This window comes from Ziziphus jujuba, chromosome 11, assembly GCF_031755915.1.
Source record: "Ziziphus jujuba cultivar Dongzao chromosome 11, ASM3175591v1".
In the NCBI taxonomy this organism is placed as follows: Eukaryota; Viridiplantae; Streptophyta; class Magnoliopsida; order Rosales; family Rhamnaceae; genus Ziziphus; species Ziziphus jujuba.
The window spans coordinates 14,871,573-14,930,055 of record NC_083389.1 but is presented as its reverse complement, the minus strand read 5'-3'; the positions used below and the strand labels follow the sequence as shown (position 1 = coordinate 14,930,055).

Below are 58,483 nucleotides of genomic sequence, written 5' to 3'. Positions count from 1 at the left end.
TTTTCTTATATATATATATGTCATGCCTATTTTAATTATAACTTACAAGTTAAGTAATTAAGGTTACGATAATCTGAACTATTGGGTTTATGTGCCCCCCACCCAATGCCTTGTATTCGGGATGGTCGGTCAATTCACATAATATCTTAATCAAGAAAGCTCACATTAAAACTAACCTATGGTTCAATCATAAGAATTTCTATTAATAATCATTAATTTATTTTAACAATTAAAATTTAAAAATACATTAATAGTCTATATATATATTCATATACTGTATTTGCTTATGTAGAGCTGTAGTAATTTATTATTACATTTATATATAGTCCACTAATATATTTTTAAATTTCAGTTATTCAAGTAATTTAAACAACAATAAAGAAAAATTTGGTGGTAAAACATCAGATCGATTGATATAAGCTTACTCATATTTTAATTAACTATTTTTTTTGGTTTATAATTATTCTTAATCAACTACATTAATGCAGATTAGTGTTCGATCATCACATGTATATATATGTATATATATATTTGATAAAAACAAAAGCGGGGAGCGTGGAGCATTCACTTGCTCACACATATGAATACCACACATTTCATGCATCCGAGCTTAAATATATAGCAGCTTTAAGTTTTGGGGTTCTTTTTTGGTTTATAATTATTCTTAATCAACTACATTAATGCAGAGTAGTGTTCGATCATCACATATATATATATATATATATATATATATATATATATTTGATAAAAACAAAAGCGGGGAGCGTGAAGCATTGACTTGCTCACACATATGAATACCACACATTTCATGCATCCGAGCTTAAATATATAGCATCTATGTATATTAAACATATAATAATATTGAGTTATCATATCTCTTTCTTATCTAGATAATATAAAACGCTGGATAGCATAGACGCAAGTGTGACCACAGGTAATGGAAGAAGTCTCTCAAAAGATTAATTAGAGAGATATATACCAACCCCATGAGAGTCTTGGTGCCCCTTTACCAGAAAAAACTGTCAACCCAAACGAACATCTAATTTGGATTAATAAATAATATGTAATTAATCTATTAATTTATGCTGCTTTTTATGTCTCCCACACTGGATTGTTTTACTTGGTATGTTCATGCATTTCATAAAATAAAATAAATAAATAAACGAATATATATATATAAAGCTGCAGAGAGTCAAAGACTTTGAAAGATGAAAAAGTCAGGTTAGCTAGGTAGCTTTAATAATGGCTATATATATATAGATGCATGACCTCACTGATAGAAAAGAGGCATATTATGAGAAGATTTGACACAAAATAAAGGAAGAGCTGAGAGAAAAGAGCAAAGCGCAAGTAACAGTAGCATCCCATCATGTCTGATGTCCCGAATTGAAAGAAATGTGTTGGAAGGCACACCTGAATCCATATTCAACAGGGACTTCCCGACGTGCTGTTGTTGGAAACCATTCAGACATGGGGTCTCCCTTTTATTTTCCGACATAATTTATAATATATATATATATATATATATACAAAAATGTTATTATGGATGTCATTTTGAGCCCCTCTAATTATTATAATTATTATATTACCATCCAATTAATATGGTAGTATATAATCAAATGACAATTACGATATAATTAAGCTATTATATTGGATGTCCATCTCTATAAAGAGATGCTGCCCCACGATATCAAATTCATATATATATATATATATATATATGGACACACAAACATCTCAAACACAAACTAATATGGGAGAGTGAATCATCTTTTTCTTCTTTTCTTTTTTTTTTTTTTAACACAAATTATTAATATCATTTAGCTCTTTTAAATTTTCATCTAAGTTTAATTCAACATTTCAAAAATCTTCCTTCTCCTTTATACCTTCATATTTCTTAGATTAATTTAGCATTAATCTTTTATTTATATACATCCTTGTGCATCTAAAAACAGTAGAAATCTGAGTGAAATATATATTAGCAAATTAGATTATAGTGCAACTTAATAATTGCAAGAAAGAAAAATAAAAAAATATAAAAAAATATAAAAAGAAAGGAAGATTCCATACATGCGTGAAGAAGTGTCTAGGAAAGTAGCAGACAGAAAAACTTTTGATTCCAATTGGCTGCATAGAGACGGTTCACGTAATAAATGTGCAACCCACGTGTACATCTTTGATTGTATTACAAAAGAAAAGAAAAAAAAAATGTGAAAAACAAAACTAGGCATAGTAAAGAGCTATAATAGCCGTCGTGGTGGGTGTCATCTGAAAAACAAAGTGTATGCAAAGTGGACAAAGTGATTTAATTACAAATCAACCCCCTCCAAAAACCTGACGCAGAAAATTCCATGTAAGTTGGAAACCTGTCACGGCTCACCATATGCCACCTGGAGCTCCCACTGAGTTTTTCCACCTTCCCCACTCGTAACCAGACACCCAGAGGGAGTATGCTACTGGTGTGTGGACCTCTCCACATAGGATGACGACAAAGTAGACAGTTTGGTTTTTGAGTTGGAGTTGAAAAACTTGGGAGTTCTCTTTCACAAACCTAATGATGTTTTTCCCACATTATTGGGGGTGTGTAGATGGTGTAATAATAGAGCAAAGAGAGAAAGAGAGAGAACATGAATCTCAAGAACTATATAGAAGAGTTCTTGCGGTGTCATTTTCACCACTATCGACGGAGAACATTTATATACCATCGTTATACAGATAATATTGTATAACCACTATTGACGGTGAAAATTTATATACAATCGTTGCACAGATAATATCGTATAAATGATAATAAATGGTCTATTACAAGATGATACGATGTAACCGTTAAATGTGGATTATTTTTATCAAGATGTTTTTACGACAGTCCAAGTGGGCTTGCCTTTTTGTGGGGCTTAATACTTGTCTGTTATCTGTCTGGAGGGCGTGGGGCCAACTTTCCTCTTTAACCCACAGAGGTTTTATTCTTGGGTTTTGGGGCTGAGTTCTCTTTTTTCAGTCCAATCCCTGGAGACACGCTCTGTCAGGATAAGGAGGAGATTAAAAATAAAATAAAATTACAAGACAAAACAAAATCGAAAAAAAAAAAAAAACACACAAACAATGAAGCAATTTGGAGCTCGCTCTTGGTTTTTGACATGGTGGACCCCGCTATCAGGGGTCTGCCGAGGTCCGCATCATCAACGGATTAGATGAATGAATAGCACAAAGTGTTTTAGACGTTCTTTGTGTGTGGCATGTTTGGGTAGCGTCAAATCGGTTTCAGTTGGAGTGGGGCCTAATCCCCAATTCGTTTAATAATTGTGAATCACTATACTTGTCTATAACATACCTGCCGACCCACTAGCATTACTTTCCAAACAGTCCCTAGTTGTTTATTTATTTTTATTGTTTCCTTCTTTTATGTTTATCCAAGTCAAAAGAAAAAAAATTATAATCCATGTAAAAAAAAAAATTAAAATGATTAATAATGAAATCTTTTTATTTTTATTTTTTACTTATTTAATAATGTACTTTTTTTTAAAAAAAAAAACAAATATATTTCCTGATAGTATCATAAGCATTAGGTCGTAGCTCTGCACTATATGGTATTGGAGCATGTAACTATCCAAGGCAATAATGGAGCTTATCAAGACTCAAATCTCAATTATCGAATTCGTAGGTATGAAAGCTAAGTGGTTTCTTTCCACTAAGTTACCACTTTCTGTGAGTATCACTCATTTATTTTGATACATTTTAAAATATAATTTAGAGACATTTCACTAAAGATCAATAAGTAAATAAAAAAAAAGTACATTAATCTTTTGATTTTCCTCCCCAGTTTTTGTGCATAACCAAACAAAAATCGTACAAAAATTACAATGAGGTCACGAGGAAGAAAACTCCCTCGGCCTCCTCTACTTAGAACTTTGTTTCCCATAAACAATCAAACACAAATTTTAAGGATAAATTATTAGGGTTCTCTACAAGACAAACAGAAACCAACCAATTATTATTTGTTCAAATATAAACGATCCAATTATTTGTGTATAGAAATTTAATGCTCATATCACATGCATTTGTTCCAAGTGGTGACAGGAAAGTTTAAGTCTATTTACGTGTCAAACTTTCATCGAGTTGTTTCTTTTATATACATATAATACTTAAAACAATAATTCATTTTGAAACACTAGATATATTTGAGAAACTTAATAGCAAATGCATTCATTGATCATCAAAGTCATAAATTAATTTATTCTAAACTTAAACATATTTATATATGTATATATATATATATATATATATATATTTATATATAACTAAGAACGAGTAATATTAAAGTGTATACAGCTTACTTCCTTCGATTTTGAACATTTAGAATATATAAAAATTTAAACATGGTAAAAACGTCCTACAAGCTCCAACTTCATTGATATGTAAAAACTTTAAAATTTAATAAATAACTTTTTAAATTAAAAAGATAAATGTTTTTCCTTCCAGGGGTTTGTTCTTAGAAATAGAAAAATGGTTTTATATATAAATATTGTTAAGAAAACAACCATAACTCTGTTAATTTGAACTTCAAAAAATTCCATTAATAATTGTCTTAATTAATTACTAAGAACTTACTAATATGCTTATGTAAAACAAGATAAAATATCTTGATCCATTTATCATCCAATTATATATGTTGTTCGATAATATATATAATTCTTAGGAGAGGGATCGTCAGATTTTTTATAAATATTCCGATCAATGATAAAATAATTATTTTAAAAATTAATTGTTTTTTGACTTGATTTATTTTTTTATTAATTTTTTAAAATTATATAACAATATATTATTGATTGATATAGTGATGAAGGAAAAAAAAAAAAAAAAGACTCAGAGGATCAATTTAACGTGGATATATAGAATTAAATTAATTTTCTTAATAATTAAGCACTCGTACATGCTCACGTGAAGTAGGGCTGAAAAAACAAATATTCAGCATGTAGATTCTCCATTCCATTTTAATAAAGAAGAAAAAAGACAAAGATCCCATCAAATTCCAAAGAGGAAAACTTATGCTTTATATGCATCAGTTTTGGTTTCAGTCTTCAGACATAACTCTTGTAGTACGATTGAGCTTTAGCCAATAGATGAAACGCACAGCCAGAGTTTCATGAAGTGGACCAGCTGTGCGGTTCTGCATAGCTAGCTAGCTCCAAGCATGTACTTACTGTGTTTTTGGACAATTCAATGAAGCCCTCAAGGACTACAGTAGTACAAGGACAAAAGTATTAAAAGGGATGTAAATAAAGAAATTCTATAATATCATGCATGCGCACATTGACTGAAACTAAGGGAAAATTCATTTACCAAGATAAAAAATAAAATAAAATAAAAAGGAAAATTAAGGGAAACTTCTTTCACGTTAATTTTCTTCTTTAAATGTTTTACCGACTTATATAAACCTCTTAAATATTATATACCTCAAATTTATAAGCAGTTTTTCTTTTTTCTTTCTTTCTTTTCTTTTTGGAACTATACATATAGTTACTGGGATAATTTAGTAAAATTATTTCTCATATATAATAATTGTAAATTTGAATCATCGACCATATGCCAAAAGGAGTCAAGAAAAAGAAGATAAGGAAATTCTTGTTTAGGGGGACATGTCTAGGAATATCCTACGAATTGATGCCATTTTGATCAAAAAGGACACAAGGACATGTGGCAAGATAAGCTTTAAACACTTGTTACTTAATGCCTTTTGTGTTGGTTTCAGCTTGGTCGACCCAAGCAAGCTCTCAAGTCCCTTTGTTTTATTGATTTTTTTTTTTTTGGTGGGGGGTGGTCGGTGGGTATTCTTGGGACAAATTCAGTGTATATATAGACCGGTCAAAGTTTTAATGTTTTTCTTCCTTTCTGTTTCATATTTTTTCTGTGAAAAATCTTTGTTTCTAATTACATAATTAATATAAAGTTTGGTATATGCACCGCCAATATATAAGATTATCTTTAGAGTTTGGTAAGATAACTACAATTAGTCACAGATTGCATTTCTCTTTCAAAACTAATAAGCCATATATATATATATATATATATATATTTAAATCAGTACCATCCTACATAGCTATTGGCCGGGGAGAGGAAATGGAAGAGAAAATATTTTGACCGAATGGGTCCACAAACCAGGTCTTTATTTAGTCTCTCTTGACCTTATATTTCTATGGTTATGTTCAAATCCGTTCACATGGAAATTAAGCTTGAATTTTTCTTAACTAGACCCAAATTATAACAATGAATATCAATAATTAGTATTAATTCTATTGTTTATATATATAAATACATATTCCAGGTAGAGTATAATCTTTGTCCTTTTTATTCAAATTTAAAATTAAGTTTTGGGTATAATCATGAGCTATATTAATATTTTCAAGACTGGTACACCAGATGATATATTCCAAAATCACTATAGGATTCTATTTATATTGGACCGTTCTATCATATTAATTCATGATCAATAGTTTTAGGGTTTCCAACAATGCAGGGATTTATCAAAATTTGACGAATATAATAATGTATTGTGCCACCTAATTTAGGATCTACTACTAATTTCCAGAATATTTATCCCTTCACCAAAATTCCACCTCAAATGTCATCGAAAATTATATAACGAAGAAGCTAATTTTCATGTTTAATGCATGTCTAGAAAAGAAAATATATGGCAACTTATAGAAAAATGCATAGAAAATAGATTTATCAGTTTCTTGGTTAAGAAAATTGAAAAAAAAGGTTTCTTTCTATTAATGCAATTATTTAGAATTTTTAAATTTAATATAACATTTTATCACATATCAAATTCAAAAGCTTTAAATGATTAGGTCCACTTACCTTTAAATTGAGAAAGTCTATATATATATATATATATATATATATGCAAGTTTCAATGTATCAATAATATATTGATAATCAAGAGTAACTTAATTATTCTATTTAGCTCACGAAAAACACTCACCATTATACTAATGAAATTAAATAATTTTAATACCACGTTCTATATACTCATCTAATTAATCAAATTGGTCCTTCTTAATACTAGTTTTATAATATTCCCTCTCCCTTTGTATTTTGTGGTTGAAGATTATTATTTAAATTAGTAAAAGCTAGCCTTCATGTCTTATCCCAAGCTAGTTTTATTTTCTTAAGCTTGCTTTTTCAAATAAAATATTCCATCCTAAATATTTAAATGCTGGTATAGTTTCAAAAGATGATGGAAAAGAACAACAATTATATATAGTAATTAATCAAGTAATAAAAATTTAATTCCCAACACAATGATTAGACTGGACCCATTTTAGTTTGTAATTGCAAAGCCATTCTTATTATATATACTATGCAAAATGTTAATGGAAAAATGTAATAAATTTATATAATTAATTATGAAACCTGCCAGGTGGACATTCATAATTAATTAAAAGAAAGTTATCGTAATGATATAGCTCCGACCTTGATTTTTGCATGCCCTCGCATTAATGTTTAGAATCCCATAGAATTATCTCTCTTAAATTCTAAGTACTAACTGGAATTTTGGATTATATGCAATCAAGTGAGGCACGCAAACAATATATTAATTATATAAAATTAATACTAATACTATTTCATGACAACACTTTTTTTTAATCCAAATTCGAAATTAAAAATAAATACAATTAAAGGTAAATTTTGATTAAAAATAAAATAATAAAAATATGAGAGTGAAAGTACGCATTGATTACTTTTCTTTTCTTCTTCGAATAAAATGAGAAAACTAATTAAAACAAAGATTTTAGGAGACATCCAATCAAATCCAAAGCATAAAACCAACCGAAAGCATTTAAAAGAAAAAGAAAAAAAAAAAAAGATGATGCGTGTGACAAAATATGAAGATGAAAGTGTCATGTCAACTAAATTATCACACAAAAAATTGAAAACGACAAACCCAGATTTTCGTCGAAAACGTAACAGTTTCAACGGTCTAAAACGGCCGCCAAAAAACCTAAACCCCGTTTCTATTGACACGTGGCCACCTTCGAATCTACGACACATACCGACAACCTGAAAAAAATTGCTTAACGTCTACATCCTCCGCCCACTTTACGCCGCGTGTCCAAAACGATGCGTTTTGACCCACCCTTCGATCTCCATCTCTTTTATTCCACTCAAGCTCCAAAGTAAAACCCACCACCGCACTTGTAGAAATTTCACTTTCTCTGATTTTTCTTTCTTTCTTTTTTTTTTTTTTTTTTTTTTTTTTTTTGGGCTGGAAATTAGAACATTTCCTTTTCTTTCACCACCTTGCCTAACCTACCTTCCGCAACATCCATACGTCGTTTATTTTACTTTTCTTAGGGAGAAAAATGGAAAAAATTGACCACTTTTGAAAATTGAGGTGTCTTGGCAATTATATGGATGGAGAGGTCAATGAGATTATATTCTTCTATTAGAAGAGTGATTTTCATTGAAGAAACATGTTGGGCCCCAGAGAGAATCAAATTTGTAATGTGGGAGCATTGGATAGTTCTTAGTGTTTTCTAATCTCTCTCTTTCTTTCTTTCTTTCTTTCTTTCTTGCTAAAAAAAATTAAAAAAAAAAGGATTTTAGTCCATGTACTGATTTTGTTTAGGTAAATCTTTTTTCTAGTTGCTTATTCAATTTCATCTTTGCTAACTTTGTAATTTATCAATGAATTGAGTTTGACAAAACTCAAAAAGTGAATCGATTTTAGGTATTAAGAAGAAAAGTTGAACTGGGTCCCCAAATTTGTTAATACCCATTATTGGAATTCATGTTTCTGGATAAGATTTTCCAATTAATTTGACAAACTCTAGAAATTTGCTTAAGAATGAATGAAAGTGTTCAATATGAAATAATCATGATTAGTATCTATAACCCCACAATCTTAAAATTATTGTATATGACTATCATAATTAGTCAATTGGAAACTTTTTCTTTTTATTGGGGCATTGGATTGTGCTTCCTTTGCATATGGGTCAGCAATGGCGGTGCAGTGAGTCTAAATGCACCCGAAAAGAAAACTATATGCACCCACTTCTAACGTTCAATGAACGATAAAACTCTAAAGAAAAAAAATATATATATATATATATATATATTATTTTTCCTTTTTATTTTTTTTATTTTACTTCCTGGGGATGTTTGGATAGCAGAAAAGTAAGGGAAAAAGGAAAAACAATAGATGAAGTATTTAATTTCCATTTTTTACTTTTGAAAAAATTGTAAAGAAAATTAAATGTAACTTAAAAAAAAAAAAAAGCGAAAAATGTATACAAGTTGTAAATGTTTTCTATAGATTCAAGTATGTAATTCGTTTTTATTTTTGTTTTATATAATTCTAACTCCAAATCATAATATTAAGATGTTGTTTACTTTTTATTTTCTTCTTTTTATTACAAAAGCCCTCTAACTAGTTATGACCAAAGGATTGTCGCCTACTTGTTAGAGCCTAGCGTTTGGTCTCAAATTGTCGGTGATCTTTCTATTGATGATAATAGTGATTTAGTTATTTGTTGACAAAAAGGAGGTCAAAGATAGAGAAAAAAAAAAAAATTTAACCCAAAAAAAAAAAAGAAAAAAAAAAAGACTTTATAAAGTCATTGCTCGTTTACAACAAAATTGACATTTTGCGGAGGAACCCATCTAGAAATGTATACTATGTTGCTAACTAAAACGAGAGGATGTCATGGCCCATCCCATTTTAATTTGACCCAAGCAAAGGCTAAAAAAGAATTCATTACAACTTCAATTTTTATAAGTTCTTTGGAAATAGTGGACATACTTTAAAAGTAAGTTGGGTTGTAATACAAATCAAACCGGTATAGACATGATACAAGCACAACAATGTCTAATAAACGGCATAACACAACACGAACATGAATAGATCAACAGCTCAATGGGCCTTGTTGTGCATTCGACACTTCTAACGGTAAATATTGGTAGATGGCAAGGATTTTTATCCCCTATCCAAAATAAAAAATAATAATAATAATAATAAAAGAAAATTTCCAATCTTTTTATAGGCAAGCTACCATGTAAATTATAAGTTTATAACAAAAGTACACTTATGAGTAAGCCCTATTTCTTGTATCAAGATTAATATATATATATATATATATATATATATATATACTTGCTTCCTATCTTCCCATGCAACTAATAGAATTTGCTTTGAAGCAGCCATTAGTATAAAGTTTTATCCAGGTCTTTTTCATCTGCTTTCTAGGAAACAATTTAGAGATTTTAAAAGAAGATCAGCGATGTTTTTTCATAAAAGAAGATTAGGCAAGAAAATATGACAAATTAAGAGAGCTTAAGATGATTTGAAATGATTGAAAGTGGGTGTATACAATTTCCTTAATTGTGTGTGTTACATATGATTACCAAAAGGGATTGGGCTTTCTCCATTACCTCTCATACCTATCACTAGATTTGACCAAGAAGCCGGATACTAAGCCCATTACTGAAATGGTGATCCCCGGCCTTGCAGACTAAAGCCCCTCCATCTTTCTTTTTTCTTTTTTTTTCTTTTTTTCTTTTTTTGGAAATAGTAGAACCATATAATAATTTAGAAACAAGGGTACAACAATCAGCCCAAGTAGAACAGAGAGCCATTGTGGGCCAACTTCAAGCAGAGATTCATGGTGAACTAAACCTGCTGCATATTTGGCAATACAGTGAACAACATTATTTGTCTCCCTTGGTTGAAAAGAGCATGTTAAACCTGAATAGGTCGAAAACAGTTAGGGTCTAGGTGTTGGACTTTGGTAACAGAATTCACAGCATGCATCGCAATGAGACAATCACTAACAATTTCACCATGAAGGAAACCAGCCTCTACACAAAAACAAATTGCTTCAATAATAGCTATAAGTTCAGCAAACCTTTAACAAAACTACTATTAATTTTATTACCAAAGAAAAAAAAAAAAAAAAAACTGCTATCAGTTTGTTGCTAGCTAGAAAATAAAAAAAGGTTGTTAAAATATATCAGTGTGCCTCTTTTGCATTTGAAGAACAAAAAATATAATGTGTCTCACATGTGAGAAATCTCAGATGAATTTTGTCCAAGACAATGGAAAATACGATGCTTACTTTCTAAAATAGTCATCAATATATTTGTGATAGACAAAAATTTCTTAAAAAATCATCATTTTCTTAACTATTTAGGACAAAATTTGTTGAAAATTTTCCGCATGTAAGACTGTTTCTATATATATATATGTGATCTATAGAGTTTTTTCTTTGTTTCCAGTCATGTATGAAATTTGGATCCAATAAAGCAATAAATTGAAATGCATATCTTCATTGAAAATAAGAATGTACATTTAATTTTCATATTATTTTTTTTATATACAATCGGTAATTTACTTAAAAAAAAAAAGGATAATTAAAACTTCTTTTTTTCTTCCTTATCATAGATTCAAAGCTCTAAAAGAAAAAAAAAAAATAAATAAAAAGATCCAAAACAAAACAAAAACAAATAAAATAGTTGAAATAAAGGGAATTTTGCCCGATACCCCTATTTGAAAGCCTTTAATGAAATATACCCCTCTCCTTTCAAGGTTTTTTGTTTTACCCTTTTATTTTTTAATATTCCTAAACTATCCTTTTCAAATATCAAAAGGAAAATACACATGAAACGCCCAACGAAAAGAGAAAAGGGAAAATGAGAGAATGGCGAAGCAGCTACCAGAGAGTTCTTCAGGAGGAGAGATGAGTGGAGGAAGCATCCTAGGTTCAGCAATTAGCCCAGCCATGCCTTTCTCGATTTTGGCCTTGGAGTCCCTTCATCGACGTCGACCTAATTGGCAAGTAGATCTACAGCAAACTCTTTGGTCCTTCCTCCTCCTCCTCTTCTGGGTATGCTTTTAATGGTGTGGTCTTTCTTGGGTTTTTCAAGAAATCTTCAAAATGGAAAAATACAATTAGAATCCTATCATTGGAACCCTAGCTTGGTTTTTGTCATAGAGACTTGCCAAATGGAAGTTTATTTTGGAAGCCACAGCTGGAGGAATCATCCATGGTTAGAGTCAATTCTGCTATACTTTTAATCTTTTTCTCTTAATTTTATTGCTTTTCTTGCTTTGAGTAGGGAGAGAAAAAAAAAAAAAGTGAAAATTTGTTTTAAAAATGCAAAACTTTAGCAGTTAAGTTTTGTCAAGTTTTCTGAATTCTTGACTATATATGTTTTTATGATAAATTTTTAGGTGAAGTATTCAAGAGGGCCTAATCCTACCAACTGTGAGTAATTTTTCCATCCTTTTTTTTTTTTTTTTTTTATTGTCGTTGTTGATTTATAGAATTTTGTTGGCCGCTGAGAAAATCTTGGAAAAGGGAGGCGAGAAGTTAATTTTTTAAAATATCAAATTCGCATTTTTGAGCAAAAGATATTGATTTTTTTTAGTTAATTATATTAAATTTTGGTCTAAAACAAGGTTTTTCACTAAGGATTTTCTTCAGTGTCTAAACAAAAGTTAGATTAGTTAAACATGGTTTTAGTTTTGGAAAATTTTTTTCTTAATGTTGTTTTTTATGATCTTAATCAGCCTGCAAAGCCAGGGGATCAGACCTATGAGTTCATTTTAAGGTATGCTTGTTCAACTAGATTGCCTCATTAATTGCTTTTATGTGGTTGGTGTTGTACTTTGTGATAAATAATAGTTCTACAGATCACCATCTATTCTTTAAAGCCTAGTTGATTGGTGGACCTATAAGGTATATTATTGGGTTCACTGGAACACAGTAGTGGAAGCTGTATTGAGTTGGGACAGATGAAGGTCCTATGCTGTTATTGGAAGATAGAATTTCTTTTTTGTTCGCTTCCTTCCTTTTACTATGGCTTTATGTACCAAAGTGTCTTTTAGAGTTAAGGTCCTGGTATGCATGATAGACATGGATATTTTTTCCATGGGCATGTCATTTCTTATTTTGATTGAATCTTGAATCTCTGCCTACAGAATTTCTCATTTGTAGGATTGCTACATTGACGTCTACTCCCCAGAGGTTCTAATAATTTTTATTGACAATTTTGATTACCAACATCTATGGTGCCATTTTGTCAAGGGATTGCTTGTTGATGATGTATGTATTTCAAATTAACTATCTATTGTGTTAAAACAAATTCAACTTGTCAGCTGGATTTACATTTCCATCTCATACTTATATATTGTATTACATAAATGGAGGCATAAATACACATACATGATGCTCATGCCTCTACCAACATGAATTGTGCATAAATTATTCAATCTTTATGTTTTAAAATGTAAACAGAACTCTCTTTGATTAGAATGTAGTAGAATTATTTCAGATCACTCCTCTAGTATCTTCCATTCTATATATATATATATATATATATATATATATGTATATACTGTCATCTACAGTGCCGTTCTTGATCAAACCTCTTTTCACGATAAAATATCTTCTGAATTTAAGAACATATTATACATACTTTTATAAAGGTCATATATATATATATATATATATTTAGCATTGAACAGATCTTGAAGAGACTGGGGCTTTGTAATATCTAAATAGGGTTAATGAATATCTAAATCCATATATTATATTGCTTCTAATATATATATATATATATGTCCCATCCCATACATGAACATATATTATGTGCATAACTAGCGACTCCAAATCGTTATAGACCTACTAGAACTCCTATTCCAAATGTACATTGGCCAAAGCATGCCATGTAGACAAATCAGCTGGAAACGAGATGTAAGGCAATCAATGTATCGTACAAGTTCACTTATTTTACTTCAGTATCAATATTAACATAGCTATAGGACATTTGTAGTAAAAATTATTGATTGCAAGAACTACGTACCAGCATAAGCTATTTTATTTAATTTTCTCATTGTGGATTGCATGTTTTTGAATATTTATTTGCTAATTATATGCTGATTGTATTAGTCTGCTGGGTTTGTATAGCATTCTAAAATTAGTGAAACTTGATGCATTCTAACTGGTGCATCTTTTGCATTGTGCAGTGTCTTTATGAGTCTTTGAGGAAGAAGCTGGATATTTTCAGTTTGCTACAGCAATAACATCGAATGATATTGATGAAATATAGAAGTTTCTTGATGCTGCTATTGATGCAAGGTATTCACTTTTTAGCTTTTAGTAAATTAGTTATTCTAGTCCCCTTGATGACAACCCAAATAGCAATGACCTCTTCTTTTTACCCCCAAGTCCAGGTGGTTAGGCCTAGAGCATTGGAGGAAAAAAAAAAAAAAAGGGATATTCCAAACATGATGTACTGGATGAAACAATTTTAATTATGTAAATATGTTAATCCTGCATTTGGATGGCATAAGTGATGCTAATTGTGTAGAAGTTCTTTTCACCAATGATGAGAACCACAGACGAATTTATGTTGTTTGTATTAGCTTCTCTGAATTACATTTAGTCTAGAATATTTGTAATTAATTTTTCACTGCTAGTTGCATCTTAGTGTATAATTATTATTTTTTTCCCACAGACTTTATCATTGATTTATTGTACTATTTATAATCTTAATTAATCGTAGTTTACAGTTGTGAGGGTTTGATTATTAAGACTTTGAATAAAGATGCTACATATGAGCCTTACAAGTGGTCACTGAACTGGCTGAAATTAACATGAGCATTGTCACACAAAGCAAGGTCATCCAAATTATATGATACGTCTTTCATCAACTTCTAACATTTCCCTTATCCCTTTTCTTTCTTCATCCAAAACATGGTCTTCTTCATTCAAGATAAAGGATTAAACAATGCCCTTGTTTGTTACCATGAAATGTTAACATTAAATTTATGATACATTTTGCTATATATAATTATATAATCTGGCTTTTGGTTGTACTTTTTCCTATTATTTTAAATCCCTTTTCTCTGGTTCACTCAATTCCACTTTTTGTAAGTCTTAAAAAGCAATGTACCCGGGTGGTTATCTGCAGAAGTTACAAGCTTATCTCCAAAAGCAATAGAAAAGGATGTTTATGATTTTTTCACTTATTGTGGTGCAATTGAGCATGTTGAAATCATCAGGTAGAGTCCTTCTGCACAAATCAATAGTAGTCCATGGAACCATGAGGGCAATAGTGGTTCATCAGTAATAAATCAATAGAAATAATTTCCATTGGATGGGAAAGACAATTTAGTTCCCACTAAATTCTAAAATTATTTTGTATAAGGATCTTCATTTCCAGGATGTTTTGTTTCCAGGATCTTAGTGTTTATGAAGATTGATATATGGGAAAGACAATTTAGTTCCCACCAAATTCTAAAATTATTTTGTATAAGGATCTTCATTTCCAGGATGTTTTGTTTCCAGGATCTTAGTGTTTATGAAGATTGATATATGGGCATCACTTATCTCTTATTCAACTAAAGCACCCAAATTTCTAGAGTATTCTCTCTTTAGCTATCTAAAATTCTCTGCATTGTAAAACTTGCAACTGAAATTGCCACTATCTTCTGTACTAGGTTCCACCATGTCATGCCTGCTAAAATGACCATAAATTGAATGGAAGTCAACTACTTGCACTCGATAATGTATTTGCACAATTTCTATTGTGTCATACATAATATGTATGCGATTTGTTGAGAATATACATCATTTTTCTTATATTTCTGATTTACCATGTATTTTTGGTATGCTTGCAGAGAAGCTCTTGGTGTAGCAATAGTTGTAGCTGCAATGATTGGTTTATCTATAATCCTTTTGTTAGGAGTCCTTGATTGGGATGATTGCTTAAGTGAGATATTAGCATGGGATACCTTGGCTTGGTTTGTTGTTCTAGAGTGGGCATGGCCAGGCAACTGAAAAATCTTAGTAATGTAACCTGGATGTCTAGCTATGTTGCCAAGTTACTTCAGTCCTTCTCTCTGAGCTAGCTAGCTGCATTTGGTGTTCTTCAGGCAGCTTATTTCTTTATCCACTACCTGTTTGCAAGTCATTTTTGATCTCGAGATTAGTTCACAAACAATTTGTAATTTTTTCTATTTGCATACTACATCTATCTTGTATGATATAAAATTATATTCAAAATTTGTTAATGTTTCCAAGGTGTTTTTGTTATGCTTCTCTTAATTTGGAATCAATGAGTATGTCATCATTAAATATTTTTTTGGCCACTGTGTTGTTGGTAGTATTTACATTTATATCCTATATACATATGTTTGTCTAAATATTTATATTTATATTTTAGCCTTTTCAATATATATGGTATATTTGATGGTTTGCTGTCAACCAAAAAAAAAAATAAAATAAATAAATAATAGTATGGCAAGAACTATTATGTATGAGCCTATGTGCTTGCTGAAAAAATTACTAACAGTTTCCTTCAGTAATTACTGATACACCATCGGTAATTTACAATTGTTTATCCGACAACTTCGATGATGTATGTTTCCACCAATAACATGCTAAATCTAACTTTATTAATGATCCTCAACAAAATAATCTACAAAAAGACTAGAAAAAGTGGAAAAATTCCAAATAAAGTTGATTACTGATGGTGCATGGGTAATTACCAAAGCCGATGGTTACATCGGTAATTACTGATACCTTATCCATAATTTCAATTTGTCATGTATTTTCAAAGCAAATCATCACAATTCAATCCGACAACTTCAATAATGTGTGTTTCCACTAAGAATATGCAAAATATAGCTTTATTAATGATCCTCAACAATACAATCCACAAAAAAGTTTGGAAAAACTTAGAAAATTTCACCCAAAGTTAATTACCGACAGGTCATCGGTAATCCATATTAGGAGTTCTAATGTTTGCTGGAAAAATTATTGATAGTTCCATCGGTAATTACTGAATTTGACCATTTTTGGGATTTTTTCTCTTTAGGATCATTGAAGAACGTATATTGTGCATGTTGTTGCATTTAACATACATTAGGGGACTTGTGAGGGCAAAAAAATTGGTAAAATGTGATTATCATAGGGGTTTCAGTAATTACCGATAAAACCTACGATAATTTTTTCAGCAACTACAAATTGATTACTATAGCTTTCATCGGTAATTATCGAAGGCCCTACGGTAATAAAATTTTTGTTCCAATTTGAGAACTTTTTCAGAACTTTTGGGGTTTTTTTCCTTTTAGGATCATTAAAGAATGTATATTGTGCATGTTGTTGCATTTAACACACATTAGGGGACTTGTGGGGGCCAAAAAATTGATAAAATGTGATTACCATAGGGGTTTCAGTAATTACTGATGAAACCTACGGTAATTTTTTCAGCAACAACAAATTGATTACCGTAGGTTTTATCGGTAATTACCGAAGGCCCTACGGTAATCAAATTTTTGTGCCAATTTAAGAACTCTTTTAGAACTTTTGAGGTTTTTTCTCTTTAGGATCATTGAAGAATGTATATTTTGCATGTTGTTGCATTTAACACACATTAAGGGACTTATGGGGGCAAAAAAATTGATAAAATGCGATTACCATGGGGGTTTTAGTAACTACCGAACCTACGGTAATTTTTCCAGCAACTACAAATTGATTACTGTAGATTTCATCGGTAATTACCGAAGGCCCTACAATAATCGAATTTTTGTGCCAATTTGATAACTTTTTCAGACTTTTTGGGGTTTTTTCTCTTTAGGATCATTGAAGAATGTATATTTTGCATGTTTTTGCATTTAACACACACTAGGGGACTTGTGGAGGCCAAAAAATTGGTAAAATGTGATTATCATAGAAGTTTCAGTAATTACCAATGAAACCTACGGTAATTTTTCGAGCAACTACAAATTGATTACTGTAGATTTCATCGGTGATTACCAAAGGCCTTATGGTAATCAAATTTTTGTGCCAATTTGATAAAATTTTCAGAACTTTTGGGGTTTTTTCTCTTTATGATCATTAAAGAATGTATATTTTAAATGTTGTTGCATTTAACACACATTAGGGGACTTGTGCAGGCCAAAAAATGGGTAAAATGTGATTAACATAGGAATTTCGGTAATTACTGATGAAACCTACGGTAATTTTTTCAGTAACTACAAATTGATTACCGTAGGTTTTATCGGTAATTACTGAATGTCCTACGGTAAGTGCCAATTTGATAACTTTTTCAGAATTTTTGGGGTTTTTTTCTCTTTAGGATCATTGAAGAATGTATATTTTGCATGTTTTTGCATTTAACACACATTAGGGGACTTGTGAAGGCCAAAAAATTGGTAAAATGTGATTACCATAGAAGTTTCAGTAATTACCAATGAAACCTACGGTAATATTTTAAGCAACTACAAATTGATTACTATAGATTTTATCGGTAATGACCGAATGCCCTACGGTAATCAAATTTTTGTGCCAATTTGAGAACTTTTTCAGAACTTTTGGGGTTTTTTTTCTTTGGAATTATTGAAAAATGTATATTTTGCATGTTGTTGCATTTAACACACATTAGGGGATTCATGGGGCCAAAAAATTGGTAAAATGTGATACCCATAGGGGTTTTGGTAATTATCTAAATTTGCAAGTGAAATAATCTAAATTTGCAAAATGCTTAACCCATTGAACAAGTATGGGAGGGATGGAGATAGGTACACACAGAGGAGTCGCCAAATTCACTATCAGTCACCCTTTGGACCACTTAAGAATAAGCTAAAGATGATAAGGACAACAGACCATGACATGGAGATGAGTTAGTATTTGAACCCTTTCGTCCTCATATACATAAATACATTCTGTAACAACAAAACAGATCCTGAATGTTTAAGTCAGTACCGTGTGAAGTGCTTTACATAAAAGGCAGAAAAAGTAACAAGAAAACATTCATCGAAAAGGCACAGCTTCAAGTTGATTACTTAAAATTTCCTTATGAAGAGACATGAAAATTACAAAAACAGAAAAGAATATGTAGGATATAACTATTACATACAACCATATTATCTGGAGTAGGGTATGAACTACAACCTCCATGGCTACTTCAAGTGCGTATTTCCTATACATTTTAAGCACTAAATTTACGGAAGCGTCATGCTCTTACTGTTTATTATCTGCTCTCCTATCATTCAGCTTATTTTTCATCACTCAAAAGGTAAACTATTTGTTCAGTGTATCCATGTTTTCTTATCTTTGTATTTCCCAAAAACTTACAAAACAAAGCGTTTATGTCGTAGTAAAAATAACTATGTACTCCTTTGATGTTTGTATTCTAGGATTTTGGGTTGCAACAGATACAGAAAGTGGTGGGTTTATAGCTATTTATAGCTAGTTTGGTGGTTCTTGCTCTCAATTCATCATATAACTCTTCACAACTTGTGCCCTTAAGGTAATTACTCTCTCTCTCTGCGCAGTGATTTTTTTTCTATTTGAATATGCAATATAGGGGTTTAGTTACTTTATTCATCAAGGTGTGACTTGAAGCTAGCATTATGGCAGGCTATTCAACTCTGTCCACTCATAACGTTGGTTTTCCTGTTTTCCATAATCCTAAGATGTCAATAACCCAATTTTTTATTTTCAAGAATTTTATAAATTTCAACTAAAATAAAATAGCATAGATAATAGAAATGTAAACTGTACAAGAATGCTGACAGATTATAGAAAATTGGTGATTGTTATGCTGTCATTAATGTTTAAAATTATAATTTTAAATATGGTTATAATGTATAAGACATTTTCAGTGATTTATTTCCCTTGTTTTATTTCTTGGTCAGCTTGGCTGAAATTGAACTGCCATATTTTACAACTGAGATAACGTCACCATCAAGTCCTTTTGCTCTTTCTCTTGCAAAGCATCTGCAATCAATTGGTGCTAAAATGTATGGGGCTTCTGGTGTTCACACTACCTAGAACAAAAGCAGATAACTCTGCACTCTGTAACTTTTGTTTTAGAAGCTGATTCGAACCATGAGGTTAATACAATTGAAAAATTGGTAACTGTATTCACATTGATCATCTCTTGTGTGTTTTGTTTTCAAAAAATGAATTACTTGCTACATTATGTTATTTGCATGGTGACACTGAATGCAGATGTTACTGTTGAATTATGTTGAATGCTTCCCTGATGGTTATAAGAAAGGAACCAAAATTTTAAAGGCATGCGCAGATGCTAGAATTGAAGGTTTCCCAACATGGGTGATAAATGGGCAAGTGAGAAAGCGTTAAAATTCATTCATTTGATTTTACTGATTACTCATTTTGGAGAAGATGAAATTGCCATTGGAGTTTCTCCCCTCCCGACATTTTATTTTCTCACCCTTTGAAATTCATCCATTTCTCATCAAAGATGGGTGTTTCTTGCAGGTTTTGAGTGGTGAACAAGAGTTGTCAAATCTTGCACAAGCATCCAGTTTTGATGTTAATGAATCTAGTCTACCCACATAAGATGATTCTGTTCAAATTGTGTTGTTTCACATATGTATAGATTGAATGGTGTCCTTGTGATTTACGTAGTAATCAGATTCGAACTACAATATTTGTACATCTTCTGAGTTTTTTTTTGCTTTCTCTAAAAAGATGAGGCAACTTTACAATAATCAGATTCGAACTGCAATACTTTTACAGCTTCCGAGTTTTTTATGCAATCTTTATTTTTGTTTCTTACCTGTAAAAAGATAAACTCTTCATTCCAAGCATAAAAAGAAAAGCTAAGCAACCCATTAAAATAGCAATTGAAGATCTACCAAAACCATCAAGTGGACCAAAATTGAAATCCAGAACCAAAGGACTAATTAGGAAGCAAAATGTAACAGCCCAGCCCAGACCACCTGCATGCAGATATTGTCCGCTTTAGACCCAGCCCGCACGGTTTTGTCAAAACGCATCTGCAAGAGAAAGATATCCACACGCTTAAAACCGTACAGGCTGGGCCCAAAGTGGACAATATCTCATGCGGGTGGACTGGGCGTTTACAGATGGTATCAGAGCCAGTACCCGGATCGGTGTGCCAACGAGGATGTTGGGCCCCAAAGGGGGAGGATTATGAGATCCCACATTGGTTGGAAAGGGGAACAAAACATGGCTTATAAGCGTGTGGATACATTTCCCTTGCAGATGCATTTTGACAAAACCGTGCGGACTGGGCCCAAAGCGGACAATATCTGCATGCAGGTGGTATGGGCTGGGCTGTTACACAAACCATATTCCCAGCTATGGCTCCCAAAGCCCCAACGAGAACATTCAATTGCTTCTCTGACCTCCTCAATGCAGATTTTTCATAAGAAACCTTGGTGAGCAACGTCAAAAACTTAAAAACACCCACAAATTCTAGTAGAATGGCAACAATACCCCCATTTGCTAAAGACTCAGATTCTTCCGATCCACTATTCAAGTATTTCTAAAGCAGCAAAAAAGAAATGACCACAAGTGAGAAGGTAACCTTGTATTAGATCTAAAATAAAGGACATCCAAGTCTTTTAAAATTTTTTTAAGGGTGTAATGGATATTAAAGGGTAAAACAAAAAAGTTCACAAATGCAAGGGTATATATCATTATGACCCTTCTAAAGAGGGCATTGGGCAAAATTCCCCTTGAAATAATGATTTTGAGTATTAATCAATGAGAAATGGATGTGATCTAGTTGTGGATTTGGGGCCTTCGGGTGGACCGTAAGGGTTAAAATTGAAAGCATCAGCCCATGCTTGACCTGTTGTTAGTCTTGTTCTCGTCTTTGATTGTGAAGCCTAATACATGTTATTTATAATATAGAATATATATATATATATATATATATATATATATATATATATGACGATAAGTTGGTAATTTTAATATCAGATCTTTTTTTATTAGTTTTTATATTACATCAAGATTTAAAATTTACAAATGATAAAATATAGATTTATCAACATATAAAAATTTTATTTAGGAAAAATAAATCCTGTTAGAATTTGATAATTAATAAATACAATTTCAAAAATCAGCTATTGATATGCAGTTGTTGAAAAATGAGGTCTTGCATTAATCTTGATATCAAGGACATGATTTAAGACTAGTTAATTATATATATATATATATATATATATATATAATCTCAAAAGTCAAAATATTGCTGGAGTAAAATAATTAGTAAAAAAAAAAAAACAACTACAACAACAACACAAAAACATACACTGTTTTGGATTTTCTAGCATATTTACTGGAATAAATCAAAATTGTTTCGGAGAATTTCCCAATTTATTTTACTAACTACATGACAATTCCTATTGTAATATATAGTTAGAAAATAAATGTCTTGATATTATTGTTCAAATTGACTGTGTCACCAACTTAAGCTTCAATTTCATAAATCATAATTACAATAATATGCAAATTTATGATGGGTATTGTAAAATTTATGGGTCCTAAAGGATACAAGGCAAGAATGGGCAACATAAGTGAGTAATTGGAAGGTGCATTATAAAATCTGTAAACCTTGAAAAATGCAAAGCAAGAAGGAGTAAAATCAATGAGCAATCCCCCATTGTCTATATATGAAACGATAATGGTTTAAATATAAAAATAATCATTCTCTAACAACGAAGGCCTTTTCTAAGTGTTAAGCTTCAGAATTCAAAATAACTTTAGGGTTAAGCGAGCTCTAGTAGAAATAATTTTAAAATGGATAACCTCCTAGGAAATTTATAAATAAAAACCCTATACCATTTGGAGTGTGGTGATGAAATTGGGAGCAATATCGGTAGAGCAAGAGAGTAAAGGATGGGATGCCAATTGGTGTGGCATTATAGATGGTATCAAAGTTTATACCCAATCGAAAATATGCTAGCAAGGACACTGGTTCCTAAAAGAAATAGATCGTAAAATCTGTGAATCCTGAAGGATGCAGGATATGCCAGTGAGGATGATGGGCTTTGAAAAAAGTAGATTGTAAAACCTGTGAATCCTGAAGGATGTAGGGCAAAAAGGAGCAAGATCAATGAGGAATTTCACATTGCTTGAGTGTTAAACCATAATATTTCAAATGTAAATATAGTTACTCTTTTAACAACCAAGATATTTTAAGAGTGTTAAGTTTTAGGGTTCTAAAAAACTTTGTGATTAAGCATGTTGTTGTGGGAGTAATTCTAGAATGGATGACTCTTTGAAAAATTTAAATAAAAATTTCATATCGTCTAGAGTATGATGGCAAAATTGAAAACAGTATTGATAAAGCAAAAGAATGAAGGAATGCTAATGGACAGGATGTTACAAATAATGCCAGAAATTTTTTTTGCACAAGAGACATTTTACCACATTTGAAGTGTAGTTAATGAAAAACAAAAAAATTAAAAAGAGAGAGGATAGAAATAATTTCCATAAATATTTTAAAGGAATATTGGGAAGGTACAAATTATAAATCCATATGATAAAGTGTCTTGGGGGCTGAAAATTTGATTATTTGTCTTGTTAGAATAGCAGCTAATTAAGCTCATTTGATTTAATGACAAGTTGTGTAGAAAGTAAGATAAATGAGGTTGCTTTGGCTTGTTTTGAAAGTGATGAACGCAATCACTTTTCCTTAATCTCAAAGGGCAGAGAGAGAGAGAGAGAGAGAGACAGACAGAGAGAGCATAATGATTTAATTTGGTTATGATAATTATTGAAATGGTAAAGAAAATCGAAAAAACATGCTTTAGAAATTGAGAAATTATGTTGCAAAAGATGATCATTAAGGGAAGCAGAAATAGAGAAAAGGGTCTAAGGAGACAAGGACAATGAGTTTTTAACTTTTTATGTTTTTATTAGAAAAGGACATCCAAAGCTCCCATTCCGTTGTTCAATCCGGATCAAATTTAACACTTCGTTTTTAAAACTAAAAAGACAGAAGAAAATCATCACTATTTTTTGTTTAACATGGAAATGGGTATGAAATTAAAAGAAACGACAGCGTACTCTACATCCTTTTTCTTCATGGATATGCTGGTGTGAGATACGTCTATTAAAGATTTAGGACACTGAATCTATTATGGAAAAATCAGAACCATATATTTAATATCCTTCTTCTTTTTTTTCTTTTTCTTTTTTTATTAAATTGGTAGTTAGTTCCATCAAAGAAATAAAAAAATGGTGTAAGTAATCTTATAATAAAAATATTATTTGTTAGTGATAATTAGAAGTTAAAAAACTGAGATATTAATTTAAGTAAGAGTTAAGGGTTGATTATCAATTGTCCTGAAAAATTTGTTACCATGAAAACAAAATTAAAATTTAGTTCTAAACTGATTTTAAAACTTTGGAAAAAGAAAAAAAAAAAAAAAAGGCGTAAAAATATAACTAACCAGAAAATTTTTGTAGTAGGAAATTAATTAGGGTTTATTAGCCAAACTAAATACAAAAATACTGTCAATCATGTGATTGTCAATGTAGTGGTGGATGCTAACTACAAAAGCTATCTTATTTTTTATTTTCTTGTTGAAATATAATTAGGATGTTTTATACATAGAATAATTTATACGGCATTTGAATCTTTCCTAATAAGACCACAGAGCCACCTAATTCAGCCATTATTCCAACTTGAGTTATATAGGGGTGGGAAAAAACTAAACTAACCAGCGCAAATTAACCAATCCAAATCATTTCGACAATTTGGATTTATTTTTTTTATATATATTAGATTTGATTGGATTATAATTATTAAAAAACCGTTGATTTGGTATGGTTGACGGATTGAAGGTGGAAAAACTAATCCAACTTAACCCAAACTCAATATAATATAATATAATTAAAATAGTTAATATATGTGCATATACTTTTATTAATTTATTATTACTATTATTATTATTATTATTATTATTCGGATGATGAATGAAATTTAGATTTTAGAATATGTTTGAAGAGTTTTCTTTTTTATTATGTGAATAGATATTACATTTTATTAATATGTACATATAATTTTGATAAATAAATGTCCAATAAATGAATAATCTTATTAAATAAAAAAAAATTCGATTTCAATTCGATATTAAATAAATAAACTCGCTAAATATATAAGATAATATTTTTTTTAAAAATCTTTTAAAATTCATTGAATACATAAAGTAATATTAGATTAAACTTGTAAAAAAAATTAATAATATACATAAAAATTTACCGTACAAAAATTTTACTCAATAGCTTTTTTTCTTTTTTCTTTTTTTCCAATTTAGGTTCTTTTTTTTTCCCCCAAAATATAGATCTAAAGTTTTCCACTTTTATTAAGATGTAAAAGAAAAGAGAAATAATATTTGAAACAAGAATTGATCAACTTGTACTCCTTTGATTCTTTTTTTTTAATTTTTTTTCCAATTTAGCTTTTTTTTTTGGGTCCAAAATATACATTTAAAGTTTTTTGCTTTTATCAAGACGTAAAATAAATAAAAAAAAACAAATAAGATTTGAAACAAGAATTGATCAACTTATACTCTTCATATTCTTGTTTCTTTACTTGTAAATTGAATGGGATCAATCTCGTGATTGTTGATTTGATTAAGCTTAATCAATCTGTTTGTTTATTAATATATATTATATAGTTAGTAAAATTATTTCTCAAAAATAGTATAAATTCTTTTTAAATTTAAAAATATTCATTGATAAATTAACAAATTATTTATTTATTGATAAATAAATAACCTTTTTAAATGAATAATTTTTATAGTTACGAAAATATCCATTTATAGAGTTTTTACTATAAGTGTTTCAATAAAAATATATAAACTAAAATTTAAAAATCTCAATTTGAATATGGGCTAAAAATTTTGACAATATGTTATGGAAATTAATTACAAATAAAAACAAATTTAAATCCTAAGCCCAAACTAACTAACTAATTCAAACCAAACCGATTATATTCGGTTTAAATATATTTGGTTTTAGAGTTAACAATAATTTGAATTGAGTTGTTATATTAGATCAATTAAACAGTTTTGGTTGGATTAGATTTTAATCTAAAACCGAATCAATCGAACCCATGCTCAATCCTAAATATATATATATATATATGCTTTTTCACTGATCAAGCTATATCCAAATAAGTGTGGTGCAAGTTTATATTCCCACTAATGTTATTGATCTATATTGGAACTGATTGTATTAAATTTGATCTAATTAAATCAGACTACTTTAAATTAGATAAAATTCAATTGGAATAAAATTTAAATAATAAATTCAATCTGTATTCTAAATTGGAGTGCTACTAATTTTTCAAAAAATAAAGAATTTTATCTATCAAAATATATTAATTAAGAAATTTAAATTCATTAAAATTTATGTATGAACATGACTAATCAATACTGAAGCACCAGCATTTATTTTTCGTAATATATTTTTCTAAAAATCTCAAATATTGAAGCATTATCTTTGTTTTATTGTCCACCATCAAACCTGCAAGAATCCCTTAGAATGTATATGTAGCGAAAGAGAATATAGCATAAATGCCTCGGTGTAATAAACAAATACTTTGGTCATTTAAAACTATTTAAAAAGTAAAAAAAAAAGGTTAGGTTCATGATAATATATATAGCCAAATTACTCAACAAGCATTTTTGCCTTTAAGTGCAAACGTTAAATTCCCACCACATATAAGAAAAAGCAGCGTAAACATTTTCAATGGGGCCACCAAAAAAAAAAAAAAAAAAGATAAAAGTTTATAGGACACGATTATAGTTTATATCATCAAGAATTGTTGCTTTTTAATTTATTCTTCAATCCCTTTCCATTACATGCTCTACTTGTGGTGGGATGGAAATTTTTCCTTTTCCACAGTCTCAGTATAATAAATTATTGTTGAAAAGCATTATAAAATGTTAAATTTGAAGATGCCAGTTTTTTTTTTTTTTTTTAACACTATATATGTAGTTTTCTCTAACTTTTTTGCACATAAAGAAGAAAGTTCGTTTACTTGTTGTATATAATCAATCTCTAATCATTATTTTAATTACATACAGATTGACATGATAAATTAATAATACATATAATATGCATAAAGTTCATAATACACATCCAACTAGCATCTTTTTTCTTTGTTTTTTGTCTATTGTTTTTTATTTTTTTCGTTCTTTGATATTGGGGGAACTAACTTGTATGTACATGAGAAAAATAATTTAATGAATTATATTTTATTTTGAAAAATAGCATATATATAATTTTAGAATGAAATTCCAGCTTCATCATATATACCTCACTTTTATGCTTGCTAGTATAAAGAGATCACAATTCACAAAAGAATCTTTAAGGGAAAAAAAAAATACCATATTAAGCAGCTTTCTGCAATGATATTTGATAACAGAAAGAATATGGAAAAAAAGAAATTGAGATTTCATATTAATGTTTTAAGGATAAATAAGACGTGGGTAATGATTAAGCAAAGACAGAAAATAGGGGAAAAAAAATGTTATATTAATTTATATAATAAATATTGTCTGTGATGACAAATTGAGGCATTTTTTTAAAACTCAACTTGCACTGAATTCAACAATTCCAGCATGTCATGTTAATTGTCCTTATATGTGCATGTTTATGTTTGTAATAACTTTTGTCCAGCCTAATCATGCATCAAAAGCTACAACCATAATATTTAATTAAGAAAATTATTATATTAATTAATAAAAAATTATAAGGTACATAGGAAAGTAAAAAGGATGAAAAAGCAAATCCCCTTAGAAAAAGAGACAAAAAGGTGATTCTCATTGTCAGCAATTTTCCTTATCATTAAAATAAAATAATAAAGGCATGCTTCACATTACTTGAATTATGTAAACAAAGTTTTGCGGTTTGAAAATGAAAACCGAGTAGGGATCCACACGGGGAGTAAATTACATTATACAATTAAACACAGTTTGCGAGTATTTAGTTTGAAAATAACCATAGGAGTTGCGATAATCTAAATATATAATTTCTTTTTTCTTTATATATAGTTCTTTATTGTTATTTTCGGATGCAAACTACTGTAAATGGAGTTGTCCAATAGAAAAAATTAACTATTGTAAATGGAGTACTCCTAATTTTATCTGTCAGTTTTTTTTTTTTTTTAGACTTTTTGTTTGGATCAATTTTATTTAGTTATATTTGACAACTATCGAAGTTAACTATTTGACAACTATCGAAGTTTTGAAAAAAAAAAAGATTTTAAAAAATTAGTTTTTTGAAAATTAATTATGTAGGAATTTCTTTTGTTAGTATGTGGTGAGTAAAGGAAAATTTAAGGGAAATTAAGAATGATATATTTTTTATAAGAATTATTTTCCACTTTATTTTTTAAAATTTTAAAAATTAAATTTTTTAAAAAATCTTCCACCTTTTAAAAATTAACCAAACATTGAAAAAAATAACTTTCATAAAAAAATCTCATGTTGTCACAAACAAAATGACACTTTTGGGCCTTAAGGCTTACAATTTTCTTCCAATCAAGGTCTTCGGTTTTTAAATTAAAGACAATTGATAATAACCTAGTTGAAAGAATCCTAAAAATGTGCCTCAAGTGATAATAATACATATACTTTATATTTTCAAACATTTTTTTTTTTTTTGCCCTTCTTTCATACAATACTTATGAGTTAGTAATTTCCATATCAAATAAAAGTGATGATAGAAAAATAGCTTAAAATCAAATGTATCAATTAAAAATTTGAGGGTATTAAAATGCATCTAATAGCATGCGTTCATTTTCCATGCCATAAAAAGGTCTCAATTTTTTATTTTACAATATATATATATATATATATAAAGTAATTTTACAGTATGCTTTATTCGTATATAGATCCATATCAAAATCGATGCTTTTAAAAAAAAATATCGGTTTTGCTTTGTATATGTAACAGCAAAATCAACATTTTTTTTTTAAAAAACATCGATTTTAATATGGTCCGCATGTAAACAGTCTGCATCGTAACCTCATTCTATTTTACTATTGAATTATCTCAGTAAAGATTTTTTTCTCTAGCAAATTAAATGGTACTAATTAAAATGTACATATAAAGCCCAAATTATTTTATGCTTGAGTTATCTATTGAAATGAACAATATATCAATTGCAAATAATCCTTTAATTACAAAAATTCATCTACCCTTAAATTTTTTAATGGTTCGCACAATAGCTTATACTAACAAAGAATAATGCTCTTTCGAATACAAAATTAACGTTATTATTACTGCTCATACTTTTAACAATCCATAAAGCTATCAACCTATGATTGTCAACACTAATGAAGGACCCCAAAACCACTTTTTTTTTTTTTCCTTTTTTTGATAAAAGGGACCCCTGGAAAAACTATAATATAAAGTATTGAAATTTCATATATACAATATACTTTTTATACAGCTAGATTATCCGATGACCTTAACAACCCAATTTAAGACAAGTGAATGATATATATATATATATACATGTCAAACCTTAGATGTAATAATCCTGTGAGGATCAACAGCTATCATCTTATATTTAATATCATAGTTAGCTAGTTCGAATACACCATGTATAAGCATAAAAGTTTGAATTCTATCATACAATAAAACTAGTAAATTTTGGTCATTACTTTATAGCATTTTAATATTTTAGTATTTGTCAATCTGAATGCAAAAGGACCATGTTATTTGGGCAACAACAAAGCTACTGTTTCCTTAATCATTGATTGGAATTTGAATATCTCACCTCGAATATAAAACAAAAAAGAAAAACAAAACATTTTTGTAAAAAATTTTTTTTTTTGGTCGAAATCAACATTTTACACGAAAAATATATCCTTCATAATTTAAAAACTTTACATAAATATATGATTAATTTTCTAGTAATTGCATATATTTCATTTGAATTTCAATTTAGTGCCATATTTCATGGGTGAGAATTTTTCATTGTTAAACCTTCATAGAATATAAATGAAACTCTAAGTTACAAAAACACAAGTAGCTGTCATTCTCTCAAGTCTCCCTCACTCGAGGGTAAGAGACCTCCAATATCACAGACACCAAGCCGTTTGTATAACAGTTTGGGGAACAATGTTATGAGCATAAATCACCAAAAGAAACTATAATGTAATTGTTCTTGGAATTGGAGTTATATGATATTTTATTATATTTATGGGGAATTAATTTTTTAAATGGAGATGAGAGAACCACACACACACACACACACACACACATATATATATATATATATAAGCTACGTTTTGTTTTTTTTAAATGTAATTTTGGTACGGATTCATATACAGATGAATTATACAATAATTTTTTTTAAAATTTTTTTATTATGTAAACGTCCCCGTAGTAGAAGTAAGTATACTATGTTAACAGTCTCAATAGGATAGTTTAATGGCATCATCATCGTCATCATTATTAATGCGCATGCATGCTGCATACTTCCAATCCAAAAATGTAATACATCCAATGTACTTACTAAATTAAGTTATAACTTGGTAATGTTTAATTGGATGGATGGACAGATAGAAGAGACAAAAGGAATCCCCTTGAGCTTGCAAACTTTCTCTGCTCTTTTCAGATCAATACATTATTCGTCGACAGGTTCGCAATGATGGAGAGGATTCTTCCAAAAATGAATAAATAAGTGTAAGTACCCACTACAAAATATGTTAACATTTTATATATTTTTTCTTTAACAAATTAAACATCCATAATTAACTAACATTCTAATGGACTAATTTCACTAATTTGTTATCCTCAACTTTTAAAGATTTACAATTTTAATTTTTAATTTTTCGATTTAGCAAACACTTAATTTTTCAATTATTTATAATTTGAATCTTATTTAATTTTTTATTACAGAGTTTAATTTAGCAGGAATGTCCTCTAAGAAAAATAGAAGAGACCAAATGACAGTTATCTCATTTGACTGATATTATACTGTATTAATATTTTCAAGTTAGAATATATTACTAAAGTGCAATTATTTTTAAAATTTTACAACTTTTTATTTCGTTAAAAAAAAAAAGAAAAATTTTGCAGATCACCCATATTACAGTCTCAAATTTCAAATTTTAAAATATTAAAAATTATAAATTTTTAAAATTTACACTTTACTAATTACTATTAAAAAAAAATTATTACCAAAGAGAAAAGGGAAAAAAAAACAAATAGAGTTGTACATACCTTACTGTTCCAACAAAACCCTTCATATTTTGACAAATTGCAAACAAGAACCAAAAAATTATCTCCAAAAATAAAAGAAAAAAATAATACTATGAAAAATAAATAAAAATTTCATAACTGAACCAATAAATCCAAAAAAGGAAGAAAGTAAAGTAGAAGATAAAATGAAAAATAAATAAATAAATAAATAAGAAAAAAGAAAAGCCTAAATGGTTGTAATGGCAGTTATGAAATGGATATGTATCCAAAATCCCAAAAAACCATTGTTACAACTTACAAAGCATGACATCCATTCCCTGATAATTGATTCACAGAAACTAAATAAATAAATAAATAAAAAAGGTTTTTGGGTGAAGTCATCTTTACGTTAGCAGTGTTTTCTTTTTCCTTTTTTCCATTTCTAACGTTCTCTCTCCCTCTGTCTCTCTCTCCCTCTCTTTCTCTTAAATACAATGGACTTTCAGCTCTTCTCTCTCTCTCTCTCTCTCTTCTCTCTCTCTCTTTGAAACCCCAGCAAAATAAATTAAAATAAAAAATAAAAATAAAAAACCCATTAAACAAAAATTTACAAAGACCCCCAAAAGCTCAAATTTTTCTTTCTTCCTAACCTTCCACCATCACCACCACCGCCACCTATACTCTGATCGTTCTCTTCCAAAGAACCCATTTTTTTTGTTTGTAGAATCATTCTGTTTCTGGGTTTTTTTCTTTTCTTTTTCTTTTTTTTTGGGTTGGTTTATCTGATTTAGGCTCAAAATCTGCAAGCTTTAATCCCTCATTCCGGAGGGAAAAAAAGGGAATAAATAATAAGGAAGAGCTGTCTAATTTATATTAAATTCAGTTTCATTTTCGTTCATATATATATATATATATTATTTGTAGTAGCTCTGTCTTTTTTGGTTGAGTGGGGTTTGATTCTATGGCTGCGGTTGCTGAGATTTCCGGTGAGGCAGCGGCTGCCAAGAACTCGAACTTGGAATCGAAGACGATAACGGAATCGGAATTCAATGTGCAGAAGCTGGTTGATATGTTCACAAAGCTGAATCCTTTAGCCAAAGAATTTTTCCCTTCATCTTTGTCTCAGCGTCATCACAACAACCTCAAGATCAATCACCAATTTTCTCCTGACGACTCTCTGCCCTCCAATAACAAACAGTCGGTCAACGATAATTACCCAAACAACAGAAGGGTACTCATTCTTTTCATTTCTCATTTGATCCTTTTTTTTTTTTTTTTTAATTGTTGATAAATTTTCCTTTTTTAAACTTGAATGATGGGTCATGCTTATTTCTTGTGGAGAGATTGATTTTTTTTATTTCAAGTTATTATTACTATTATTATTATTATTATTATTATTATTATTATTATTATTATTATGATTTGGGTGGAATGGGAATTAAATTTATGATTTTTTGGTACTTGATAAAGTTGTCAGCAAATAGAGATTTTTTCAATTTTTTTACTTGTTAAGTACTGCTTTGGTTAATGTGATTTGAATTCCCTATCAGAACTGGTATGTGATGTTACTAAGGGAAAGAGTATTTGAAGTTGCTTCATTGTTGACATAGTTTGTCTTTTATTTATTTATTTATTTATTTAGCTGTGAATATAGTTTCTTTCACTTCCGGTCTTCACTTGTTTCAATGTAACTTCATTGCTAATATAGTTGGAATTAATTATTTGATGGTTATCAATTTGTGTTTTATAAGTATTTCAATTTAGTTATGTGTATCAATTATTTTTATGTACAAAGCGCTAATTATTTGGAAATATTTTTTGATTCTTGTTTCAGAAAACTTTCAGAAATTATTGGCAAATTGCTTTACATTTAAGCTAATTTATTCATTCAATATGTGACTTTTATATGTTTTGGAAAGTATCCCATAATTAGTATCATTTATTTTCTTATTGTATTATGGAACTCTAGCGGGGGGGAGGGAATAGTGTATTATTAGAAAAGAGTTAATTAGGATATAGTTTTTGCTCTGTCTTCACTGTTTTTTGATAATTTATATTTTTGCCTGTTTCCAGAGAAGAAATAACTATAGCCAGGGGAGAAGAAGGTTAAATGGTAGAGCCTTTAGAGCTGAACGAGAAAATAGCGTTAGGCGTACAGTATATGTTTCTGATATTGATCAGCAGGTGAGGAAGATGGAGATCTTTTTCTTCACTCATTGTATATTATATACAATTGCCTTATTCCCTTTATTATGAGCAAATAGATTTCACAAAAATTCTCTTTGATTTAGGTCACTGAAGAGCGCCTTGCTGCCTTATTTAGTAGTTGTGGACAAGTAAGTTACTCTACTCACTTGAACTTCAATTACTTCAGATTAGATTGTTAGTTGGTTTAAGAAGTTGGTTAAATTTAATACTTTAATGAGTTGAGACTTGTGTACCTTATTCTGATTTTTCACGGTATCGTGTTCTGATTGCTAGATTGTTATGTCCATTTTTGTTTTCTTTTTCCTTTGCCATGACCAAAACGAAATCTGTTTATTCCCACACTGTTGAATCATCATTCAACCCAAGGGGTGAGGAATTGAATCATGTAACAATAGGAGTTTTGCTGTTTCATATTCATGATTTACCTCCAGGGCTTTCTACTCAAGAGTTTTATCAATGTGTTTACAATTGAAATCTTTTGTAGTTTAAGTAGCATTCCTATTATTAATGAGTACGTTAAACCTTCCTTATAAAAATCTATGCTCATGGCTTGTAGCCAGCAGTTACGCTTGCCTCGAATTCTTTTTCTAGACAAGTTATCTATTTTTTCCCTTGTTCTTTTGAATGTTAAGGGCGTGCTGGACTCTTTTAATTTTCACCCCCTCTACTTAATTTTTGAGAAACTATGCTACATGCTGAAGTAACCATTCCATATTCTGAGAAAAAGCTTTAGTTTCTTTATTCTCTTTTGTACTATTGTTTTAATTTATAAATATTAACCGTGTTTATGCATATATGTCAATATTTTGGTTGTTTTCTATTCCTGTTTGGGTTCTGCCCATATATTGTATTTTTCATTGTCTAATATGAGTTATCAATATGATTTCTGAAAAGCTATAATGGATATGTGGTTAAAAACAGAGCTACAGTTGCAAATCTGTGTATTTCTGGCTTCTAAGTAGCTTAAATTGGAAATTGAATGAGTATTATTAAATAAAAGTCACAACCTTCTGAGAATATTCTGCATTCAGAAATAGACACTATTGCAACATTATATAACTGATATTGCCAAACACAAGCACTACTTTCTACAAGAACCATTGAACTAAGCCGCCTATGCTTCTCCCTTTTGGGAACAAAAATATGCTTGTTTTTCTGATTAATTATTTTCTCGAGAAGTTCCACCATCTATGCAGAGATGTTTCCATATAGAAGGAAATAGCACAATCATGCAAAGAAACTAATATTTTATCACATTTTTAAACATAGAATTGAATGAGAAGACATTTCTATAGAGAGACAAACTTAACAGATGCTTAAACACGTTGAGGAGCTGTTGGATTGCATGGCTAGAGGTGAATGTTTTGGCATATCTCTTCAAGATTAAGGTACAGGGGGATAGTTAGCAGATTTGGAAAACTTAAAGGAGTTCCTATGTGCAATGGAGCACAGGTTTAACTGCTTCAATTATGTCCATTATAAAATTATGGGATAGCTATTTGGAAGCTACCAATTTGTACCAGTATTAATTCGTATTTATTGAGGTTTGTTAAAGGAAGTGAAGGTAAGCACAAGTAGACGACATGGACATGGTATCTGGGGCTGTACTTGCAATTTTGGATTATAATTTTATCTATATTGAGAATAGATTTGCTCACTTGTTTGGTGACCATATGGAGCTTCTGAATCTTTTAGGATTTTTGAGTATTTTTCAAAATATTATGTAGATTAAGGCATTTGTATAACACTATAGCCTGATGAATCTGCTAATTTTATTGAAACAAGTATTATGCAGAACAGTGGATGCTCAAAGTTGGAAGTGCTTTCTGGTTTTAATTTACTGTTTTGCAAAATAGTTTTTTGTTTATATGGCTTAATCATTGACTTGGTACCTCAACAACCAGGTATTTTTCCTTTTGGATATTGTCGTGCTGAGTTAATAAAATTCAAAGCATGGTGAGGTGTTTGCAGAATTAAAATTGCTTCCTAGCGAGCATGGCCTACAAATATCAAAATAATATGTTTAATTGATTATTTTAACAAACTCAAGCTTATTGATGTTTTGACTGCATTTGGAATTTTATTTATTTTTCACTTTCTACTACCTTCTTCTTCCCTTCTCAAGATATTTTTTTGTACTTTCCCCATCAATTGAGGCATGTTTTTAATATGTCAATATTAAAGAACTTTCTAACTTTTATCTTGTCATGCCTACAAGAATGGAAGAGTTACATGCCCACAAGGATGGAAAGTTACATTTACCTTTCACATAGCTAATTCTATTTGTTAAGGTTATTTTCTGTAGGCTTGATCTATGTGGGCCATTTCCTTTTAGCTAAAGCTTTTGGGATTAAAACTAACTTAAAATGTTACCATTACCATTGTCTGTCTGGTCTTGTATTTCGATAGCTATTTCAGTATTCCTTTCATGCATAAAAGTATTATGTGCCTTTGTTGAAGGTCAATCTACATTTTCATTTTTGTTTGTCTGTTTGTTTGGTTGGATAAACTGTTCATATGTGCTTCTTCTGTTTGAAGGATTATAGGTTATATTTATTTGTGATACTTATGTCTGTTTTGTGTCATTTCCCATTACATATGTTTCCTGATCAGGAATTTCCCTTATTCTTTGCCATTAAGAGCTTTAAAACTATATGCCTTTTTTAATGGGATTGCTTTTACTCCTTTATGCAAAGATACTAGGTTTATTGGTGCTGGCTTTAGTTTCTTTAACTAAAAGGTTCATGTCATAGATGAGATAGTAATATGATGTTTCTTAATTCATATTCATATTTGAAGGTTGTTGATTGCCGAGTTTGTGGTGATCCACATTCAGTACTTCGTTTTGCATTTGTGGAGTTTGCTGATGAGCGTAAGTTAATTGCTTTCCCCTACAAGTCTCTCTGAGATTTTGCACAACAAGGAGTTAATGATTGTTTAAACATCTCATGTCATGTGGAATCTATGTCAACAGATGGGGCAAGACAAGCTCTAAACCTTGGCGGGACAGTGTTAGGCTACTATCCAGTTAGGGTCTTACCTTCAAAAACTGCCATCCTTCCTGTCAATCCCACATTCCTCCCTAGGGTATGAATGAGTAACTCTTTGGACTTCTCGTGATTTGAGCACAATGCTTGCATCTTTCTTCTGGTTTTACCAGTAAGGATGCACATGGTGGAGTTTTTGCTTAGTGGGAGTTTTAATGTTTATTATAAAATGCAGTCGGATGATGAACGGGAAATGTGTTCGAGGACTGTCTATTGTACAAATATTGATAAAAAGGTATATAAGTATTTCTTGGTTTAATTTAGTACTTTTATACATAATCTTAATTTGATTGCATTTTTGTGATATGGATCTTGCTCTGGTAGATTGGTCGTTGTCATTTATTGTTTTCTGAAGAGTTGATGGAGTGCCGTAACTTTTCTCTAAAATATATTTCAATGCTTTTAGGTTTCTCAAGCTGAAGTCAAGACTTTCTTTGAAACATCTTGTGGCGAGGTTGGGACAGTTAAAAAAATATGTCATTTTGTTTGTTGGTTTTCCATACTGATAATTATTATTGTTGGCAGTTTTTTTTATAGTTGCAATTTCTTCTCTCAGGTTACTCGTTTGAGGCTTTTAGGGGATAATGTGCATTCAACTCGTATAGCTTTTGTTGAATTTGCAATGGTAAGGCAGCATGAAGGTTATTGAAGATTGTAGACCTAATATTTTGTTATGCTATAATTGTTTTTTGCATTGAACTTGATCCATATGTTATTTGTTTCAATTTTTTTTTTTTTTTTCCTCCCCCAATAAATGGTACATGGTGATGTACTATCCTTGCCAAGGATGAATTTAGTTATCCCTTTTTTAAGGCAGGAGTTGGAACATAATGCTATATATAAAGGTTAATGGTCTTGTGTAACATTGTTAACTACATGTCTTCGCTGAGTTTCATTTGCTTGCTCATATGTTGTCACAAGGATACTACTATTTGAGCATTATTTCTTTCTTCAAAATGGCCTTGATTTGGGTGTTGTCATCAACACGTCTGAAGCATTATATTTTTTCTTGGGATGCATGTAAACACTGTACAGAATTTAGTAAAAAACAAAGGTAAAAGAAAAGTATTGGAAAAGACGTTTGTTGCGGAGAGCTATGGTAGTAAAAACTTGATAGAATGATTCATGTTTATGCGAACTCCTGATTATTTGAAACTATAGTTCCTATTTTATCATTTTGTGAATTGTGTTCTGGTAGTTCCTAAATTTTAGGGTCTACTTTCTCAGTAGAGTTTTCTTCTTCCCTTTCTTTTTCTTTCTTCTCCCCTCCTGCCCATCTTATGAAGGTTATAATAAGTGATTGTCAAATGATATCAGATATACCCTTGCAAATATATGAATTCTGATAAGTTTTCTAGTCATTATGCCCTTGTTCTTTTTGACTTTGGATTCTGGATGAACATGTGTAGAGATAGATACCTTGGTGTTTAATGGAAAGATACAATTTCTGATTGGAAAATCTGTAATCTGATTATATTTTAAGTAAAATCTTTAATGTTTGAAAGATTTTGGGCTAATTTACTAATATTATACAATTCATTCACCCTTGACTCTATTTTTATTTAACAATCATTTGACAGAATGTGGTTTGAGGAGCTTAAAGATCTTCTGTGTACAGTGATAGACAACGAATCTGTATTGACAAATATTAGTGAGGTTTGATAATACTTTGATTTTCATATGCAGGCAGAAAGTGCTATAATTGCACTGAATTGTAGCGGCATGGTGGTTGGAACCCAACCAATAAGGTAACATTGCTGAACTAGATGACTTTCTTTTTTGTTTTTTACTTCCGAGCTCAAATTTTTATCAATATTATAATATCACATCAATATTGTTAATTTTTCAGGGTAAGTCCTTCAAAGACACCAGTTCGTCCACGAGTTACTCGTTCAGCATTGCACTAAATTACCATGAAAGAGTAATCCAGAAAACTTGGTCCACATCCCAATTTAGAGATACTTCGCTGCGTTTGAAAGGGGTGGTGAAACTTTAGTTTCTTTCAGTATTTCCATCTTCTCTGTTGCAACAATTCTTGTTCTATGACTGAACATACCGGGAACCTGCTTCAACTGAAGTTTTTTACAGGATGGTTTCGATCTTGAGAATTTACCTTATTCAGTCCTCTTTGTTTTGGCAATGTTCTCTATTATCTTTAGATAATACTAGTCTCAGTACGGTGGTCATTGTGGGAATATCCTTGGTCATACTTGTGCATGTACTCTCAAAATAGCCCTGTTACCACTTTGGCTACCGATCAGATGGTGCAATTAATGGTAGCCAGTGCTCTGCCCTCCGCAAATGTGAAGGGTCTGAAAATGGAGCAGCAACGAGAAACTTATGAATATTGGGCAAAAGCGGACACAAATTTGACCATAGGATGGATGTTGCTATGAATTTGGGTAAGATGTCCTAGAATGGGGGGTCATTCTCATGTCTAGTTTTTCTTTTTCTTTTGTCATCTTGCTTATGACAGTCGAAACTTGCCAAGTAAATGTAAGTTATCACATATTGTCTTTTGTCATATAGCAGTCTTATTTAACATGTTTTTCTAGTTCCTTTGTTAGGCGTGGTTTGGATGCGAAGCCATCTAAACGAGTGGAATTGGAAAACTAGGTTAAAAAAATTTCACTAATTCTAGTTTCTTCTTTCTGTATGTGTTTGGTATTTGAATTCCATTACAGAAAAGAAAATCTAAACAAAATGAAATTCTTAAATATTCTCATGCAAAATAGAATATGTTAGTTGCACCAATCAATATATATACATCATCCATTTAATTTCTGATGGGCATGTATCAGAGAGATAATACATTCATCCAAATATTAAACTATATATATGCATATTTGATATCCTGAGAACCATCTACCTCCTTATAATGTGAGACATTCTCATATTGACGATGTCTCATATTGACGATGTAGCAAATGTCTATGGTTACACATTTTCAACTAGATGTTTAGTTTTAAATTTTGTAACATCTTTGCTACATTATTATGTCATCCATTATAAGCTAGGCGATAGGCGATGGTTTACATGAGAATTCTTTATATAACTAAACCCAACAAGTTTTGAATAAGTTTTTATTCAAAATGACTTTAATGATGCTATACATTATTTCATGTTCTTTGAACCAGGGCAAGCAGGGCGATATCTAAACTATCAAGAAAGTGGTAAAATTGAAAATGTAAATACATAGTGGTGGGTAGAGCTAGATGGAACATAAAAACTGATAGAACAAAGCTAGGGTGCCAAACCATTAAAAGTCATAATATGCTACAAAAGAGAAGAAACTAAAAGCAGGTAGGAGGGGTTTGTTGTCCATAAGAGACGCCAACAACATTAACGCACGATGATTTCGAATCTCCTTTACCAACATACTCTAGATTGATGTTGTCCAGGATTACTTTGTTACAAGGCTTGCTTCTGCTGCAAATCAGACTCACTGCCACTTCTGAACTTGAACTTCCCACTATGTTTTTGTATGTAACATCGCTGATTTGCACGTTAGAAGAAGCCTACAGACAAAAACAGAACAAAAAAGTACGAAAACCATTTATAACATATATAATTAGTTGAATGCAATATTCAATCTTTGGGTTTAGTATTTATACCTGTTGATCACAACCACCATGTGGGCAATAGAGTTGATCAATGGTGATGGGATTAAAGACATTTTCCATGATAATGTCTTGGAATAGAAAATTGAAAGCCTTGCAGGAAGTAGGAGTAGGCCACGTCTTGATCCGGACTCCATTAGTAGTCCCTGTGAAGGTCGAGTTCTTGACAACTATTCCACTCACATCTTGCTCTCCATCATACCTTCCAAGGCTTCCAATGCTGATTCCATGGCCGGGACCACAAACAACCTTAGAGATGTGTATCTTTGTGCTTCCAGACAACATGGCTATGCAGTCATCCCCAGTAGCGATCACCGTGCGTGAGATTTTGATTCTGTGAGAGCTTCCAATCTTAATTCCATCTGTGTTTGGGCTTTCATCTGGAGCTGATAATCTTATCTTGCTCAAATTCATGTTTCTACATCCGTAGATGTTGAAATGTGCATTCTTGCTATTGATTGATCGTAGGTGGTGAACCTTTGAATCGTTAATGAAATCGAATGCCAATGACTGTTGCATTTACATATATGTCAAAAAAAAAAAAAAAAAAAATTACAATTCACCCACATATATATATATATATATATAAAGTCACATACATGCCAGGATGAATTTGAATGTTATAAAATTGGTACTTGCTTCATAGACTTGCATTTGCTTAATAGTGGTAATCAAGTGACAGCACATCCATGTATGATTTCAAAAACATTTATCAAATATGTTGGTATGTAGAATTGAACCTTCTGGCTATATATAGTCTATGATGCAAGTATTTAGACTTAAACTATTAAATCGACCTAATAAACAACAGGTTGCACATATCTATAAAATTAATTATATATTTACTTGGTTAAAAAGAGAAAGAACTTACAATGGGAAAAATAGGACAATTGGAATTTTTGCTGCAGTCATTGTGAGGCCAAGCTGAATGTCCTTGACCATCCAAAATACCCCCTCCACTTACAGTCAATTGGTCTATGTATCTGAAGTTGATCCAATTGCCATTATTACTATTTGGTAAATAAGTTGGAGCCTTCAGAGTCCCTTTAATAACAAAGGCTATTGGAGCTTTGCATGGACCCGAGAATTGCACTGAATTCAACATGTAACTCCCAGTGGGAATCAAAACTCTAGCCTTTCCATTAGACCATTGGCATCCTTCGCTCCAAGCTTTCAGTAAAGCCTAAAATTATGCATAAACAACATATACCGTTAACCTTTTAAATTTAATTTTAAAAACATAAACAACATATGCAATCTCTCCTATATATTACACTAAAAACCTTTATTAACCTTATACATTTAATTTCAAAAAATATGCTCAGGCCCAACAAAACCAGCACATGTACAAACAAATTCGACATTTAGGAACTTCGTACAAAATTACTAGATCACGATGTTATGGATTTTTTTTTAAATAAATGATAAGAATTTATGAGTATGTTAAAAATAAAATAGTCCTTGTTATATTAGAATGTCCAAACTTTGTTATCAGTAGGATAAAGATTAGTCTATTATGGTCTTCTACACTTCGTTAAAGTCAAGATATCCTAATTTATATCATCAAGATAACATATATATATATATGTATATGTATATGTATATGTATATACATATGTGATTATAAGAGTTTAAAACAAATTCATTTCAATCGAGGATTCAAACTCTTTAATTATGAGGTAGAATGCAGATTTTGGTTAGTTAATATTGGAAAGAGTTATTACCTGACTGTTATCTGTTTTGCCATCTGCAACAGCACCATATTCCATGACATTGAAAGTTTTGGATTCATCACCTTCAGCTTCTTCCATGCACCATACCAACAAGAACATCAAGAAGAGAACCCTAGAACAAAATATCATGAACCCCATGATTGCTTGCTGCCTTTTTGAGCTCTCTCTTTGTTCCTTTGTGTACTTGATATATTGAAAATGGTTTTATGGTATTCTTCATTCCTTATATGCACGAATTTGATACAAATTTCATTTATGTGCATGCTTATTGTTGCTAATATGATTCTAATTTCTTTTCCTTTTATTGGTGGATCATGAATGGGTATATGTGGTTATTTCTTTCTGTGGATGATACTAAGTGAAGAAGATGAAAAAGCATTACTAGAAATATTTGGGAACTTCCAATATCTAATATGTTAAATATTGATTTAGGGTGATTACAGCCATTAATAACACAGACATTTTTTGCATTGTAAAGAGAAATACTAGCTGGTGCATTAATAACTTATTTTATGATTGGTCGGAACATAATTTAATCAAAAGTAAATAAAATACTTACAATATATTACCATGATTTCGTGTCGCTTACCTAATCAATAGAATTTTTAACCAAAAAAAAAAAAAAAAAAAAAAAAAGAACGATATCCTTTTCTGTTTTAATTTCCAATCAAAATTAAGGATGGTCAAATTATTGCCAAAAGAAATTTTTTTTTTTTTGAAAAAAAGGACGGTCAAATTAACAAAAACACTGCCCAAAAAAACAAATTAAAACGATGGAATTAGAGATCATTATTCAAAAGGAAAAAAAAAAAAAAAGATGGAATAGAAGAATCTGGTTAAATCTGTGTCTATTTTTTCATTTTAAAAAATCAATTAATATTAATATTATTTTTGGAAGCAAAATTATAGCATGATTTCATTAAACCATATACTATAGATGTTTACATTTTCAACAAATTGAGAGACTAAGCCAATACCTTGTAATTCATTAGACCTGGTCTAGAGCTGTGAAAACATGCAGTAATTAGAGTTTAATTAATATATATATATATATATATAATCAGTTGGCCCCTTGAATATGAGAGGAAGATGAGTGAAAGAAACCAATCATTTTTGTGGATTTGACTTTCCAACATATACATCTATAGAGTCAAGATTATCGTTTTTATTTTATTTTATAATTTGTTTTTGACAATGACAATTGGTTTTTTTTTTTTTTTTTTTTTTGGAGCTGCAATTAGGGTCAATTAAGTTATACTAGAATAAATTATACGTCAAGAAAAGCAGTATATTTAAATTAACACAGACGATCAATTCCTCTAATTAATCAGCTGAATAAGTGATTATACAAATATAGCAAAAATAAAGATATTTTTTCCCATTTGATGACGCTAGTAAAATTACATAAAAGTGTTATAAATGACTTGGCAATAATAGAAGTTATAAATGAAATTCCAAGTTCAGAAAAATAAACATATATATTTGAGTGATGAAATTAACGTGGCATTTAAATTAGAATCATCTTAGAGGTCAAATAGAGATCAGAATCTGTTGGTATCCATAAGCGAAAAGGAAGGGGTCAATATTTTAAAGCATATGTCTATATATACAAAACAATGAACAAAATGAACAAGGAAATAAGGAAAGATAAGTAATAAACGGATAAATAATTATGGATATATTGTGTGAGAGAGCTAGTGTGATTCATATTCTTTAGATTGCGTATCTACTTTAGTTTTTCTGAGGACTAAATCAATAAACGCTCTTCATATCTCAACCATTAATAACAATATTCTAAGGTCTAAAGTTGAAATTAACACAGGTCCCACGAGGACCACAATATAAATTTTTGTTCTTTAATTTTTGGTCAAACACGACTAAATTATTTTGTCTCTTGACTTGCATGCTATTGATACACAAAAAAAGTTTTGAATTCCATTATGTTTAAGTGAAAAATTGCCCATAAAAGGAAAACTTTTTTTCAATGCACAAGGTGTTGTGCAAAAATTGGTAACACCCTTACAATCCCAAATAATTTTGCGTCCATATCGATCGAACAATTTATATACATATATGTTTGTTTATAATTCTACAAATATGATTTTCAGCTTTTTCCTTTTTGGTCGAATTCAAATACTTTATATGTCATTGTTAGCACTGAATATGAAATCATCAATCTAGAACAATTTTATGATAAAGATCTCAAACCATCTAACATGCATGATCATAGTGGTTCATATTTCAAACCACCAGATGATGAAATAATCGTTCTCAATATATATTTTATATGGGAAGTTACATAAAGTGACTGACCGTTTCTATTCTAACCAAACTTACCAGTTTTAAGATTTGATTAATCTTATAAGCCGGCTCTATATTTTGTGCGATACATATAGTATGGCATTAGGTTGAAGAGTTGAACTGCTTTTCTTTTGGATTTGTTAATTGTTATTATTTTTTCATACTTCAAATTTCAAAGCGCGTATTGAACCAAATACACTGATATTTCTGTGTTTTCCATGTAAGACAAACTCAGCCATCATTTTTTTTTCTTAATTAAAACACAAGTATATAATTTCAAGCAGCTGATTGATGCACTTGTCTTAATTTCTTACGACAAGAATGTTGAAAAGAAAATTGTCTAGCTTATTCATCCCATATAATATAAAACAACAAGTCAAATGAAAACCTCATAATTATATTTTTTTATTCCCAAATAAAATAAAATATTAATAAAGATAAGAGAATAAAAAATAAATTAGCTACATGATTTGTGTCTGTCACACTTCTTCAAATTTCTAGAATATCTAGATGCCCTCTTACTTTTTGACTTGGCTTAATAAATGTGGCAGTAAGAATTAATTTGTAAGCAATTCAAAAGTTCCAAACAATATAGTCCAACTGTCTCTTATTGCAGGATGGAGATCGTTTATTGCTTCTTCATTTAATATAGTCTCATTTCATTTTTTTATTTCATTTAATTTTATTTGCTAAGATTTTTAAATAATGTGAGATTGTACCATTAAATATATATATATATATATATATATATATATAAATTAAAAAAAAAAAAAAAAAAAGGAGGAGACATAAGTTCTCGATGGAGATCTTCTTCGTATTTCCTTTCCTTCCATGTCAAGCGGCGTGGTTTGACCCGAGCCTATCAACTTCTTCTTCTAGACAGCAAACACAACACAACGGTCAATCTCGAGCTCTTCTCCTCCTTTCCTTCTCATTTCCTATCCCCAACCCCCTGCACTCGAACTCTGTCAAAACCCTAACCAGCCGTACAAATTTTTCCATATGCAGTAACCCCTTTTCTTTCTTTTTCCAATATCTCCATTTCTATATATAAACACAACCCTAAACAAACAAAACAAATATCCCACATAATTTATAATCTCATCGGGATCGAAACGGATATTAGCTCTGAAGCAGAGATAGCAGAAGAAGATCAATCGATTTGATTATGTCAGGTGGGCAGAAGCAGAAGATGATGATGATGAGAGATGATGGTGGTCATAAGGTGGCTGCTCCTAGGGTTGTGATCATCAATACTGAGTATGTAGAAACTGATGCTGTGAGCTTTAAATCCGTTGTGCAGAAGCTCACCGGTAAAGATGATCTTGATTCCTCTTCAGCCTCTCGTCGTCATCATCGTCGTGACCGTAATCGTAATCCTGATCATCAAGAAGCACAGAGGTCCACACACCAGAGTGTAGAATCTGTTGCAGGGAATAGAGGTGTTTTGGAAAGAGATATCTCCTTTAAGGACTTCGACAAATTGCTTAGAAACATGCCTACCATGGATGACCTCTTGCGGGACTACTGATTATATATATATATATATATAAACAAGCTTCTTTAATTTATTTTATATACAAGTATTTCTATTTTCTTTTCTTTTCTTTTCTTTTCTTTTTTTAAATTTTTTTTCCATTTTATTCTTTCGTATTTATGAGTATCACACAATCACGATCTGCTTATGTACATATTTCATGCCTTAGTGGATCCGGCTAATCTCCATTTTTTTCTGTATGCATATAAATATATATGAAGAGTGCTTTTTGGTTCACATCTAATTCAGTTTATGTATGTTAGAAATTGCATGATCGACGTAGACACAGTAATTAGAATCATACTAATTCAATTGACAAATTTGAATTAAAAACTAAAAAAATTGAAGTGACAATTATTATCATTTGCCATGTGGTACAATTCTCATCCAAAACTGGAAGCATGTTCAGAAGCATGTCCTCAATAGATCAAAATTGATATATATATATATATATATATAGCACGGTTTGGAAATTAATGGCCCTCGCAATCTAGCTAGCTTCTGTAGCATTGAATTTTATAACTGCCCAATGAATGTATAGCTTTGTTTTCTTCTATGAAATGATATAATATTTTTGGTTCTAGGAATATACATAATAACATAATAGAGAGATTTATATATATATATATACATATATATAGGGTGAGGCAACAATACTGACCATCGGCATGCAGATCACACCAAAGTCATTGTTTTTAAAAAAAAATCAGAACAAAATCGACATTTTTTTTAAAAAACATTAGCTTTTGATATGGGTCTATAAGGACGGACTGCATCATAGAAGTACCCTACGTATTTATATCGAAGAAAATTTAACTAATTAAATAGTGATTGAGCTAGAACAAAACTAGACATAATAGTGTAAAAGTTTTAGAAAAGGAAAATAAAAGAGAATAAGAAATGCATACACTAATTTGAGATGCTAGATAAATGTTGGTACAATAGCTCTCTTATAGGTCTTTACAAAAGACAGATCCCATAATTATGTGAAGCAATTGGTATTAATTTCTTGATTTCTTTCCTTAACAAGTAGTACGAAACTAGCTGCCATAAACCAGTTGCTTGGCATTACATTTTATATTACACACATATTTTCACCAAAAAATAATAATATAATTAACAAACTCTCACACCCCTTTGTTGCTCAAGCGTTGCAAATATTAGTTAGGATAAGAAATTAATTATTTATATAAATCTCTCCGAAAAAAAAAAATTATGTTCATTGTAATAATATATAATTATTTTTTTTTTCTTTTTTTACCTATAATTAATTGAACCTATGAAAATGTGAAGAAAGTTAGTGTCAGTTCAATCGATTACCTATCTATATATACAAAAATGTGAAGAATTAAAAAGATTTGTGTCTAGAAAAAACATTACAACAAAAATAAAATTCAAAATAGATCTCTTCAATTTCTGAAAGGAACATATTATATTAGCATAATTTTCTTTTCTGTTACGATACTTCTATTGAAAGCTGCTGCATTAGATTAAAAAATTCAGTTTAATACATTATAACCCAAAAAAAAAAAAAAGGGAAAAAAAAACAATTAAGTTTAAACTAGAAACAAATTGAAACCCAATTTTATTTTCCTTTTACATTTCCACATCTAATCAAACACATGAGAAAACATTTTATGTTTTTTTCCTCCCATTTTTTCTTTTTTTTCTTTTTCCCCCCACTTTTTTTTAATCCAACTTTTTCTAACTCCAAAGAGAGCCTAAATTTGTATTCATAGGCTTTGCCAAATAATAAAACCACTGAGGATACATTTTCAAACTCTAAATTCTGTTGAATTAAATTAATATTTGTGGACTTGGCATAATCAATTACTCACTTACAGGGCCTATTTATGTCATTAATGGGACTGGCTTATTTTATTATTTTGTAGTAGGGCCCTTCGTCACACACTCTCTATAAGACTCCAGTTGGCCCATTGGACTGGAGGACCAACTCTCTTTATAAGTCCATTGACTTATCCATATTTTTCCTAGTATAATTATATTATCAAATTATTATTATTTTATGTGTGTCAAAATTAATGGATAAGTCTGATTTGCAGAGACTATTTAAAGGTCTAGGGCAAGCAGACATGAAGAATACCATATAGTATTTTGGAGATTAGGGTTTTCAGAAATCTGAGAGTGGTTTGAGAGTAGTGTGTCCATAGGCACTACTTACATTGTTTCTATTTTGCAGGATTAAAGATCTAATTTATCAAAAGCTGCATTTGGAGGTTAGTAATTTATGATTTATGGAATTTATTATGTATATTTAGATCCATAAAATATCTAACAATTGGTATCAGAGCATGGTTAATATGTATAATAAATTTCATGTGATTATTCGGATTATTACTGTATGTTCTGCCATTGAATAATCTATACATGTTTTTTGTTTATTTTTCCTTCTTCTCCGATTCGAATACATGTGTAGATTAAGAGAATCAAAATTACATATCTTGTGAATATATATAAGATTCATGCCCGATTGTGTTTGTGATGTTTATATATTTGCTGGAATCTATGTGATAATACTTTCGATTATGTATGAATATCTATATATATATATATAACCCGATTGCTATTTATTCATTAAAAAAAAAAAAAAAAACAAATCCTTAAAATCCAAATAATGGTTATTGATGCTGTTTGAAAACTGGGCTATGTTTTATTGGAATTTATTAATTGCATGTAGCAGTTTAGATTAATCAATTTTGTTCAAAACCTTGTAAAAACTGTTGATTTTGAAACTTCCATGGCCGAATATAAACCTTGCTTGGATGTTTATTTTGGGTTGATTTTGAATCAAATTGATTTGTGGGAAACGTTGCCCAAGGGAAGACGAAACTATCGTCGCCAGTATCGCCGGAAACGGAATCCGGAACGGCGAGATAGATTCGGGTAAGAAGTCGGGTCGCGGGACCCGTACAGTTTGGAATCGCATCAGCCCGACCCGGCTAGCTGAGGAAGAAGGCCCGAACGACGTGCCGTTTGGGCTGACTGCTGATGTCATCTGCTGACGTCAGCACGACACGTCGTTTGCCGACGTCAGCAGATGACGTCAGCAGGCAAAAAAATAATAATAACTTTTTTTTTATTGATTTATTTGTTGGTTATTTATTAATTAATTTAGTGACTCAATTGTTCAATTTATTTATTTATTGTTTATTTATTTGTTTAATTATCACATTCCAATTTTATTAAATTAAATTAAATATTTATGATTGGAAAATTGGATTGTGTGAGCTTACCCAAAGAGGCTTTGTTCCTAGTTGGCATAGTAGTGTGGGATTTTAGGTACTCACCTATCGTGAGACTTATTTTGTCTGCATTATGTGTACCAATGTAATGTGTGTTGGCATAGTGGATGGGTTATCTTTTCTTTACCTATATCATGAAATTGTCAATTTGTTAATTATCTCCCACTTATTAGCCAGGGTCTATACGGGTAACTAGGCTACCCTGTCGGTAGTTTTAGTCGCTTTGTATAACGTCTAGAATGGCAATGGAAGTTAATTAAATGCCATGTATTGCGGGTTCGAAGTTGCCCTGTCGGTGATTCAGTTCAATGCATTTGATAGTGGTTATTTGGTTGACTGTCCCTGGCCCACGTAAGGGTATCTTTAGTGCTACAAAGACCCTAAGCGATATTTATGTTTGTGTTTTTGTGTTGAGGGGCTGGAGAATAGTAATTGAATTGTCTTAAATTTTTTGAATGTCTTATTGTTTACTATTTTTACAGCTAGTAGCACCCCAAACCTTCTGCCCATGACTGCCATGATGAAATTGGATGGGACAAATTATCAGAAATGGAAGAAAATCTTAATTATGAATTTGACCTTTATGAAATTGGATTTGGCTTTGGAGATAGATCCACCAGAGATACCGACTGATGAGAGTACTGCAGCAGCTAAGAAACTTTATGAGGATTGGAAGCACTCTAATAAGTGCTGTATGATGATGATGGAGAATTACATGGATGAGGCCATATATGCTAGTATTCCTATAGTGGATACTGCAAATGGACTTCTTGAGCAGATAGGAAAGAAGTTTATCAAGTTTGATATGAATGAGAAGCATCATTATTTGGACCTATTGAATAATACCAAGTATGATGGTATTAAAGGAGTAAGGGACCATATTATGCTACTTTCCTCCTATTATAATAAGCTGAAGGATCTTAAGATGGACATTGGAGAGGAGTTCTTGACCTATTCGATAATGAGGAGTCTTCCATCACAGTTTGATAATATAAGGTCGAGTTTGAATACTAAGAAAGAAGGTTGTAGCTTGGAGGAATTGACTGCTATCCTTGTCAAGGAAGAGGATGATATTAAATTAAGTAAGTCTAGGTCTGTTGCTATGGTTTCACATCAGGTAGATAAGTCCACGAAGTTTTTCCAAAAGAACAGACAAGGATTCAAGCCAGGACAAGGTTTCAAGCCTGGGCAGGGTTTTAACCCCAATAGGAAGAAGTTTTCTGGTATGAAGCCTAAAGGGCCGAGGGATGGTGGTTTTCAGATTAGAGAAAGGAAAGAGTACTTCAATGGAAGGTGTGGATACTGCAATAAAGTTGGGCACAAGAAGATAGACTATTGGACCTTAAAGGGAAAGCAAGAGAAGAAAGGTAATATTTTAATGATTGAGACCAATATTATCGATGTGCCTATGAATTCTTGGTGGTTAGATACCGGAGCAACAATTCATGTTACTAATTCATTGCAGGGAATGATAAGCCGAAGGGGCCCAACCAATCTTGAGCAGCATGTTTATATGGGAGATAGCTCAAGAGTGAAGGTGGACATTGTGGGAACAATCAAGTTGAAGCTTGCCACTGGATATGCTTTGGAGTTGCAAGAAGTTTCTTATGTACCTTCAATAAGAATAAACTTGTTATCTATTTCTGTTTTGGATAGTCAAAGTTATAGTTTTTTGTTTGGAAATAACAAAGTTGAATTATTTAAGGATGGTAAAGTTGTTGGTCTTGGAACTTTATGTGGCAATTTATATAAGCTTGATTTATTTAATAATGGTCTCAATTTCTCTGTTAATTCTGTTGTTGCTCCTATTGTTGCTTCCAAACGCCCAAGAGTTAATGACAATTTCTCAATGTTATGGCATAAACGTTTGGGACATATTTCTAGGCACAGAATGGAAAGGTTAGTGAAGGATGGGATACCTCCTAATCTTGATTTCTCTGATCTGTTGACTTGTGTTGAATGTGTGAAAGGGAAGTTAACTGCTAAGGTAAGAAAGGATAAGTTAGCTAGGTGTGGAGATGTTTTGGAGTTAATCCACACTGACATATGTGGACCTTTTACACCAACTGCTTTGGGTGGTTATAGATATTTTATTACCTTCATTGATGATTACTCTCGTTATGGACATGTTAAGCTTATTCGTGAGAAGTCAGATTCTTTAGTTGCCTTTAAAGAGTTTAAGGTAAAGATGAAGCTTCAAAAGAATAAGAAAATAAAGCTATAAGGTCTGATAGAGGTGGTGAGGTTTATGGTAGATATGATGAGACTGGAAGGAACCCACGGCCTTTTGCTATTTATTTGCGTGAGTGTGGCATTGATGCGCAATATACGATGCCTGGTACACCTCAGCAAAATGGCATAACTGAGAGAAGGAATAGAACTTTGTTGGATATGGTGCAGTCTATGTTGGCAAATTCTAGGTTGCCAGATTATTTGTGGGGAGAGGCTTTAAGGACAGCGGCTTATATTTTGAATCAAGTTCCAAGTAAGTCCGTTCCTAAGATACCTTTTGAGTTGTGGTCAGGAAGAAAGCCTAATTTGTACCATTTTCGAATATGGGGTTGCAAAGCTGAAGTAAGGATTTATAATCCCCAAATTAAGAAGTTGGATCCTAAAACCATTAGTGGATATTTTGTTGGCTATTGTATAGGATCTAGGGGTTCAAGATTCTTTTGTCCTTCTCACACCACCAAGATCGTGGAATCAGACAGGGCCATTTATTTTGAAGATGATTTTGGATTTGATGATAATAATGGAACAAGGGGCCTTAATTTAGAGAAAAAAGTGTTTTCATTCCCAGTATAATTGTTCCTGATGGAGATATTGTTGATTCAGTAGTTGATGAACCAGTAGTTGGTCAGAATGAACTTATTGTTGAAGAGCAGGATATTCCAGCTATTGCAGATGCTGATGTACCTTTGAGGAGGTCACAAAGAACTAGGAGATCAGCTATTCCTGATGACTATGAGGTTTATTTGCAGGAGCATGAGTTTGACATAAGTGATGATTCAAATCCAGTCACTTATGAGGAGGTCATAAACAGTTCAAATTCAAATTTTTGGTTGGATGCAATGGAAGATGAAATGAAATCCATGGCATCAAATGGAGTTTGGGATTTGGTTGAGTTACCAGAGGGTAACAAGCCTGTTGGGTGCAAATGGGTCTTTAAGACTAAAAAGGACTCCAATGGTCAAGTGGAGAAGTATAAGGCTAGACTTGTAGCTAAAGGGTTTAGCCAGAAGGAAGAAATTGATTATGTAGAGACTTTCTCTCCTGTATCCACAAAGGATTCTTTTAGAATCATTATGGCGATTGTGGCGCATTATGACCTGGAGTTGCATCAGATGGATGTCAAGACTGCTTTTCTGAATGGTGATTTATATGAGGATGTATATATGGTTCAACCAGTTGGTTTCGAACAAACAGGGAATGGTAATTTGGTTTGTAAGCTTAAGAAATCTATTTATAGTCTTAAGCAAGCTTCAAGACAATGGTATCTTAAGTTTGATGAGGTTGTCACCAAAAATGGCTTTAAGGAGAATGTTGTTGATAGATGCATATATATGAAGGTCAGTGGGAGCAGTTTTATATTTCTGGTGTTGTATGTTGATGACATACTTTTGGCTACTAATGACATTGACCTATTAGCTGAGACAAAGCAAATGTTGTACAACCATTTTGATATGAAAGATCTTGGTGAGGCTTCTTTTGTTTTGGGCATCAAGATTGTTCGAGATAGGACTAATTATGTGTTGCAATTGTATCAAAGAGCTTATATTGATAGAATTCTTAAGAGATTTGATATGCATAATTGTTCTCCTGAAAGTGTACCTGTTACAAAAGGTGAAAAGTTTTCTAAAGATCAGTGTCCCAAGAATGATAGAGAAAGGATGGCAATGAAGAATGTTCGCTATTCTTCAGTAGCGGGTAGTTTGATGTATGCTCAAGTTTGTACACGGCCTGATATAGCTTTTGCTGTGGGTGTGCTTGGTAGATTTATGAGCAATCCCGGTCCTATTCATTACCAAGCAGTTAAAAAGGTTTTCAGCTATCTTCAGGGTACTAAAGATCATATGTTGACATATCATCGCACCAACTCTCTTGAAGTAGTGGGCTATAGTGATGCAGACTATAAAGGTTGTGTAGATGATAAGAAATCTACCACTGGTTATATATTTATCATGGCAGGAGGTGCTGTGTTTTGGCGGAGAGCCAAGCAGTCAGTGACAGCATCCTCTACTATGGAGGCAGAATATGTGACGTGTTATGAGGCTACCTGTCATGCAGTTTGGCTACGGAATTTTATCCATGATTTAGGAGTAGTTGACTCCATTGAGAGGCCTATTATGATGTATTGTGATAATACTGCAGCGGTGTCTTTCTCCAATAATTTAAAAGGTACTCCTGGTGCGAAGTACATTGATGTGAAATATTTTGTGGTAAAGGAGAAAGTTGAAGAAGGTCTCATTACTGTTGTTCACACGCCGACTTATAGCATGGTGGCAAATCCACTGACCAAGGCTTTATCGGTAGGCATATTTGAGGAGCATGTGTTCCGTATGGGATTGTTAGGCAGTTAAGACTGCTGTGGGTCAGTGGGAGTTTGTTATGTCTTCTGTAGTAATATCCATGTTGAGTATTATTTATTTCTTTGAATATTTTAATACATTGATGTATGTGGATCATTATTTATTTATGAGATGATTTATAACACATATTATTGCTCCTTGTATTTACAGGCCTGTTGAGACTATTAGTCTATGTATATGTGTATGTTAATCCACAGGTGCCATGGTGAATCCCTACTACCTAGTTTGGGTATATTGTTGTATCCTGTCGATACGCAATATGCTTGAATGAAATAGTTTTGTGTGTTGGGGGATTGCACATGGTTAGGTAAATCTCTACTACCTAGACTGAGTTTATGGCATGCAAAGTACTCAGTTGAAATGGTATAATATTTTGGGAAATTTACTGAGAGAATCTCTACTGCCTAGTCTAGTATATTGTTGTGCCCTGTCGGTATACTATATATTTGGATGAAATGGCATTAGTAAGTGAATTTGAAGTTTATATGATGATGATTATGCAGTCCAAGTGGGAGAATGTTGAATTAAATTAATATTTGTGGACTTAGCATAATCAATTACTCACTTACAGAGCCTATTTATACCATTAATGGGACTGGCTTATTTTATTATTTTGTAGTAGGGCCCTTGGTCACACACTCTCTATAAGACTCCAGTTGGCCCATTGGACTGGAGGACCAACTCTCTTTATAAGCCCATTGACTTATCCATATTTTTCCTAGTATAATTATATTATCAAATTATTATTATTTTATGTGTGTCAAAATTAATGGATAAGTCTGACTTGCAGATACTATTTAAAAGTCTAGGGCAAGCAGACATGAAGAATACCATACAGTATTTTGGAGATTAGGGTTTTCAGAGATCTGAGAGTGGTTTGAGAGTAGTGTGTCCATAGGCACTACTTTACATTGTTTCTATTTTACAGGATTAAAGATATAATTTATCAATGGCTACATTTAGAGGTTAGTAATTTATGATTTATGGAATTTATTATGTATATTTAGATCCATAAAATATCTAACAAATTCGACCAGGCTTGACTTGATAAAATCCCTCTCTCCTTTAGTTTAGACAATATTGTAATTGCAAACAAAAATAAATAAATAAAAACACACACACAAACAGAAGTTTAAGCTAGAAACAAATTGAAAAGTGAATGAAAATCTGCTAATTGAATATCGAAATGTCTGTATACCAACCATCGTCCTCCTAATTTCCTCTTTCACTACCATACTAAAATTCTCCTCCCAAAGCGAAACGTAAAAACTTGGGGGTTTGTTTTCATCACTGTACAATGTGGGCTTTCCCATATTTGAGCACAAAAGTATAGCCCGATTAGGCCCAAATTTGATGAGAAAGATTTCTCGATTACGGAAAAAAAAAAAAAAAAAATTTGCTTGTTTTTGTAAATTTTTATTTTCCTTCAATTTCTCTAATTGTTTCTTTTTATTATTATTTTTATATTATATTACGTAGAATAAATTTTAACTTTTGTGTCTATCTATTATTTGGTATAATAGATACAGTTAATAAGCACACTAATTTTTCTAATAAATTTTCCTTCTTTTTTATAATTCCACTCATTATTTTGTTGCCTTTCATCTCTTTTCCTTTCTCTGTATAAATAGATTAGTGTCAGTTTAATCAATTATCTATCTATCTATATGTATACAAAAATGTGAAGAATCAAGAAGATTGTGTATAGAAAACATTGCAACAAAAATATAATTCAAAAATAGATCTCTTCAATTTCTGGAAGGAACGTATTTCATTAGCATAATTTTCTTTTCTGTCAGGGCCTGCTCAACCATAAAAGAGGTCTAAGGCAAGTGAAAAAAATGAGGCCTTAATTTTTAATAAATTTTATAAGATATTGCAAAACAAATAATAATAATAATTAATTTATATCACTAAACAGTAAAATAATTAATTATTTTTTTTAAAAAGAAGAAAATTTGAAATAGTTATTTAAAATTAATTTTTCTTTTTTCTTTTTTAAAAAAAAAAGGAAGAAAATTTCATACCCAGATTGATAATTTCTAGTAGACATTATAATAAGTAAAACCAAATACAACAAACAAATACTAACAGTAAACAATAACATACACGTAAAGACAATATAAAAGCTATAGAACAATAGAATCTAAATTTTTTGTGTGGGAACAAACAAAGCCTTCTAGAGCAAGAATATATGTTTGTGAGAGTTAGAGAGGCACAAAGCATACAATTAGGTGTAAGAATGGCCCCTTGTCTTCTTACTTCTTTGCTTAAATAAATAAATAAATAAATAAAAATAATAGAAAATAACTTTGAAATTTGACTTGAACAGTATAACAGAATTGGTGGATATTGTGATATTTTATGGTTATAGTCTTGCAGTGTTTGGAAAAGATGAAGAATGTGGAGGAAAAACAATGATTATTGAATATTTTGACATTAGAAAATTAATACTGAAGATTGGAAAAAAAAATATAATCTAAAAATAGGATAATAATCTTTTTAATGTAATTATATATTTACCTTTTCCAAAAGATATTAAATTAATCATGTTCCAATTATAGATTTTTTTTTTTTTAAATCCACAAATCAATTAATTTCAAATTTTGAGTGAATTATAAAATTATGTTTTTAACCTTAATTGTTGATTAATATTCTTTTTTTGTTTTGATATTTTAAAGATGTAGGTCTATATTTGGACAAAAAAGATATAATCTATTATTATAACAAATGCGCATATATATATATATATATATATACACAGATATACCTATTATATATAAAATATATACAGTATTTGAGAACCTGATATTTGAGGACCTTAGGCCACAGCCTTGGTGTGTATTTATGCATATATATATATATATAGTCCGTTTATGGTATAGACGGTCTTCATATGGATCATAGTATTGGTGACGGTTTTTTATAGTATTGATGATTATTTTCTAAAAAACCGTCATTAATATTATAAAAAATTATCACTAATACTGCAATGCTCATACAAACAGTCCTCACCATAAAAATTTTATAAATATATATATATATAAATAAAATAATATTAAAATACGGACCATCTGTGTATACGGATAGTTCATAAAATGGATTTTTTTTTTGAAAATTGTAAAAGCTATATATATATATATATATAATATATACAATATTTGACAACCGGGTATTTGGGGCTTAGGCCACGTGGCCTTACCCTGGAACTCGGCACTGCTCTCTGTTATGATACTTCTATTGAAAGTTGCTGCATTAGATTAAAAAATTTAGTTAAATACAGTTTAACCAAAAAGAAAAAGGAAAAAAAGATCATTAAGTTTAAACTAGAAACAAATTGAAATCCGATTTTCTTTTCCTTCTACATTTCCTCATGTAATCAAAACATGAGGGAACATTTTACGTTCTTTTCCTCCCAATTTTTTTTTTTTTCTTTTCTTTCTTCCCCCTTTTTTTTTTTTTTTTTAATCCAACATTTTCTAATTCCAAAGAGAGCCTAAATTTGTATTCATAAACTTTAACAAGTAATAAAATCACTGAAAATACATTTGTAAATTTTATATTCGATCAGACTGAACTTGATAAAATCACTCCCCACTTTAATTTAGACAATATTGTAATTGCAAACATAAATAAATAAATAAAAACACACACACAAACACAAACAGAAGTTTAAGCTAGAAACAAATTGAAAAGTGAATGAAAATCTGCTAATTGAATATCGAAATATCTGTGTACCACCCGTCGTCCTCCTAATTTCCTCTTCCACGACCATCTTAAAAACTCTCCTCCCCAATTGAAACATAAAAACTTGTGGGTTTGTTTTCATTACTGTACAATGTAGGCTTCCCCATTAGGGCTTTCCCATATTTGAACACTAAAGGGAAAGGCCGAGTAGGCCCAAATTTGATGAGTAAGATTTCACGATTACAAAACAAAAAAAGAAAAAAAAAAATTTGCTTGTTTTTGTGAAAAATTGATGAGCAAAATTTCTCTATTTTTTCTTTTTATTATTAGTTTTTATATATTATATCATTTGAATAAAATTTAATCACTTATGTGTTTATATATTATTTGGTACAATATATATGGTTAATAGGCACACTATTAATAGATTTTCCTTCCTTTTTATACTTATTATTTTCTTTCCTTTCATTCCTTTTCCTTTCTCTCTATAAATAAATTAGATAGATCAACTAAATCACGTTCAATCACAGAAGTCCACAAAAATTAAAAAAAAGAAAAAAAAATATATCAAGGTGCTTCCTTTATCCATTACTGATAAATAAATATTTTACTATTATATAAACCAATAGTGTTTTTATATGTATTATTTTGTAAATAAATTAAACAAACATAATATCACTGTTTTCTCTCTCTCCCTCTCTAAACCATGGAAGAATTTACTCTTCCATGGTTTGCCTCGCGGTCGTCTTGTACCCTTCCCTTCATCTGCTGTGGGCTGCCTTTGTTGAACTCAATTTTATTTTTGTCTCTCATTTTTTCTTCTGAGGACCCTCAACTTTGAGAGTGATAGTCTTGCTGGCAATAGTGATGGTCAACGAAGATATATGTTGAGTGAAAATAAAATATTGGAACTTAATTATAAATAAATAATAAATCATAAAAAAAAAACTATGGATAATTTAAAAGGCAAATGAAAATATTTAAGGATGTCAAATGGCATCCACGTTTTGGTATTAATTTTGTTTCTCTCCTTTTAAATATACATTCAGTGCCCAATGATTATAGCCATTATCTTTATTTCTTTTATTTATTATTTATGGACTCCCAGTTGCTTAAATTAGATTTAAACTCTTTTTCTAATTTTCTACCTCTCTCTTTCATTTTATTGCCTCTAAACAGAAGATTAAAAACGAAAAACAAATAAAAGAAGAGACTTATCACCCTTACCCAAAAATAACAATAAAGCCGACCATGATGAGTTGTGGATTGGCCGTTTTCCGACTATTTTAGACCAATTTATATTTTTTTATCTATTATTTTTAAATTCTCTGAACTTGAATCCGACCTCATTTTGTCAAAATTATTCATTGTTAAATAGATCTATTAACATTAATTTTAGTCAAAATTTCTAACATGTTTTCTGACCATCGGCAATATTTTTAGACCAAAGTAGGCTTAGATTTTTGTTATTCATTTCACAAATTTTTCATTGATATTA

At 30.7% G+C, this 58,483-nt stretch overlaps 4 protein-coding genes, 1 long non-coding RNA gene and 1 pseudogene across 5 annotated transcripts; 4 read left to right on the top strand and 2 right to left on the bottom strand.

Annotated features, from left to right (window-relative positions):
* Positions 1-11,688: 11,688 nt before the first annotated feature.
* LOC125419667 (uncharacterized) lies at positions 11,689-14,573 on the top strand. Its single transcript, XR_007238545.2, has 5 exons — positions 11,689-12,045; positions 12,230-12,263; positions 12,569-12,609; positions 12,996-13,025; positions 14,027-14,573. It is a non-coding gene; the product is annotated as an uncharacterized LOC125419667 (long non-coding RNA).
* Positions 14,574-18,951: 4,378 nt separating this feature from the next.
* LOC107419118 (thiol-disulfide oxidoreductase LTO1-like) lies at positions 18,952-20,375 on the top strand (annotated as a pseudogene).
* Positions 20,376-31,424: 11,049 nt separating this feature from the next.
* On the top strand, positions 31,425-38,911 carry LOC107432738 (polyadenylate-binding protein-interacting protein 9). Its single transcript, XM_016043920.4, has 10 exons — positions 31,425-32,231; positions 33,074-33,184; positions 33,292-33,336; positions 36,008-36,080; positions 36,183-36,295; positions 36,431-36,490; positions 36,662-36,709; positions 36,812-36,880; positions 37,942-38,003; positions 38,105-38,911. The coding sequence occupies exons 1-10, from the start codon at positions 31,962-31,964 to the stop codon at positions 38,160-38,162; spliced, it is 909 nt and encodes a 302-aa protein (XP_015899406.1). The 5' UTR covers positions 31,425-31,961; the 3' UTR covers positions 38,163-38,911.
* Positions 38,912-39,219: 308 nt separating this feature from the next.
* On the bottom strand, positions 39,220-40,524 carry LOC112489016 (polygalacturonase-like). Its single transcript, XM_048466074.2, has 2 exons — positions 39,870-40,524; positions 39,220-39,773 (listed from the first exon to the last, which is right to left on the bottom strand). Exons 1-2 carry the CDS (start codon positions 40,392-40,394, stop codon positions 39,549-39,551), a joined length of 750 nt encoding a protein of 249 aa, XP_048322031.1. The 5' UTR covers positions 40,395-40,524; the 3' UTR covers positions 39,220-39,548.
* A 201-nt stretch (positions 40,525-40,725) lies between these two features.
* Positions 40,726-41,746, bottom strand: LOC107432720 (exopolygalacturonase). Its single transcript, XM_025066928.1, has 2 exons — positions 41,600-41,746; positions 40,726-41,058 (listed from the first exon to the last, which is right to left on the bottom strand). Exons 1-2 carry the CDS (start codon positions 41,744-41,746, stop codon positions 40,726-40,728), a joined length of 480 nt encoding a protein of 159 aa, XP_024922696.1.
* Positions 41,747-44,718: 2,972 nt separating this feature from the next.
* On the top strand, positions 44,719-45,697 carry LOC107432721 (VQ motif-containing protein 10). Its single transcript, XM_016043904.4, has one exon. The coding sequence runs from the start codon at positions 45,078-45,080 to the stop codon at positions 45,438-45,440; it is 363 nt and encodes a 120-aa protein (XP_015899390.2). The 5' UTR covers positions 44,719-45,077; the 3' UTR covers positions 45,441-45,697.
* The last annotated feature ends 12,786 nt before the right edge of the window (positions 45,698-58,483 follow it).

Excerpts from the sequence above, each read along its gene's own strand:
- LOC107432738 (XM_016043920.4), top strand. The coding sequence starts at position 31,962 with ATGGCTGCGGTTGCTGAGATTTCCGGTGAGGCAGCGGCTGCCAAGAAC. Across the intron at positions 32,232-33,073 it reads ATTACCCAAACAACAGAAGG|AGAAGAAATAACTATAGCCA; the intron begins GTACTCATTCTT and ends GCCTGTTTCCAG. Across the intron at positions 36,710-36,811 it reads TTGAAACATCTTGTGGCGAG|GTTACTCGTTTGAGGCTTTT; the intron begins GTTGGGACAGTT and ends TTCTTCTCTCAG.
- LOC112489016 (XM_048466074.2), bottom strand. The coding sequence starts at position 40,394 with ATGCAACAGTCATTGGCATTCGATTTCATTAACGATTCAAAGGTTCAC. Across the intron at positions 39,774-39,869 it reads ATGGTGGTTGTGATCAACAG|GCTTCTTCTAACGTGCAAAT; the intron begins GTATAAATACTA and ends TTTTGTCTGTAG.
- LOC107432720 (XM_025066928.1), bottom strand. The coding sequence starts at position 41,746 with ATGGGGTTCATGATATTTTGTTCTAGGGTTCTCTTCTTGATGTTCTTG. Across the intron at positions 41,059-41,599 it reads GCAAAACAGATAACAGTCAG|GCTTTACTGAAAGCTTGGAG; the intron begins GTAATAACTCTT and ends GCATAATTTTAG.
- LOC107432721 (XM_016043904.4), top strand. The coding sequence starts at position 45,078 with ATGTCAGGTGGGCAGAAGCAGAAGATGATGATGATGAGAGATGATGGT.